Source organism: Acomys russatus, chromosome 30 (genome assembly GCF_903995435.1).
Source record: "Acomys russatus chromosome 30, mAcoRus1.1, whole genome shotgun sequence".
Taxonomy (NCBI): Eukaryota; Metazoa; Chordata; class Mammalia; order Rodentia; family Muridae; genus Acomys; species Acomys russatus.
Genome location: NC_067166.1, coordinates 17,463,504 through 17,523,321, shown reverse-complemented (window position 1 = coordinate 17,523,321; position 59,818 = coordinate 17,463,504). Strand labels below are relative to the sequence as shown.

At 43.1% G+C, this 59,818-nt stretch overlaps 1 protein-coding gene and 2 pseudogenes across 1 annotated transcript; 1 reads left to right on the top strand and 2 right to left on the bottom strand.

The window, feature by feature from the left end:
* Positions 1–210: 210 nt before the first annotated feature.
* On the bottom strand, positions 211–35,285 carry Poc5 (POC5 centriolar protein). Its single transcript, XM_051172287.1, has 12 exons — positions 35,161–35,285; positions 31,862–31,960; positions 27,279–27,396; positions 24,367–24,432; positions 21,410–21,609; positions 19,133–19,309; positions 17,091–17,195; positions 14,315–14,494; positions 12,620–12,773; positions 9,607–9,878; positions 2,836–3,012; positions 211–487 (listed from the first exon to the last, which is right to left on the bottom strand). Exons 2-12 carry the CDS (start codon positions 31,946–31,948, stop codon positions 344–346), a joined length of 1,680 nt encoding a protein of 559 aa, XP_051028244.1. The 5' UTR covers positions 31,949–31,960; positions 35,161–35,285; the 3' UTR covers positions 211–343.
* On the top strand, positions 27,436–28,283 carry LOC127212179 (MARCKS-related protein-like; annotated as a pseudogene).
* Positions 35,286–38,553: 3,268 nt separating the features above from the next.
* On the bottom strand, positions 38,554–39,444 carry LOC127212229 (dual specificity protein phosphatase 5-like; annotated as a pseudogene).
* Between the last annotated feature and the right edge of the window lie 20,374 nt (positions 39,445–59,818).

Below are 59,818 nucleotides of genomic sequence, written 5' to 3'. Positions count from 1 at the left end.
AGTTCCCTTTCAAAGTTTTGTGTAATAGTGGAAATGATTTCCTATTAGAAATAACACAGAACATTTATACTCTTCAATGATGCAATCAGTGGCAGGCTGAACATGTGCAGAAACAATTTTTTTTAATTAAAAAGTTCTACTTAATTTTTAAATAAAATAACATTAAAATAATCTCTATACACAGTTACAAAGGATGGATACAATAAAGTCGTCTGTAATTTTGGAAGATGAGCATGATGTGCCTATGATGTTCTAACAGTACAGAGAAGTCAAAAGTAAAACCCTCTGCCCCCAGGAAAGTCCTTATCAGAGAGATTCAAAGGCCTGGGTGTGACCAGTCCCTCTAATCAACCACTTTTATGGACTGAACACTTGCGAGAGACTGGTTGTGGGCTGGCCTGGCTCCGAGGGGCCTGGAGGCTGGGATGCCGCTTTCGGGACGGATGCTCCGTGGGTACTTGGCGGCAGTTGCCTGAGGAATGGTTTGCTGTGAAGAAAGAGACTGCTTTACTAAGCTGAGCATCTAAACGTGAAAGCACCATGCCGTCACCTATACCTACACCAGCCATGTACTGTGTGGAGTCACCACGCAAACACAGTGAGCCCTTCTCCCTAAAGGAGCCCACTGGCTCAACAACCACATTTAAACCAGTGTCTTCTCAGGGCCCTGGGGATCCCTGCTCTAAGAGGTCAAGTACAGAAAGGGTCGCTGTGGTGTCTGGATGAGGGTCAGCTCCAAGCTGTTCACCACTTATTCTATTTAGCCCAGGTCTTGCTTCAAGCCATGGTAAAGCAGAGCTCAGTTTCACTTAGTCACACAAGAGGCTGCCTAGAAGACACGCTCCCCAGAAGACATGGGACTGGCTCCCTTAATATCTTTTTCCTTAATGGGGTCTTGCTATGCATCCCAGGCTGAACTCAAACTGGTGACCCATTTGCTCAGCCTCCGGAATGCTGGGACTAAGGGACATGCCACCATACCTGGATGGACAACTTCCTAAACAAGGAAAGCTGGATGAGGAGAGCAAACAGACAGCGAGGAGAAGATGACCTGCACACCAGGTCAAAGTCCTGGAGGACACGGAAACATGAGGGCTGAAGAACTAAAGTCAGGGCACAGCTAGCTTGGTCACAGATGTGACATCTAAGAATATGCACTGTGGAGCTGGGCGTGGTGGCACACGCCTTTACTCTCAGCAATTGGGAGGCAGAGGGAGGTGGATCTCTGTGAGTTCAAGGACAGCTTGGTCTACAAAGCTAGTCTAGGACAGGCAAGGCTATACAGAGAAACCCTGTCTCAGAAAAACAAAACAAAACAAAACAAAAACCCAAGTAAATACCAGCAGATGGCAAAGGCTTTAAGGCAATAATGGTTTCTGTCAGTTTTAGGTCTTGATTCCTGGGGGGCAAAAAACAGTATAGAGGACCACAATTGTGTCTGTCATGTGACAAAAAATAGCAATAATTGAAAGAGTTTATGGGTATCTAATTCATAGCCACCTACTAGCAGGCAAGTACTGCAGACATGCTGACTAGCAGCAGGCAACCCAGGCGAGAACAGGTAAAGGAAGAGAATGTCTAAGATTCTGGTTCCTCAAACTGTAGGTGTGAATGCACTGTGTGATGGAGGCTTAATTGCGTCACCTGAGCTGGGTTAAGGAGGTTAAGGAAAGCAGGAAAGGCTGATACAGTATGGGGAGAATGAACTGTATAAGTAGATAAAGCCTCCTCCACCATTATAGGAGGCTAATATAAAACCAGCTGGCTTTGGGAGGGAAGAGGAAAGTCAGGCATGGGGGCGGGGCGGGTAGGAATGATTAGAGAAATGATGTGATTATATTTTAATTCAATAAAAAAACTTCAATCGAAAAAAAGACTCTACTTCGCCAATTTTTCTCCTCTCTAACATAGTCGGGTGGGAGAGGCAGCTCAGCAGTTAAGAGCACTGGCTGCTCTGGTAGGGACCACAGGTAGCGCCTAGCGCCCGCATGGTGGCGCTCAACCATCTGTAACTCCAGTTTCAGGGGGTCTGATACCCTCTTCTGGACCAGGAATACACGTGGTACACAGACACAGATGCAAGCAAACGCTCAAAAATTTAAAAAAGAAAAGAAACAAATAGGAATTCTCACCCTCCCTTTCTGGTAAGGTTTTAGGAAGTCAGGGCTCCTTACGCTCTTGCAGCTTACAGGGGCCTCTGGATATGCCAATACTGTATGTATTATCTCTTTCAACCCTAACCCTGACAGTGTCCCCAAGCTCAGTGCTCTCACCAACCCTACTTCACAGAAGGGAAAATGGAGGCTGAACTGCTGGACTTGAGGTGTCTCTGTCCAGATGTAGCAAGCAGCCAAAAGGAGGTGACAATTGGGAAGGCTTGTACTTCCCTCCTGTTCAAGCCTATGCACCTTTCTTTATAGCATACAGAGTTCTTGCACCCCCTGTCTTGTCATACAAAGCTATCTGGATGTGCTATTATCAGACTCAAGAACACACGGGCAAGCGCGAAGACCCCGAGGCGAGGGCATCCTCTTATGATGGAGCATCTGCCGCATGGTAGGTGGATTACAAGTAAACTGCTCTGTTTGTTTGTTGGGCCTGGAATCTTTATATAGTCCACTATTTTAGCAGCTGACATACTGGATTACCTTTTCTATTTGACAATTTTTACACCATCTGGAATAAACATATTTCTTAATGGGAGAGATTTGTAAGCGTGGTTTATTCAGAAAAGAGTAACAGTAAAGCAATGACTAGGCTACGACTAGGCTATGACTAGGAATGTCTAGGAACGGCCAGGACAAACTCATGAAAAGACACCCTGACGGGACTCACCACCGTGACTGGATGATGCTTCTCCACGACGACCGAGCTCATGGGAGGAGAAACTCCCATTATTGCCAAGCTGCTGTTGATTCTAGTTTTGGAAGCAAAATCGCACCGACCCGTGATCCGAGCTGTAATCGTCTTCCCGGCTTTCTGTTGTGCTGACGTCACAACTCTCGGCATGTACTACAAAACAACACGCAAGCCGTCAGCTGCTGGACAACCCACTGCATGATTTACATTGTTTGCTTCTGTAACTTCCGAAGAAAGCACACAGTACTCAAAACCCAATGAGACAGACACCCAACATTCCACAACTCCAAAACATTCCTCTTGGATATAACCTCGGCATGCCAACTATTTAAAAAGTGGAGATTTAAAACCCTTACTTTGAAGCGACAGGTTTCCAGGAAGTCTCCTTGTGTGTTCTCTCAGGTTTCCTGCAAGGATCTAGCTTTCCCTGAAGTAAAGCCATACTGACCCCACATGCTGTGGACACATCTGTGCCACTTGATCACATGTGGATACTTAACCACTGCCACCAAGCCACAGTGCAGTTACTCCATCAAACACACCACCTCTTACCCATATCCGCATCTCCTATCATCCTCCATAACACCGACCACTGTCTGTGTGACAACTTTAATCCTTAAGGAGTTTTCATCACTATGTATATGTGTTTGTCCTGCCTTTAAAAATACTATCAATATGTTTCAAGAATACAGACATTTAAAATAATCTTTAAAGAACAATTTCTTTAAAGAAACGACAGACTAGTTTTTTAAAGTTTTTGTTATTTTTGTAGAAATGTTGTGAAAATGAGGTGATAATATAAAAAAGCAGCTTCAACATTTAATGCTTTTATTGGTTATCACTGGACAATACTGAAGAAAGATAATGCGTATATCAAGAATGATGTATAATTTCTTTTTTTTCCACTGCCAATTAATTACATAAGTGCTCACCACAGTGTAAGGCAATGATGGCCTTTGATTTAACTTGAAGTTCTTCATATTTATGTCATATTTCACACTTATATTATAGCTTGTCAGCTCCTTAGCTGCTGGCCAGAAATGGAAAGGACAGCAGCTAGGAAGACAATTTAATAGCGCCAAACATCTGGGCAGGGTGGTGAGAACCTGTGAGTCCAGCACCTGGGAGGCCAATGCCGGTGGACCACAAGTCTGAGATACACATAAGATTCTGTTTCTACACACCAGATCCCGGCAATACCCCCAGCCCACCTCAACAAAGATGATGAGTATCATAAAATCTCCTTCTGGAGGTGGCTTCACTAATGGCAAGCTAGCCACTGGGTGAATGCCCCAGCTCTCTCTATAGACAATATGCTGTCCACAGTAGATAAGACTTGGATACAGGCTGAGTTGACTGCCACGCTCTGCCACGACAGGGTAAGCAAGACCTTCATATTTCCTGCTTTACAGTTATGTTTGCCTGATACACTGGGCCAGAAGGCTGAAGATGATGCTCCCACGTTAGAGAGAGAGAACGGGTGACTGACCAGGCAGTGACTGTCTCTGTTATCTCTTAGTTTTGGAAGCTGCTTGCCTGCACCTACTTAATAATTTTATTCCTTTTCAAGTCTCTGATGGGGTTGAAGACTAGACAGTTACAGTTGTACAGTTATGGTTAAGTTGTTTAGGATTTTAAAAATGTTTTAAGGTCTAGAAAAGTGTTTAAGTCGATAAATACAAGATATGATAGAGAATAGTTTGGGTACGAAACTTTAGACTCACTTAGATACAACAGATAGTAGTTTCTTCAAGTTGCCAAATACAAATGAGCTAAACAGTTTGAATGTTAACTTTTACATATGGCTTTCCTAAATGTTTCCTAACTGTTCTTAGGTTTATTATAAATAAATAAAGGACATATGCATTTTGGAAAAAAAAGATTCTGTCTCAAACACCATATACATGCACACACAAATGCATGCACACACTCATTGGCTGGGCTGGGAATGTCTATCATGAATGACCTATGGTTTGATTCCCAGCTCAACAAACAAGAAATTTTAATGGTGCCTGATGAATATTAACCTAAGGACTGCAGATACTCATCTAGTACTATAAACCTTCTCCCATCATTTCCTTCCTTCCTTCCTTCCGTGTGTGTGTGTGTGCGTGTGTGTGTGTGTGTGTTTGTACATGCACATGCAGAAGCCAGAGGAAGTTGCTGAGTGCCCCCCTACTGCTCTCAGACATATAATGAACCAGAAACTCACTGGTCCATTTAGGCTGGCTGCCCGGCCACCGAGCTCCCAGGCCACCTATCTGTCTCCCATGCCCACCCCAACCCCCTATGCTAAGGCTACAGTCATGTGCAACTGTGTCTGGCTCTTTTGAAAATTAAGTGCTGGGATTTGAAATTAGGTTCTCAAGTACTTTTACAGGCCGAGCCATCTTCTAGGTCCATGTTTTAGTTTTCAATGTCCATAGTCTTTAATCTTATCATTCACTCTTATTTCTGAAGGAGAAATGATCTGCTTTGGACACCTGGAGGAGTGCTCTTCTAACATGTACTGATCTTGGTGTAACTAGAAATGCAGTGTGAAGTACTGATCTAAATGCATGTTATTTCCTCAATGGTTTTTCTGAAAGCACTGATTAAATATTGGTTCTCTCCCCCTGGTCTGGCCCACTCAAGGTTGTTCTCTCTTTATCTGCTTCCAGCTGCAGATGATCAAAGGTGTCCACTGCCTCATTGGGGAAATCAGATCAACCCAAATGAAAACAACATTTAGTAGGGCTGTGCAATTCCTTGAAGAATCTGGAAAGAATTCATTATAGTTCCATAAAAACCTAAGCAAAAGCAATGGTTAAGCAATTAATTCTTGGCACAAAAACATGCTTCGAGGAAACATCATATTATATTCGCAGGCTTAGCCCTATTTACGTAGGAACCTCCAGTTCTGCTTTAATCTAAAGCTGGAGGAGCTATATCTAAACGTTAACACACAGGAAGCAGGCCGGTGGGGATAGCAGAAAGCTAAGACTGTGTCAGAAGGCCAAATTTCTAGCCACAGGAGGAAGACAACAGGTAATGTTTCAGATTAACAAATGTACCAACAATGACAGAACACACTGCTCAGGAAAAGGGGTCGAGGACAAACAGCCAACAGCCTAGGGAGGGGCTTGGAGGGCTGCTGCTGTGAACAGGAGACTGCGTTTTTAATTAGTGAACTTGAAGGATCTTACAGGTTTTAAGTTTTCGCAGGGCTGCAAACAGGGCTCAGTGGGGAGTGCACTTACTGGTCTTCAGAGACTGAGTTTGAACCCCAGCAGCCAACTCAGGTGGCACACAACTGCCTGGAACTCTAGTGTCAGTAGGGGTAAGCAGTATCTAATGACCAAAACTGAGCCCCTAACTTTATGGCTGCCCAACTACACCTGAAGGTGTAAAACACGCCCTCCATAGCGGCTCATCTCACTTGGAGAGGGAGGGAATGCAAGAAAACCCACAAATTTGGAATGAGAAACACCAGAGTAGCCATGAACTACAGCTGATCAGGACCCTCCACCCAGCGGAGGGCTGCTGTAGTGTGCGTCAGGGGGATGAAAAGAACTCCTTTGCTAAAGACATATGTAAAGATTCCATCTGTACTCACACAAGTTGAAAAGTGGCTTGTCACTTGCTAATTGTATTGTATATACAGTAAGTAGGGACTGGAGAAATGACCCAGTCAGAAGCACCTCCTGCTCTCCCAGAGGACCTGGGGTGGCTGAGAACCACCCCACAACCCCAGCTTCAGGGCATTCCTACCACACACCATATACATTTGCAAAATGACACTATGTGACCCAAACAGTTTAAACTGGTGACAAAAGAGCTATTTTAAAAGCACATAAGGATGTTTTAGAATTTATATGAAAATTTATTAGAAAAGATTGCTATTAAATTAGGTTGCAGGGAGAAAACAAAACTATGAGCAGATAGTGCTGAACATTTTGTTAGTTCATTACATATTTTACAGAAACTGACATTGAAAAGTGAGAACCACAGTGAGTAAGGCTTATACTAGGAAGGTGGTTTATTTAAACCAGTGACTCCACCTAGCCTGGCTGTCAGTTGAAAACTGGCTCTTTTGATCCTGTGGCTACTTAGTGCTCTTCCTCTTGTCAGACACTAGCAGCTCTTAGCTGTGTCAAAGGGGGTCACTTTCTATAAGCCTCAATCTCCTCACTTACAATATGGGAAAGCAGCACCAGGACCGCACATTACTTAGCATTTTCCATTCTGATAGATGGAGAAATTAGACTAAAAAAAAAAACCTAGTAAATAGTTTGGAAATCCAACTGATTACACTTCTAGAATCAGAAGAGTGTAGTGCCACCTGCTGACCAGCTCTATGAGTTAATTTGCTGGGATAATGCCTAATGTTTTATTGAGGGATGTATGGTGGGGGTTGGGTGCAGTTGAGATAGGCTGGTCTTATGCTTCTTTTTAAAACTAGAAGTCACATCTGAGGCGAATCTGAGCATGTGAGTTACATAAAGGAGAAACCTTTACACTGTACTTACACAAAGGGTTACCCATGAGTCTCCTCTCTCCTGGCCCTGAGGGCGGTTGTGTTGTAACTATCATCTACAACAGTGCTTTTGGACTACTTTTCACCACAAATTAATGTTTTAGACTCATTCTGCTTTGAGTACTTTCTGTGGGCTGACCCAGGTATCACATTGACTTTTAAAAATATATACAACTTACTCTTTTCCCCTTTTATTGAAAATATTTTTTCTCACATAATACATCCTGATGATGGTTTCCCTCCCTCTACTCCTCTTAGTTCTTCCTGACCCCCTCCCATCTGGATCCACTCCCTGTCTGTCTCTCGTTAGAAAACAAACAGGATTCTAAGGGATAATATAGAATATAATAAGATTAAAAAAAAACTAACACATAAGAATTAAACAAACAGAAAAAAAAAAAAAAAAAAAAAAAAAAAAAAAAAAAAAAGAGCTCAAGAGAAAGCATAAGAATCAGGGAGCCTCTTATTCACGCACACTCAGAAGTCCCATAATGAGTTCAAGGCCAGCCGAGTCTACAGAGCGAGTTCCAGGACAGCGGGGAGAGCAAGCTTACTCATGTGCCCACTTGCATGCAGAGCTAGGCGCAGATGCAGTTTCTGATGGAGTCCTATTTTAAGAAAGAGATTCTCTTCATATGCTATCTGCATATGCAACATGAATGGCAAATCAGAAATTTGAATAAACGCCTACTGTGTTTATTTAAATGAGATAATCTACATAGGATTACGCTTCAGGATGTATAATCATGGAAAATAAGCACAGCTGAACATATGTCAGGGTTGGAATTTTGTCTAGTTTCTAAGTCAAAACTCCTCCACACATTCAGATTTCTCTTACTATACACACATGTGCTATGCACTTTAACTTCAGGCAAGAGAAAACATGCAAGCAGCAGATTTCAACATTGTTTCCTCCAAAATTAGCAGCTCTAAAAGGAAGAAATTCAAGTGAACTAGAAGACTAAATATGACCAGTTGTCTGGACAACTCTTTGTCTCTCTTCACTTCAGGAGAGCTCTCTAGAGCAATGCTACCTGGCCATGGCATGCCAGAAAGGGCTTAAGACTTACAACCAAGCTGAGTGCTGCTTTCATACCTGTGATCTCAATGCTAGGGAAGCCAAGGCAGAATCTCACTGCAAAGTTGAAGCCAGCCTGAGGTGAGTCAGTCAGTCTGTCTGTCTATCTCTCTGTCTCTGCCCCTCCCTAATATGATAAAAGGTAAGAGACAGAAAAAAAACTTAAGAGTCCTGCCTGCCATCTTTTCTGTTATGTCAGTGGCTAGAACCAAGGAGAGGAATATAGTGGATGTAAACATGATTTGTTTTGGTACCAAGTGTGGGATGTGAAACAGAATTGTGTGAGGGCATGTGATGTCTGTCTTCTGGAAAGGGAACTGCCTCTTGCAGGGGCATGATCTTTGTCAGTTGAGAAACATCCTGTAGGGACTATGGGAGAGTATAAATCGTACAAATAACAAAGACCAATCACTTTTGTATCACTTTACATCACTTGGCTGTTCATTGCTCCACTTCGAGACAGTCTTAGAGATAAATACTCCAAAGAATGCTTTAAGGTTCTGATTGCTCCTGTTGTGGTCTCTTTTGCTGAATTTCTAGTTTGCTGTTCAATGGGTCTTCTGGTATCCTGATGACGATGAGTGGAACTGCCCAAAGTAACTGAGTCTAAGTAAGGTCTACCCTTTCCTGTCCCTGTTAACCTTCTTTCTCTCCTACCTAGGGTAGGTAGGTTGGAAGGGAGGTAGAGGCATTAAAGAACCTCAACTCAGGTAAGTTTTAAAAAGATCAAAGCCTACAGAGGAGTGAGACAGTTGCCTCAGGAGCTTGCTTCAAAGCAAGTCAGTTAGGAACTCTTTCCCAAACAAAATCTAGTCTTTTCTGAGTAGTTTTAAAAATGTAAAATAAAAGTTAATTTTACACTATCACATGTGTAATAGTAAATTACTTTTCACTACAAATTAATGCTTTAGTTACGTCTTGAGTACTTCCTGTGGGTTGGCCAAGTATCAGAGTGGCCTTTTTCTCTATTCTCCATTTACAGCACCAGGGGTGGAGGTGGGAGGGAGAGCCTGACTGGGTGTGGTCCTTAGAATCACATATAGAAAATTAACAAAGTGAAGGAATACAAAACCCAGTCCCCACAAACACCATAGCACAACATACATGCGTTTGAAGTCTTTCACACTGTAGCACTTGCACAAATTGCACTCACCATTTCTCCTGGGGCAGCAGTAGCTGTGGACCCTGTGACGAGAACAGAGACAGGGGCGTGAACAGAAGAAGCAGATGTAGCTCCAGCAGAGGCCATGGAAGCAGCAGAGGGAACGGCAGTGGCGCTGGCCACTCCTGCTGCTACTGGTGCAGTCGGCAGCAGCTGTAGTGGAACTGCTGAGGGCATTGTAGACGAAGATGTATCCAAATGTGCAGAAGGCTCTCTTCCTGGACATCCAGTCTCTTCCATTTTAGTATTCGAGAAGTCTGTCCCTACAAATCACAGATCCATTCTATTAACAACAGCCAAATTAAGACCATTACCTTCCAAACAAGGAAGAGACTAGGGGGCCGGCTCTAATGAAAATGCAGGTATATGTCATCTTGGGCTCTACTGTTCACTGAATGGAATCAGTGTTAACTTGCTCAGGTCAGTACTAACCACTGTAGCTCCAGACAAGCTGAAAGCTTCAACATGGGAGGCTAACACATGTAAGAGAGAAGAATCAAGAATGTGCTCCACGGAGTCTGGCTGGGTGTGTGACCATCGAAACCCAAGTACTGCAGGCACATGTGGCCACACAGGGGGGAGGGTCTATGCAGCTCTTCTTGCTTAACACAGCCATCTTGACACCTTGGTCTTAGAGCTTTGCAAAGATTTCCTGTATCAACACCCTTCCACTCCACTTACTATTTCTCTTTTGACAAGGTGTTTTCACACTTGATATTTTAGCGAGTTATAAATCAAAGAACTGAGTTTCTTCATGCAGACACAGATTATGAACAAAAAGCATGTGCCGGATGAGCTAAGTGTAGGGACGGCTCCCTCACAAGGAGCTCATCCGGCATCCGGGGTGTGGATGGAGTCAACTTTCAGACTTTCAGTGGATGGAGTCACAAGGGGCTGCTCTGGTTTGTGATTTCCCCCTCAGAATTAGAATTTGGCTAGTTTTCACTTGGCCTATCTCTGAGTTTGAAAATGCAGTGAGATGTAGATGCTGAGGATGACTTTGTGTTGAAAGGCTTTTTAGATGTCTTCTTTCTGACCAGAGGCCTGGCTGTCACCTCTCTGCATGTTATACACGGTAATCATGACCTTGCTAGACTTTAACAATGATTACAGTTCCAAGAGCCTTCCAACCCTGGAGAAAGCAGCTAGTCCACAAAGAACACCACTTGGAAACTACGTGTGTGTGTGTGCGCGCGCGCACACACACACACACACACAGAGACACAGACACACACCCCACCCCCACTTGGGGTTTAACATGTTTTTGGTAGAAAGTAACCCTGCATGGCAGACATCCATGACTTAAAGCCAGTGATAAAAAGTCAGGTGTTAAGAGGCAGGTGACCAACTCTTGCTGCGGTGGCTCATTTATGACGTTTCTGTTCACAGGCAACAGTTAGGTTTACTGGTTCTTCTCTCTCTAACTGGGAGGCAGCTTTCTCACTTTTGTATTAAGGCTGCTTGAAACCTCAACATCCATTGTTTTAAGGATGCTTTAAAACAAAGGCATGAAAACCAGGTAAGTTTTCGTGGGACTCAAATCATTTCAATGAAGTGTATCTTTCATTAAAAAGCTAACTCCCAAATAGGACTTAACTTTTATTGTCATAAAAAGGCCCAGGAAGATTTATGGGAGCGGGTGACACAGCTCATCTGGTGAAGGTGCTTGTCACGAAACCTGCTGGCCTGAGTTCTATCACAGGAAACCACATGGTGGAAGGAGAGAACTGACCCCCCACCGACTGTTCTCCAAACTCCACATGTGTGCCATAGCCTGTGTATGCCCTCCTTCCCCCAGACATAGACATGATATGATATAATATAATGTAATAGCAATACATAAATACAGTAAAAAGTGACTGCCAGTGTGGCAGCCAAACCACTTGGGTTATTAGTGAGATACACTAGTCATCCTTCAGATTTTGTAATTCTAAGTTGCTGGTGTCTAATCTGTATTCAGACCACAGGCCATGGCTAATATTGATAGAAAGATATGCCAAACGCCACCACCCAGTAACATTTGTGACTTAAATGATAATTGTTTGGTGATGCTTTAAAATGAAGGCAAGCCAAGCACAGACAAGTTTTTCATTGAGTGTAATCAAATCGTCACTGCTATATTAGCATAGTCCTGCAATTGGATGTAACGCGAGGCAATATTACTTGAGAATTTAATATTGAGGATGCACTATGAAGAAATGGCTAGGCATTTACATGAGCTTAGGAAACTGACCTAAGACTTATGGTCTTACATGACCGTCCTGTCTTAGGGTGCCTTCCTCTCTTTGACTGCCTCTCTGTAAGAGCCCCTGAAGCAGGTGTCTAAAGCCCGCTGAGAGAACTGGCCCCACTGTAAGCTGATAGCAAAGGCTGTGGTTATGCCCTCTAAGCCACGCATAGAGGCCCCAGGTATTACACGGACTTAAAAAATTTATCTTATTGATAAAATATGTCCTAGAAAACTATGAGTAGTTTAGAAATATGTAATCAACAAAACTGCCTATGAAATTTGACAACTTATGTAAAAATGGAAATAGAAATTTCATGTTTAGAGGCACTAAAATTAGTGAAGAGGACCTCAAATGTTAAATGTTAAAATTAAGCATTACTTTGGCCACACATGGCGATGCACGTCTAAAATCCTAATCCTTAGAAGGCTGAAACAGGAAATGAATTTGAGGCCATCCTGGGTTATATATCTGGATGCTGTCTCAAATAAGTCATGAATAAATGGATAGAAAGGAAAGAAGGAAGGAAGGAATTATTTTGACACTTAGCTTGAATAAGAACTGAGAGTTCTATCAGTTCTAAAGCACAAGTGACAAGGAACAAGCTAGCTCTTCCAGGAGACTTAGAGCTGGGCCTGACCTATGGAACCACAAGTGAATGATGTGGAGACAAGCCACAGCCCCTGCAGAATATTAGCACCACAGCCCCAGACAGGCGCTGACATCCTTCAAGTTCCTTCTGAATGCAACCGGAGACTCTTCCATGAACTACTCACCTGCGTCGTTTTTGTTCTGAAATATGGTCATGGCTTCCAGGTTTAACGCACACACGCCCCTCATGAACGCTTTCTTCATGGAGTCTTCGAAATGCTCTTTCTCTTGTTGCATTCTTTCAATCTCAGCTTTTGCATTTTCCAAAGCTCCAGAAAACTAAAGAATTATAAAAAGTGTGTGTGTGTGAAGGAGACTGAAACACAAGAAAGAGGCCGGATGTGGTGGTGCACACCTTTAATCCCAGCACTTGGGAGGCAGAGGCAGGAGGATTTTCATGAGTTGGAGGCCAGCCTGGTCTACAAAGTGAGTCCAGGACAGCCAGGGCTACACAGAGAAACCCTGTCTTGAAAAAAAAAAAAAAAAAGACCTGGGCGTGGTGGCGCAAGCCTTTAATCCCAGCACTCAGGAGGCAGAGGCAGGCGGATTACTGTGAGTTTGAGGCCAGCCTGATCTACAAAGTGAGTCTAGGACAGCCAAGGATACACAGAGAAACCCTGTCTTGAAAAAGCAAAAAAAAAAAAAAAAAAAAAGCAAAAAGAAAGAAAACACAAGAAGGAATCTTACTGTCAAAACACAGGCTGAGGTTATGCTCTGCTAGCTATGCAGTTATTTAGTTTTTTGACTAGGATCCTATGTATGTACCCCAGGCTGGCCTCTAACTTGCTGTGTAGACAAGGATGACCTAAACTCAGCCTCTATCTCTACCTCCAAGTGCTCAGAATACAGATGTGTGCTATAATGTGCAAAAAAAGAGGTGACTTGTTTTTCTTTTTAACTTTATATACCTTTTATATAGGACATTAAATGAAATATATTTATACAAGCCACATATGACCCACATTCCTTTGGGAGGAAAAATACCCTAATAGTCTTGTAATGTTAACAGAACGTTTAAAAGTAAATGTTATTTACAGAATTTAAAGTACGTAGTGAATTTTGGTAAAGCCTACTTTACTATAGACCAAGCCTAGAAAGACCACATCTTTTCTGTATGCCATTTTGAATTGCAGAAATTATATTATGAAATGTATTTATTTTTGTATGTTTGTGTGGATGCATGTGTATGGATGGACGTGTATATGTGGGTGTGAATATGGAGGCCGAAGTCAACCTCAGTTGCTGCCACCTTGTTTTATGAGACAGGTCTCTCACTCTGGAGGGCTGAGTTGGCTAGGCTAGCCGCAGTGAGGCCCAGGGAGCCTCCTGTCTCTGCCTCCCCAGTGCTGGGGTCACAAGAACACAGCACTGAGCCCAGCTTTAAAAAAGCAGACAGAGAGCTGAGCTTGGTTCTCATGCTCATAAGGTAAGCAGTAGTGACTGAGACATCTCTCTAGCTCTATAAGGTTTATTTTTAATACTATCAGTGTTGTAAGAGTGCTTTCTTTTTCCTTTTAATATGACTTCAAGAGGCCTTTTGAGTTCCAAATGTCTATTTTTCCCTCCTTTCATGATCCCAATCGTTCCCTAAGGAAACAACGTAAGTTCTATTATTAAAAATCAAAGAAAAATAATTCAATTTATTCACGTGTACTCATATCAACTCAGAGAGGAGCATAGTTTATTTAAATTAATAAAGAGAAATCTCTCTAAATTTTTGTTTTTGGCTACATATAGACACTGAAAACCATAGCCAAACTAATAGTGAGTCTACACATTTCTTTTATTATACAAAGTAGAAATTTAAAAGAGCAGCTTACCATAGCAAGTTTGGCTTCATACTCATTGGAGATCTGCACGCATACTTCCTCAGCCCTCGCTTGGCACGCCCGCTCCACCACTTCCCTCCACTGCCTCTGTGCTACAGATCGCCAGCCCTTCCAGACTTTCTTCAGCAAAGTTCTCTGAAAGTACTGGTCAGCCAGTTTACCCTCATAAACCTGAATAAAAGCAACATACAGGAAAAAACCCCTCAGAACCACAGAGAACTGGTGAATGTATGGGAGTATAACAAAAATAACATGGCGGGAGTACACGGATGTTATCACTAACCCTGCACCAACACTACTGCACATGGGAAAACTGGCTTGGAGGGTGCAGTAACCTGCTTAGCTGCACAGGTGGGAAGGGAGAAGTCACACGTGCCTGGTTCTAGAGCCTGTGCGCTTAGCCGTGACATCACAGCTCACCAAGGCTTATCCAGTTAGAAAAACAAAACACAACCCTTGTCACCCAGTCATGAATCTGCACCACCTTTTAGCTGAAGGGACAGGAGAGAAACAGCACGCTGGAGGCCATGGTTTGGGCGGCTCTGCTTCCTTCTCTTTTGGTGGAAACAGTTACTCACACTGTCCTCCTCCACAATGCTAAGTTGAGCAAAACAAGCAGCGTACACTATTTTTCTTTTATCAGTGAATGCTTCTGAAGTTGTTATACTTCTTGATTTTCTGTTTTGTTTTGTTTGTTTTTTCAAGACAGGGTTTTTCTGTGTAGCCTTGGCTGTCCTGGACTCCCTTTGTAGACCAGGCTGGCCTCGAACTCATGAAGATCCACCTTTGCCTCTGCCTCCCAAGTGCTGGGAATAAAAGTGTGTGCCACCTTGTCTGGCTGGAGTTATACTTCTTAATTTTCCTAAAATTAAGATACTATTTAAAAGTGATGGTACCTTGTCTATTCTGGCCAGTATTTAAAAATACATATATTCTTATCATGTGTCACTTAATATATAATTTTAAAACTATGGCACACTCATCTTAGACAGTCTTTATCTATCTATCTATCTATCTATCTATCTATCTATCTATCTATCTCCTCCCCCTTCCCCCGTGGTGTATCCATGTTCAACTGCCATGCACACGCGTGTATGTATGTAGATCAAAGGTCCATGTAGGCTATCTTCCTCTATTTCTTTTTTTAAATAAAAATTTATTTATTTTTATTTTATGTGCATTTTATGTCTGTGGGTGTCAGACTTTGGAGTTACAGATAGTTGTGGGCTGCCATGTGGGGGCTGGGAATTGAACCCTGATCCTCTGGAAGAATAGTCGGTGCTCCCAACCGCTGAGCCATCTCTCCAGCCCCCTCTTCCTCTATTTCTCCACCTTGATTTGACACTGATTCAGCTAGGCTGGCCAGTGAGTCTTATGGAGCTCCAACCCCCCAGCCCTCAGTGCTGCTGTGCCTGGCTTTGATATGGGTGCTCAGGCCCTCATGCATAGGCAGCAGGCACATTACTGATGGAGCCATAGTCTCAGCTCCCAGATAGCTTGTTTCAATGTGAAAAATGTGTATTTGATTAGAGATGCATAATATCTTTTTCCTTAAGCATCGATCTCTTAGCACTACTCCAGGGAACGTGAACATATATGGAATACACGTCTCTATATTCATTTCCTCTAATCAGAGATTTCTACATTCCATCTTTTTAATGGCATATACATACGCATGCTTTCTTATGTTTTAAACAGTTATTTCAAATTGTGTGTGTGTGTGTGTGTGTGTGTGTGTGTGTGTGTGTGTGTGTGTAGGAGAGCAGGTGCCTGTGGAGGCTAGAGGGTGGTGGACTCCCCTGGAGTTGGAATGACAGGTGGTTATGATCCACCTGATATGGGTACTGGGACCTGAGGTCCTTGCAGCATGCTGAGCCTTCTTCAGCCCCACTTTTGCACTTGTAGCCCAGTGTTTTGTCCTTTAAAAGAAAGAGGAAGGCTTGCTATGCATGCCAAGCTGACACTCAGTCCACTCTTCTTGCCTCAGCCTTCCAGTTGCTGGGATTGCAGAGCATATAAACATGCCTGGCCTCAGCAGTGTAGCCTATCAGCTCCCTATTTCTGATACACTGGCTCAGCATTTACTGAAAGAAAGTAATGCTATTCAGGTATAAACTCGCACAAACCTGTGCAACATGGCCTTCTTTAATTCTCATGTTAAGTTAGTCTACAAAACATGCCACCTGCAGCATTTTATACATAAATATGGTGGCGCTTGTTTCTGAAGCGGCTGGACTAGGCATTTATTGTCAGCAGCATCTCTGTCTGAGCTAGTATCTTGCTATGTTGCTTGGGCTGGGCTCATCCACTGGGCTCCAGCAATCCCCCTGCTGCAGCCCCCCGGGAAGCTGAGAATACACATACATGCTGCTGTGCTTAGTCAGATGTGTCAGACGCAGAAACAACGTAGGTGGCAAACTACCTGTTTAAGGCTATAAATTCTTTTCCCAAGTAACTGCGTCTAAGGCCAAGTCTGTTAAAAAGTTTCATTCCTAGGGATTTTACGAGTTAGGTACAATCCTTATCAAACTACTATGAAGCAGCAAATGGCTTTTTATGTATGTTCTAGTCAATACAACCTGAGAAGTACTTTTCTAAATTGCATCAAAATCAAATTTCTTTGAAACCAAAGCAACATTACAACCTAATTTATATTAATTCATTAGGAAACAAATCTTTGAGTTTAACAAGAGTTCTCACAAGTCACCCTAAAGTCTTTCTAATCACAAGACTAATATCTGACAGCAGCCATCTTTTTTATACTTACATCCTGTCTTGATTTGACATGGCCGAGTCTCCAGTGGTAGAAGGTTTTCATTAACTCTATTCTTTCCTTCTGCTTGCCAATGGCATGAGACAAGCTGGAAATCACCTGTAAATAGCAATTGACCCAATTACTGTGGCCCTCTGACAGTGGCAACCGACTTGTGGAAAGGGCACACATCCTTACATGTTTTAGTCTATGTCTCAAGCTAGATGACGCCTGGCTGCTCAGCTTATTCATTTTTAGAAAGGGATTTTCTCATGTAAAAATGCTATAGAGAATAATTATGGATATCTGCTGTACGCATCAATTTGTTTCTTTCTTTCTTGAAACATTGTCTCACTATGTAGCTTAGGCAGGACTCAGACTTGTGATCCTTCTCCTACCTCAGAGTCCTGGGTGCTGGGACTGCAGGCACATGTACCGCACTCAGCATAGACTGTTAACAAGCAAAGACCTTGTTTCCCATGTGAATGAGCTGAATACCAATAACTGATGGGAAAAGGGGAAGGAGACCTTTGTTGTGTGTTTATCTTGCTACTTCCCAGTAAAGTTTACAAGCATAAAAATTTACATACTTATTAACACTGAACTCAGGAAGACAACTGTGCATTTGAGTTTGTTACATATACAGAAAGTCTTTACTCATTTGACTTTTAAAAGTGCCTGGTCTGAAATGTCTTTCTAGTCCTCGGATATAGAAGTTTCTCAATATTTAATTATTTTATGGCTTGAACAAGTTTATAAGAGAAAGTTTGGTTTTTAATGATTTTTTTGAATGGCATTATTTCTATTAAAAAAAAAAAAAGGCATTTAACTCCTAAGATGATTCTCTTTTTCAAAGACCCGAGTAACTGAAATATGCATCTGGCATGAGGCACACTGAAAGGACCTTAGTAAACCACATACACTTAGCACAAGACACTGGCTCCTACTTTACGTTTGTCCCTTTGAGACAAGGGCCTTGCTGTGTTCCCAGCTGCCTTGAACCTTTGCTCCTCCTTGCCTCCAACTCTTAAATACGGAGATTACAGGCACACCATGCCCAGCCTTGCTTTCCTTTACAAATAGAGAAGGGCATTCCAGTTGTCTGCTCCATTCTGTGTCTTTGCTGGATGGTTACACAGGCTGTTCACTTTACTCATTTTCATAAGTAGAACACAGGCATACTCACTTGGAATTAGAGCCCTTTTGAAACTAATAGGACAATGACAGTGTTTCACATCAGGCAAACAGCAGAAAGCATTTGACTCTATACTATGTCAGTGAAGAGCAAGGACAAGCGCATCTGAAAATGTCATTTGCCTGCTGGGAGGCTTACATCTGTTACCCCGGACATTGAGACACAGTCAGGAGGACTTCCAGTTGAGAGGCCAGCCTGGGCTACACACTGAGTTGGGGGCCAGCCTGGGCTACACACTGAGCCCTGTCTCAAAAGGTCAAGCAATACCCTTTTTTTTTTTTTTTTTGATTCAATGAACACTTGAGTGCTGCTTCTTGAGGCCTTCTGTGAACTCCAGCAAATTCTCATCCATAAACAGATGTGAGTCATTTGGGCATCAACCCACTGCCCACTGTTTTGCTTAAGGTGTGATCAGGAGGCAAAAATCCCTCATACTGTTCTGAACTCTCCCCTCAGCTTTTTAAGCAGCCAGGAGGCAGTGAAGGGTGCTCTCTGGGTTTCTCTCTGTCAGTGGACAAATGCATCTCACTGATAGGATCTGAGATGCTTCCTGGCATCTACAGGGATGGCTAGGAGTGTAGGTAATACTGGCTCCTTGAAGTTGATGGAGTTACAAAATGACCGGGAAGACAAACCTAGCATGTCTACATTGAGCCGGCTCTCAGAGCATCCGGAGACACCTGAGCCAGAGCTCAAGGTAAAACCCACCATACTTGCATCTAGTAAGAATAAACCCTAGGGCTGTGCGCTTAGTTCCTCTGAAGCATGTCTTACAGGAGCAGACTAATCTTAGTTCTCAGAATGCTAGTCCACTGAGACATGGACTAAAAGTCTCACTTAGAGGGAGCATAGAAAAGAGGACCTCATCCTTCCTCCCGAGGGACAGCTCGAAGGCCTTCTGCAGCTCCTTCAAGTCAGCGATCTGCCTCAACAGCTGCTTCACAATCATCGCGTGCTTCTCCTTTTCTTTTTTCATCTCCATTCGGTGACAGTCAATAAAATTAAGTCTCCACTTACTCAGTTCAGATAAAATATTTGTCTGAAAAAGAAAAAATATTGAAAATCATTTATTCTTTTGAACCACGTTTAAAATTCAACTGAAAATAAGAAACTTTAAAAAGATCAGGTCAACACACTATTAAAAAAATAAAAGCACTAATAAACGATGTTTGCAAGTTCACCAGCTATGGCTCTTTATACTTCGTTCATCCTATCAGGGAAATTACTTTTTTCCCATTTTATGTTACTTTGTATAAAATCTTACAACATTAAAAAAATGTTTCATTCACAAAATTCCTTTGTGTAGACATCGACTTAGATGTCCATACTAAAATAGATTAGGTGCAGTTGGAGAGATGGCTCAGCAGCTAAGAGACTGGCTGCACGAGGGGATCTGGGTTCAATTCCTAGCAAACGCGGATGGCTAGCCCATCTGCAACTCTAGTCCTAAGTGATCTGATACCCTCTTCTGGCCTTCACAGGCCAGATGCATTTACACATAAGATAAAAAATAAAATCTCGGAGCATGGTGTGGTGGGGCACACCTTTAATCCCAGCACTCGGGAGGCAGAGGCAGGTGGATCACTGTGAGTTAGAGGCTAGCCTGGCCTACAAAGTGAGTCCAGGACAGCCAGGGCTACACAGAGAGACTCTGTCTCAGAAAACAAAACCAAAAAACAAAACAAAACAAAACAAAAAAACAAACAAAAAAAGACCAAAAAACCCCCCAAGAAACAAAAAACCACCAAAACCCCCCCCAAAAAAAAACGCACACAAAAAACAAACCCCAAAACAAAACAAACAAACAAACAAACAAACAAAAAAAAAAAACCCAAACCAAACCAAACCAAAAAGAACAAAACAAAAACAGAAACAAAAAACAAAAAACGCAGCAGGAACGGATCAGGTGAAGAAGTATAGCAGTATGGGCTAGGCGGAAGCTGATTAGAGGAGGTGCTGGTGGCTGAAACCACGGAGCTGACATTTTCCCCAAGACAAGTCATCACAGTGGTTACCTTACAACAAAGTGCTTAGTCCCTTCACCCTGCTGACTGGCACGAGTAAAGACTAAGTAATCATTGATCACCTAAACACAACAGAAACCTTCAATAACAAAGATGGTTACCTAAGCACTGGCTAGCATGAATGGCTGGCTATATAACACTGCAACAGACTTCTACTATTATCAACCATGAAACCTGTTGCCAGAGTAGTTCTAGAGTTTAAGGTTTTAAATAACAGGAAAATCTAAGTGCCATAGCATTCACATGATCATAATTATATTTTTAAAATATTTCTTTGCTTTTAATCATGTAAGTCTCTGTGTGGGTAATGTGAACATGAGTGTAGGTACCCATGAGGCCAGGGGTTTGAGATGCCCTTGTGCTACAGTTCTAGTGGGTTGTGACCCACAACATGGTGCTGGGAATTGAACTCCAAGACCATTCTTGCTCCTAACCACTGAGCCACCTCTACAGCCCCTTCTATTAGAAAAATAACAAAAACCATGACATTTCTACAATACTGTTTCATTGAAAGACAATTAACATCACCAAAGAAAAATATTTTTATAGACTCATCAGATATATATTGTGGTTGCTATAAAATTAATATACACTGGTAAAATATATATACTTTTAGGCATAAAAGGTCCTTGGATGCCAGCTTCTTAGATAGCTGGGTCTCCAGGTGTGTGGCCGTCCTAAGGCTCTATCTGTCATCACTAGAAGCTGAAGAGACTGAAATAGTGTCAATCATCACTGTAGGTCATCAGGAAGCCCTTGAGAATATAGGAGAAGTGTGGTGGAACATACAGTATCCTAGCAACTCCTTAAAACCTTGCAACTCCAAGTTTGGTTTAGAAAGCAGTAATGTCACCTAGGTCTGCAACCGAAATATGTAATCTTAGTACCTACTAAAACATATTGAGTGCCAATCCATAGTTAAACAGGACACCAAGGCAGAGGCAGGCCATTTGTGCATAAGTCTAAGACACTGGATGGACCATCCCAGGAACCCAAAGGCTTAGGTTTTTGTTTGTTTTCTAGAAAAAAGTAAAAGAAAAAAAAAAGGGCAAAGAAAGCGAGAGTAGGCTCAGGCGTCAGCTATGAAGCACACTGCAATGGGGCAACTGTGATACCTTAAGACCCGAGCTCCAGCGGTCAAGTATATTCTCCACCTTCCGAAGACTTTCATCTAGATGATCACTCACAATTACTTCATGTGGATCGGTATGAGTAGATGTAGAGGTTGGTGAGGAAGAGTCTTCTAAAAGGTGTGCACTGAAAAAATCCAAGACTGGGTGAGAGGGCTTCCTGGGTGACGAGACAGGCGATGACCCTAGAAGGGAAGCAATCAAACGGCAGCCAGGTCAAACGCACAATCCTCCAACTGGCCAAGGAACATCATGGGCTACACGATGTCAATTCTGGAGGCTGGGAAACACAGAGACATTACTCCTGAGGTATATGCAACCAGTGTGGGTACTCTGATAGTAGTTCTGTCACTGATTGAGGGTTGACAGGCATGGGATGCCTCCTATACCCCTCCCATCCTTCACAAACAATTCCCATGGCAAACAAGGGCACGCCACACATTCTGGTCCAGCCGGGACTGAGTGTGATAAGCCACACCACCACATTAACATTAACAAAGTACCTTTTGTATGATAAAAATGTTTGGCTGGCTCTCAACACATGCTACCCTAAGAGGTAGATATTTTCTCAGCCTTAAGAGAAAACTGAGGCTCAGAGAGTTAACTGACCATGGTGAGGTGTTGTATACAGACCACTGTTGCCTACTAGTCAATGCGGGTACTGGCCTTAACATTGCAGTTGTATGTAGATCACTGTTGCTTTACATTCAGTGCTGGCATTGGTCTTAACATTGCTAAGATTTGACAACATAGAGGGGCTAGTTACTTAGCTTATCAGATACTCTGTTAGCCTCCAACATGTAGATGAGAAGTTTGTGCACCAAGCTACATGCATGGATACACATACACAACTCTATCACTTGCTATCACCTACTAAGGCAGAGAAAGCCAGACCTGGGACAACTGGCCTCTATCTCTAAAAAGCATAGAATAGAAAAGTTAATATTCCACTACAGGTGCACTGGAATAGACACCATCTATCACCTTCTCTCATGTATGCCCCATTAACTATGGAGATCAAATAATCAAGACTGAAGAGCAGTCTTCTCTTTCTTGCAGAATAATCAAGAATAGAATTACTATAGAACATGGTACGTAAAAATAAACCTTTGCAGAACTCCTTACAAGAAGGAAAATTATTCCCTAAGTAGTATGTCTGCTATGCAATATATAGGGTTTAGGATGGTCATATGTGAGATATTACCTACACGTTCTGAGGATGGTCAAAAAACCCAAGGGACATGGCAGAAAAAGACAAAGTGCACACACAGTCTTTTACTGGGTTCTACTAAATAGAGAGGCAAAAGGCTCTGCTTTGTCCCTTTTGTTTTTCTGAGATAGGGCCTATGTAGCTCAGGTTGGACTTAAAGTGGCTAGCCTCTTGTCTTAGTGTCCTAAGTGGTAGGATTACAAGCACATTCCACGTCTGTGGTTTGTGTGTGGGTGTTGTTGTTGTTGTTGAGAAAAATCTATATTCACTGCTCACAACATAGAGCTTGAAAGACCATCCACAATGATATTGCCCAAGACTCTTAGAGGAAAAGAAAGATAAAGGCAGGCATTTTTAAAAAGAGATTTATTTATTATTTATTCAATATTCTGCCCGCATGTGTGCCTGTCTGCCACAGGAAGCCACTGGATCTCATTACAGATGGTTGTGAGCCACCATGTAGTTGCTGGGAATTGAACTCGAGACTTTTGAAAAAGCCTTAACTTCTGAGCCATCTCTCCAGTCCTCAGGTAGACATTTCTTACAAAGTGGCACTGGTGCCCATATTTGACGACCTCCCCTTAATGGGGAGCCCTGGTGGCACTCAAAGAAAGAATAGGCTGACTACCAAACTGGGACTTGTTAGCCTGTGACCAGGAGGCACCCTCAGACATGGACCTAAGGGAGGGTAATAGGGTAGGGGTGGGAGGGTAGGAGTAACGGGAGGATATGAGTGATATCCTGTTATCTGATAACTGAACTGTTATCTGAATAAATTAATAATAAAAAAACAAAGTGGCTTAAATGGTTTCCTATTAAATAATGCCACACTGTAGAGTGAGGGCAGTATTCCATGTCTATTGTTTACATTTATACCACGAGGGAAAGGCCGAAGCTGGGTCTGCATGCTTCAGAATCCCTCCTCCACAGCCAGTCTTTCTGCACATTCCAGACTCAACACACGACTGCAACAATATTAGACAAGTTAGTAACTCTGTCTTCACTGTTACTTTTACCACTGCTTTCTAAGGGTAACGTGTACACATCACCTTTATGTTATATTCAGTAACAATGATTCATTTTAAGATAAATTCAGGCTAAAAGTGAACATTTTATCAAGTGGTATAAATACATACCACAGATCATTACATTGGTAGGTAGATGTCTGAAACTGGGGAGCAGTACATTGCTTATGTTAAGAAGGACTTAACAATTGACCAAACTAATATCTCACTAAATCGTTATGAAGAGCTGTTTCCTAAAGGCACTGCTGTAAAAGATGCCATGCACTGTATTATTAACTGGTCTTAGCTGTACTATTTTGGAATCTTATGAAATTGTTTTAAATATTATCATTTAAACTAGCAACAATAGCATTTTAAAGTCTGGTTATTTTTTTAATTAATTAATTTATTCAGATTACAACTCAATTGTTATCCCCTCACTTGTATCCTTCTGTTCCTCCCTCCCTCCCTCTTTCATCCTATTCCCCTCCCCTAGATCTATGACCAAGGGGGACCTCCTCCCCCACTATATGGTCATAGGCTATCAGGTCTCACCTTGGTAGCCTGCTTATTCTTTCACCCAGAGGAGGTGGTCAAATATGGGGCACCAGAATTCATGTCAGAGTTAGTCCCCACTCTCCACGTAACTGTGGAGAATGTCCTGTCCATTGGCTAGATCAGAGTAGGGGTACACTTACAACTAATGAAACTAAGAAAAGTCAACCCACCTGACTTTGAATTTAAATCACATCCTTTTCCAACTTCCATTGCAGTTTCTTTTACAAGATTATTTCCTGCCCCCAAAAAGGTTTGTAAAATTAAACTGAACTACTTAAAAGAAAATGTGTGCATACACTGTATGAGACAATAGCTTCACTGTGACATTTTCATGTATGCAGGTAACATGCATAACCCTTCCTTATTCTGTTCTCCTTGTTATTCTGGTCCTTGTCTTTTAAAATAGTACCTTCTACTCTTATGTCATAAATAAATAAATAAATAAATAAATAAATAAATAAATAAATCCATATTCCATGCATGTGGAAGAACAAGCAATGTTTGTCTTCCTAAGCCTGGCTTGTTTTGCTTAACTCAATGATTCTCAGGTTTCATCAATTTTTCCTCAAACAACATGATTTTGTTTTTCGTGGCTGAATAATATTCTACTGTTCTTTAACCATTCATCTGTCAAAGGGCACTAGACTGATTTGATGCCATGGCTCCTGTGAATAGTGCTGCAATAAACATGGGTGTGCAGGTATTGGATGCTAGCTCTGAATTCCTTGAGTGTATATCCAGGGGCATATAGCTGGGCCATATGGTAGCTCTAGTTTTAGTTTGTTTTGTTTTTTAAATTTTATAAACTTTATTTAAAAATTAAACTTTCAAATAAACAAAATCACACACCAAAATTAATCAGACTCAAAGTCTACACAATGCAATACAGTTAGAATTGGCATTCAGAATGAAAGCTATGAAGCTCAACATTAAATTTTATACTTTTAGTGTCAAATATATTTTATGTACTTACCTACCATCTAAACAAAAATAAATAAAAATCTAAGAGTAAGAACTAGAAAAACAACTAAATTTACACAGTTTTGTAACTCATGTCCATTCAGTTTTGAGAGGAATCTCCACAGAGACTCTCTTAGTGGTTGCATGGGTCCACACTGCCAGCAGCAGTATGGAAGGGTCTGTCTCTAAACCTTCTTTTCACCAGCCTTTGCTGATTTTGTGTTCTGGATGACAGCTTTCCTGCTGGGGTGAGATGGGGATCGCAACATGGTTTTGATTTCTATTTCACTGATTGATAAAGAGGTCAAATAGTTTTCATGTGCTTATTGCCCAATTGTACTTCTGTATTTGAGAACACTCTGCTCAGTTTATATCTATCTGAATATAGCATATAGATATAATATCTACAATATATGCATATATATTAGGGGGGGTGGGAGAGTCAGAGAGACTGTGTGTATACACGAGGAGTGTGCATATGCCCCAGCACGCTCGCAGCCACGCTCTTCTTCCATCTTGTTGAGACAGGTCTCTTTGTTGCTCGCTGTTGTGCATGCCCGCTACCTGGACTGCGAGCTTCTGGGGTTCTCCTGTCTCTTCCTTCCATCTCCCCTGAAGGAACACTACTGTGTTTGCCTTAATGGGCTCTGGGAATTCCAAACTCAAACCCTCAAGCCTACATGGCAAGCACTGGCCTACTGCGTTCTCTCCCCAGCTCTCGCCTGGTTATATTTACCAGTCTGCAGCACTTTAGCTTGGTCAGGAGGAGCTGTTTTTTGTTTGTTTGGTTTGGTTTTTCAATACAGGGTTTCTCTGTGTAGCCCTGGCTGTATTGGACTCACTTTGTAGACCAGGCTGGCCTCAAACTCACAGCGATCCACTTGCCTCTTCCTCCCCGAATGCTAGGAGATCAGTAGGAATTGTACATTAAGGTACTCAGTGTAATCAAAATGTGACCGACACCCCTGATGTTATAATGAGTAAGCCCAAGGTTCAAATCTCTAAAAGGAAATGAAATTTAGGTAGAAAACATTCTGCCACAGTAAATTATGGATCTGAAGTCATGGTGCTATGGAACTATCTATTGCTCCAGTGCAGCAGCAATCTGAAGACAGGAACAGTGTGTGTGTGTGTGTGTGTGTGTGTGTGTGTGTGAGAGAGAGAGAGAGAGAGAGAGAGAGAGAGAGAGAGAGAGAAGATCTACAAATTTAGGGAATGAGGGACTGAGACTATGGCTGTGACTCAGTGAAACCAGGAGTTTTTGCCTCTGTGTGGGGCATGAAATGCAGCCTCAAGAACAGTTACCCTTGGAGGCAAGCCAACTATATGATGACTGCCCACCTGGCTGTCTCAGCCCTCTCAAAGAATGCTTACTTAGGGCCCATGAGGAGGCTCAGTAGGTAAGGATGCTTGCTACCAAGCCTGACAATCTAAGTCAATCCCTAGACCCCACACAGTGGAAGGAAAGAGCAGACTCCTGATGTCATGTGCATGCACAGACACACATACGCAAATAAACACACAGAAACAGAGTGCCACTCTAAGTTGCTTGAGCTTGTACTTACTAAATAAGGAATGAAAACGTAAAAGGAACTTGCCTTCTGTTTCTTCCTTCAACCCTTCTATTAAAGGACAGCTTGGCTTCTATCAGATACTGGCAGTCCACATGCAGGGCCACCTTTGTCCTGATAGTCCACTATTGTCCATGCCCACATGAATGTTGCTTACTAAGTGCCAGTGTGTACCTCACAGAACAACTTAAGAGATTTTGATACAGTGTTGAGAGTGCCTTTAAAATGGGCTTGCACATTTAGTTTTCAAAATAATTCTGGCACAAAACTTCTGGACCAGAACTAGGGTATATGGGATAATCTCTACTATGTTGCTTTAATTATTTTTCATAAAGTTAAAAGTTAACTGAAATTTAAATAAAAATCCAGCTGTCAAAAGAGCCAGGAATAGAACAGAAAAATGTAAGGCAGGACCCATATTATACTGCTTTACACCATGAATAGAAAAGAAACTGCTGAGGGAAAGGGACATTTCCACAGTCACCTCAGCATCTCTGACAAACTCAGGACCGTAAGTGGTGCTGTGACAACTGTGAGTGAGAGAAGCATACCGGCCGGAGTAGGAAGTCTATCTGGTGCCACTTCTCCCTTAGGCTGAGATGGCTGTGAAGCATGGGATTCAACATTTGGATTCACAATAGTATAGCGGAGCAGTTCCTCATATTCGTCCTGTGAGAAACCAATAACAGTGATGTATTATAAGCTATAATGTTGCATCCAACCACTCAATATTTCATTGTGTTAGGAAATCTACTTAGAGCCGGGCGTGGTGGTGCACACCTGTAGTCCCAGCACTTGGGAGGCAGAGGCAGGTGGATCGCTGTGAGTTCGAGGCCAGCCTGGTCTACAAAGCGAGTCCAGGACAGTCAAGGCTACACAGAGAAACCCTGTCTTGAACAACAACAACAACAACAAAAACAAAACCAAAACATCTACTTAGGGCATTCTGTCGAAGAGTGCAGTAGGTTGGCCTTGGAGCTGGGGGTGGGGGAGGGGCGGGTACAGCAAGCTTTGCCCCGCCTCCCGTACCCCACTGGTCCATGTCTGACGCCCACCTCCATAAAGGCCAGCAGATTGGAAAATGGCCACATGAAAAGCAATGGTGACTTAACCCCCAAGGGTGAAGGGGATGAGGCAGCTGGGACTACTGGTGATGCCATCGAGCCAGCACCCCAGCCAGAAAGCTGAGGGCAAGGGGGAGGTCGCTCCCTAGGAAAAGAAGAAGAAATTCTCTTTCAAGAGGCCTTTCAAATTGAGCGGCCTGTCCTTCTAGAGAAATCGGAAAGAGGGTCAGGGTGAGTCCTCTCCCTCCTCACCAACAGAGGAAGAGTAGGAGCAGGGGGAAATCAGCGCCTGCAGGATGAGGGCACTGCCCAAGAAGGGAAGGCAGCTGCCACCCCTGAAAGCCAAGAGACCCAGGCTAAGGGGGCAGAGGCTAGCGCTGCCTCTAAGGAGGAGACACAGAAGAGGAGGCAGGGCCACAGGCTGCAGAGCCACCTGCTCCCTTGGGGCCTGAGAGTGGCCCTGCATCGGCCAGTGCTGAGCAGAATGAGTAGCAGGTGGTTGATCTCTAAGCTGCAAAAACTGTGCTGTCCTTGTGAGGTCACCAGGTGAGGCCTGGACCTGGTGCCCTGGCTGCCTTCCTGTGGCCAGAAAGGAAGGGAAGGGACTTGTTGTCCCCTCCCAGCTACGTTCCCTTTCTCTCTCCTGTGTATTCTCCCATCAGCCATTTGGTCTTACTCTTAAGGCCAGTTGAAAATGGTTCCTTACGGTTTCCCCGAGTTAGGTCAGTGACGTGAGATGCTCCTGTCTCTAGCTTCTTCCCAGGCCCCACCCCTGCAGAAGGCAATGGCTGGCTTTCCTCCCAATTCTTGTTCCAAGTACGCTTGTTTATCCTACTTCCCAAACCCTGGGTGTCCAGCCTTTCCCTTGTTGAGTTCTTAGTCTCTTGTGTTGTGCCTAGTGGCACCTGGGGAGGACACTGCCCCAGACTGGGTTTTTATAAATGTCTTACTCAAGTTCAAACCTCCAGCTTGTGAATCAACCACGTCTCTGACTTGATAAAGAAGTATTAGGCTCTGGGCGGGAAAGAGGTCTGTAATGTGAAACAACTCCTTGTTGTCTTTTTTTCCCCTCTCCCATCGATGTAAATAACTTCTAATGGCCAAACCCTGGATTTGTACTTTTTCTTCCCCTAACTGCTAAACCGTTCTCTGCCACCTGGATTTACTGTAACACTTGGAAAAGGAATAAATGTTGTCTTGTTTTAAAAAACAAAGAAAAAAGACATCTACGTAACTACCTCAGGGTCATACACTTACCACAATACAGAGAAGTTTAGCTCTCATGCTAAGTTTCAGTCTTTTGAGTGTTTCTGGTACGACGTTTACATTTATAACTAAAAGTTTACAGAGGGAACAGAGTTGGGTAATTCAATACAACACCTTTTTCTATCTCCTCTTTCTTACAGTTCAGATCATTTAAAAGTTATCACTTTCAAGTATTTACACTGAAGCTCAGTTTGTATTTTCTCCCTCTTCATTCTTCCCTTTCACCCCCCCACCTCCACCTTTCATTTTTGAGACAGGGTTTCCCTATATTTCCCAGGCTGGGACTTGCTGTATAGCCCAGGTTGCTATTAATCCTTAATCTTCCTGCCTAAGCCTCTGAGTACTTGCATTACAAGCATGCACCACCACATGAGGTACCAGGACTTCTTGATATTATGTATCTAAAAAGGCAATTAAGACATCTGAAGCTTCTGAAACTACACAGGCATTTTATTTCCCCTAGTTTCAAGCCTGCACTCATCAAGGCAGTTTGCTTATTTTTGCTGCTGTACTTAGAAGAAAATGTGATGGATTTGAGTTTATAAAATAAATCTGTATGATTGTAGCTCTGTTTTAGCATTGGAATTTTAGGTAAAATTATAAAAGGAGCTTGAACTATTGTGTTTGAAAACTGAAATTTCAATGTGAAAGAGTGAGTTGGTTTGAGTTTCAACTTGGATTCATTTAACACACATATACACACATGCACGTGTGCATATTACAGTATTCTTCAGACCATAGACCTACTTTTTTCACATCCAAAAGTCGGGGGAGGGGAATTAGGGTGTGCCTTATGGTCTGATTGCTGTTTCTACTGTCTTTCTTGCTTTACTGCTCTAAAAACTGGGTGCATCTTATGGTCAGGTGCGTCTTATAGTTCAGAAACTATAGTAAGCATTAGGTGACAGAAACAAATATTTTTATGCAGTGTATATTAATACATGGAAGAAGAGAAGCCGCCAGCCATGTAGTGATAGAAGACAGTTAGCCAACAGAAAACCTTACCATTAGATGTAAGATAAAAGGACAAAGGAAAACACCCTGACCCTGACTTGACACCAACCCCAAGACCAGGGCCAAGAAACAGAAACCCACCATCCCTGAGCACAAAACCCCAGCAATCTCTGAGCTTGCCCAAGCTCAGGAATTGAAATCCCAGCAGTCCTCACCCGGGAAACCCCCACCCCCACCCCAATCCTATATAACCCTGCCTTGTGCTCAGTTCTCTGCCACTTGCACTGGGGAAGCCCTCCCTGCAGCAGTGCAGCAGAGCTTCAGTAGGAAAGGCTCTCCCTTCCGAGCTGCAACGCTTACAGCAGACCCTCCTTCACAGGGCTGTAATCAGCTCCTCTTGTTATTACGCCCCTTCAAGGCAATACACACGGAGTTTTAAACCATTTCCTAGTATTTGAGTAGAAGGTGTAGCAGGTGTGGATGCAAACACTTGTAACTGTAGCGCTGGGAAGTGGAGATAAAAGATCAGGGGTTTGAAGCTAGCCTGGGCTACATAGGGAGTTCCAAGCTAGCCAGAAGCTACAAAGTGAAACTGTGTGGGGGAAAAATTATTTAGCATTATCGTAATATCTACTTTTCACATTGACAAAAGTAATTATAATTCTTTAAAAAGATTAAATAATTTTAAATTAATAGATTTCTAAATCATATCTGGTTGTTAAAATAAAAGGAAACCTGCTGGGAGTGGTGGCACACGCCTTTAATTACAGCACTTGGGACGCAGAGGCAGGGAGATCGCGGCTAGCCTGGTCTACAGAATGAGTCCAGGACAGCCAAGGCTACACAGAGAAACCTTGTCTCGAAAAACAAAAACAAAAACAAACAAACAAAAAGGGAAACCCAAATTTTCCGTTATTAAGAAAAAAGGCAACCTTAACTTGATAAATTGGGATAAGCTACAACATACCCATTGGTATCTATAAACCTAAATGTTTACTCTAATGAAATAATGTAGAGTTCCAAGTCTCCTGCAGTAGCCTTGCTAACAGACCAGGAGCACCTGTTTCTCTTTTATTCCTGTAAGTTAATAAGCCGCAGGGTTTGACCTGGGAAAACGCTCATCTCCTTTTCCCATCTCCCTGCAGCTCGGGCAGTTAGGAAACATGTCTGTGGGATCTGAACAGCTCATGCAAACAACACACCCTCGCCTAGTTGGTTGTCCTAACTCCCTGTCAGTGTCCAGGTTCAAGCTGGAAGATTACACCAAATGCTGTGGCAAGAGAAACCAGAAGCTCACCGCACAGAACACCAGACAGCCCTGGGCTCTAGGACCTCACGTGGGCTGACGTCCTGCTACTTTCATTAAAGATGAAAGCATTCAGCAGAGGCAGTTAAATGAGACCGTTTCACATAATGTTCGGAAATTCTGAGTTTTATTTTTAACTGTGTTAAAGCCTTTGTAGAAAAAACTTTCAAACAGTTCATGGGGTAGTTTCTGAAAACTTAAAAAACAATATATTCTCTAAATTAGTGGGGAGTTCTTTAAGTTTGATCATATTGTAAATGCAAAGATGTCATTGTAAATGGAATGAGTAAATGAAAAATGTATTTTTGGTTTTGCCACAAATTACCACTTTGTTTATTTTTATTTATTTATTTATTTATTTATTTATTTTTTGGTGGTGGTAGTGGGGTCATCTCTCTATGTCTGACTGTCTTGGAACTCTCTATCTGGATCGCAGAGATCCCCCTGCCTCTGCCTCCTGAGTTCTGGGATTAAAAGTATGCGCCACTATACAGGGTTTTATGCTTTTTTCAAAGAGTCACAATAAATTCAGATGTCTTCCTACCTGAAGGTCCGTGGAGACAGAACTGCCATGATCAGAAGAGTCATTGTAAGCAACGTGAAGTGAATACTTGTCCTTGTCAGATGACATTCTGCACAAATGCTATAAAACAGCACAAGTTACCTTTAGTTGTTTCCTGTAATAGTTTCATATTATTTAAAGGAATCACCCACTCAGCAAGTTGAGTACGTACAAGCCAGAATCATGGGGCCTAAACAAGGACTCACTCCAAACATCAGTGCATCTATAATATACTGAAAGAGATGAGCTAAATACATGAAAGGTTGGAGAAAAATGCTTCAGAACTCTCTCCTGCAGGGTCTGTCAGAGATAAGTGCATGCGGTCACCATTCTTCAGCCTGTGTGACATCCCGGGGACTGTACACTTTCCTGTGACATACTGAACTAGGATAGTCTAAGAATTTGTGTAAATTTTCTCCTTAAGACACTTCACTAAAGAAAACTATATAAAAAAAGAGAGATTTAAAAGACAAAGAGTAACTTTTCAAACTATCGGAACACCGTAAGGTAGACAAGATGGCCTAGGAACTGAGACCTGAAAGACGTGCAGGTCCATTCTGAGAGACAAAGTGCAGATAAAAACAGCAGCATAAGCAGATACAGAGGCATGGCAGGTATGCCAACAAGACTCAGGTTGTTTGCTTAGGCTGAAGCAAAGTAAGACTTGAGTGAAGATGATGAAATAAGAAAGAATAGCTAAGATTAAAAGGCTGACTCTTTACAGAAGACACTAAATATTTTAAAGAACTGGTGTGACCAACCTTGTTTTTTTGTTTATTTTTGTAGTGCTGAGGATTGAACCCACATGCAGCTGTGCAAGTCAGGGCAAGAGCTCTACTGCAGTTACATCTCCAAACATAGCCTTTTTTTTTTTTTTAAATTGAAATATTACTCTGACAGCTTCAGGGCAGATTGGAATTCTAAATATAAGAGTCCAATCAAGAGCCAGCTGTAGTAATCCAAGCAGTAAAGGTTCTTTTCAGAATTAACTAGGAGACACATGAGTTCTTCAGACCAGAAGCAGTACCGGCAAGGGAAAGGGAGGTTTGGCTCTGAGACAGCTGTGCATGGTGACGGCAAAGAGAAGTCATGATCAATAACCATGTCAGAGGTCAAAGAGAGGATGGGAGGTGTCCAGATTCCCGCAGCTAACTGGATCCTAACACTACTCACCAAAGCAAGCGATGGAGGACAATGAGGCGGGGAGGACAATGAGGCGGGGAGCACAGAGTTCAGGATCAGAGATATCAGCATCAAGTGGCCCCTGAGGCACAGGGTAAAGCTGTGATCAGGCAGGACATCAGTCTTCAGTTTTTCCAGAGTCTGTGTCCACAAAATCAGCCAACTGTGGGTCAAAAATATTTCTGACAATCGCACGGGTACTGAACATGCACAGGCTTTTCTTATCATCTCTAGACAATACTGTGTAATAACTACTAGCCTAGATTTATATGGTATTAGGGTTATAAATAAATGGGAGATGATTTAAAGTGTGAAGGATGATGTGCGTAATAGGCCATTTTATACCGGTCTCTTGAGCATCTGCAGATTCAGGTAACTGTAGGGGTCCATCTGGGAATCAATGCGCTGACTGTGGGCACAGAAGAAGAGCTGTTATGCGGCCACGTTGGCTGCTCAGCGCACAGCTCCAAGCACAGCTATTCATAAAGGCTAGAATGTAATAATGGCTCCCAGAGTCAAGCAAGGCAGAGATCTCCATTGCAAGTGTAGGCTGGAGATTTAGATTGAGGCACTGACCTACTGGAGTCTACTAAAGAAATGGGAATGAACGGGACCACACACAGTGTTAAAGAATTCTTATCCTGTACACACACTGCAGGTATTTTAAGAATATAAACATAAGTCTTTTTTAAAAAATTATTTCATGTGCACTGGTATTTTTGCCTGCCAGACTTTTGACTGTCTAAGCGTGTTGGATCCCCTAGAGCAGGAGTTACAGTTGTGACCTGTCATGTGGGTCCTGGGTATTGAACCCAGGTCCTCTTAACCACTGAGCCATTTCTCCAGCACCCAAACACATGTATTTTCTAGGAAGATTTTTTAGCTTCCAATATGATGTCAGAGGAGAACAAAAATCCTAAAAGAAGAAGGAATCTGTAAGTGCTAACTTTTAAAGAACAGCGAAGAGTCAGCCAAAAGACTTGGAGAGGAAGCCAGAACACTGGAACTGGGTGGGCAGCACTATGAGGGTCACTGGCCAAGAAGGGGCAAGGAAAGCCCTCAACTTGCAAATCAGGAAGTTTCTGTGACAGTTTCAGGTGCTGGTGGAACAGGCCTCAATTATAGTTTGCTAAGAAAATAAATGAGAGAAAGATACTGACATAGAAGGGAAAACCCACAGAATAAAAAACCAGGCTGCAGTCAGATTGTGAAAAGGGGAATTCTGTTTTACTCAGAATTACTACGTATTCACAGGATAAGCAAACTAAGCCTCAGCTGGGACTGTCTTCCATTCAGCCATGTAGGGTAGATAAAATAAGCACGGATCTGCACCAAGGAAATGAATACTTCACTGATTTCAAATCAACCACTGTGGTAAATTTGGTCCGTTTCAATTTTCATTACGTCTTCCCTTATGACTTGTCTGCAGAGTAGGTAGGCAACCCGAGTTGGGAGCTGTGGATGCTTTTAGTAACAAACGAGCTGGTATGATCAGGCGTTAAACATTGTTTCTTAAGTATATACTGCGGCCACACAACGATTGTGCCATCCACCCTGCTCTTTACAAACAGGCGTGACAATTAATTCGAGACTCGACATTTCCTCACAGTTTCTGGGTTCAGAAACGAAGCAGAAGAATGACGCTTGCTTTTGTGGGTGACCACACTATTCCACCACATTCTCACTGTTCTCTAAGCAGAAAACACAAGACAGTCTGAATGCTCCTCTTTGCCATAGGTACAACCTGGCTGAAAAGCCGGCTCCAGGAACTCAAATGCAACCGCTAAGAGGCAGAGGGCGAACCAACGTGTAACCCAAGATTGGCGTCTCCCGTCCTACTGCACATGCAAGGAAAGGGGGTACGCCAGTCCCTTCCAACTGTTCTTTCACCACCCAGCCCCATGCAGATCTAGTTCTTTCTTAATAAAACACATTATGTTTGACTATCTCCCCGCGTCCCGAAGAAGAGGACCGACGGGGCGGGTAACCGCGATGTTTAGTTTGCGCCACTTGTGTCCTCTTTTCTTGGGTACCTCCAGGGACGACGCCCCCAATCCTGACATGGAGGAACCGGCCCGGGCGCCGCAGCCGGTACCCACCGTCTCCGTCAAACCCCGACTCTTCACTCGCGGCGACTCCCGCGTCGCCTCCGCGACCACAGCAAGCAAAGCCGCTACCCTAGCAGCCACTTGACAGTTTTAAACTGCGGGCCGTGATGAAAGACAGCTCTAGCCATTGGTCCACAGCCTCAGCAATCCTACCTTTGATTGGTGCTCTGAAAGTGGGCGGGGTCTAGGGGCTCAGCGGGAAAAGCCGGAAGTAGGCGATTTACAAGCAGACGAGGGGCGAGGTCTGCGGGAAGCCCGCCCAGAGTTCCTGGTACACTGTGCGCGCATGCTCAGTGCTGCCGTGTGGCTGAGAACTACGGGTCGCCTCTGCAGACATATTTAATTGATTCTCGGAAGCTTGTGGAAGCTCTGAACTTCTGATTTTCAACAAGGTGAACAGCCTAGATAACAGGTCTGGAGGTTTAGTTTCTATGCACAGCTAGTCGGCCACAGAATCACTGGCCAGGCAGTTGCTCTCTTAAAAGTGCAAATTCCCGACGTTCACCCTGTATTGATTTCTTCAGTTTTGAGCTAGGGAGTCTGAGTTTTAACAAGTAATGTAATTCTGAGGACCAGGGCTTAAAAACTGCCAGCCTAGGTTTTGCTAATGACCTAAATTACTACAAGCTGCAAGGTAGGATCTTCTGGTGGAATATCGACCTTACCAGTCAGATCATAATTACAATATATAATTCGGTTTTACCAAGTCCTCGTTATTATCTTGGGCAACGCTACCCTCGTTAAACGGTTAGTGAAACAAAGTGAGCTAATATAGTAAAAACAGACATCACATAAACATATAAAAATATCAGTTTTTCAACTCTCATTACAATTGGTGATAAATGTGACTAGAGGCACATAAAGGTCCAGGTGAAACAGATTCTACTACTTGAGACCCCAATATAGAAAATAATCTGCTTGATTCCCCCTTCCCCATTTTGTTAGCTAGATGATGTCACTTTCTTTTTTCTGTACACGGAAGTGGCACGACTTGAGCCTTATCTACTTTCATATGGTCAAGAGCTAGGCTTTTATTATTTTTTAATTAATGATGCATATGTGGGAGTAGAGGACAAGGAAGGAATGTTTTTCATTTCCACCACCTGTGACCTGGCAATTAAACCCAAGTCATCAGGCTTGGTGGCAGGTGTTTTTACCCACTGATTCACCTCATTAGCTATTATATTTGAACGATAATAAAGAAAGGTGCCAGAAATTTCTTTGGAATGAGCTATGTTGATTTCCATACTCCATGTTTATTTTAAAGGACAGGTTGTTATCACTATGAATAAATTTATACTTTGCTCTAATAATTACTGTTCAGTTGAGCGCCATGTGGCACTCATACACTGTAATCACTTTTGTGTGTTCCTGACACTATAATCCAATGTCTTTCTTCCTCATCTTTATATGTGGGCTGCTGTGTGTGGAGGCCAGAGGTTGATGTCAGATGTCCTCTTCATTACTCTCCACCTTATTTTTTTTTTTTTACTTTTTTCTTTGAGATATAGTCTCTCACAGAACCTGAAGCTCATTGATTTGCCTGGATGAGCTGGCCAAACCCCAGGATCCTCCTGTCTGTGCCTTCCCACTACTAGGGTTGTAGGCACAGGACACCACATCCTGCTCCTTGAGTGCTGCTGACCTGAGCTGAGGTCCAAATGCTTGTGAGATAAGAGCTCTACTGAGCCATCCCCCCTTCCTATTTCTTGTTAGAGGGAAGGGATGACGTTCACAGAAGAGATTGGGAAAGCCATACCCATTCTTTTGTGAGACGGTAGAAAGAGACCAACCTGAACTGGATTTTATTAACTTAAAAATTGCTATGTTGTCAAGGTTGCTAGGCCAAAAGAGATCTCTACTCCAGCTAGCCTACTGTGATTTAACTGGAAGCTTGAGCCTTTTGTGATGATTTGTTTATTCAACAAATATTTACCATCTACTATATGTAGTTAGTTTTATAGATAGGAGAAATAGGGTGGTATGTAGCCATATAAATATAAATTTATGTAAATGAAAAACAGACATCGAATCACACTACCAAAGCGAAAAGGGAATTAATCATTAAACATTGGCTTGAAATAAGGAGAAATAAGAAATACCTGTCTGAGTAGAAGCTAGCCACTGCATAACTGATTTTATCTAAGAAACTCAAATGGTGTTTACTGTGTTCTGGCTGATGTAGTAGAGCGTGACACACGGGATGTCTGTGAGATGTCGGTGCCAACCCTATCCCCATCTCACAGATAGCCTGTTTCACTTATGTCACAGAGCTCCAAGATCAGCTACAGAGTATATGGTTTTTTTTTTTTTTCTCATCATTTTTATTCTGCATTATGTAAAAAACAACCACCAGCAACTTACTGCTTTTCTTCACATTCATATGGGTTTGGGGCACTTACTGCCTTTCCCCTGGAAAAATAAGCTACCTACCAACATAAGTACCACATTGCAAAGGTTGCAAATCCCAGAATCAGTAGCTTGGAGACAATTCCCCAGGGGCCGGAGAGGGAAATGGTGTCACAGTGGACGACAAATAAGCGGAGGGGGACACTCAACTGAGGAAGAACTGTCCCTGTCACTGACCCAGAACACAGCTCATGCCCCCTTTCCCCAGGCATTTACTGCCACCTCCTTCCTCAAAGGGGTGATTTAAAAAAAAAATTTTTTTTTTTTGTTCTAGGGTCTGAAAACTTTTTGAATGACACCAGAGTTGCTTTAAAGAGAGATACAATGGGACAGGTTCAAGCATGTAGAAAAATCACGCCGAAGTCTGAGGTCGTAAGGACCCTTAGTGGAAAACGAAACCCTGATGAGTCAGCAGATATCTTCTCCTTAAGCCAATAGGGACCCAAGACAGAATCTGAGGAACACTTGGGGGTTCAGATTGGCAGGTACTTCTGTTAGGAGAAAAGTTAGCAGGGTTAACTTTTCTGACTGGATGGATAGTGACCAGCTTTATTCTTAGAAGCCACAAAGTTTGCCAAAGTTCACAAACTAGAGTGAAAATTGTGCTTCCTTTGAAAAGAGTCGGCTTCGCCGCTGCCTTCTTGCCTGGCCTAGTGGCGTCTCCTCCCACTTTGCTCAAATATTTATTGCCTTCTGCTGAAATGAAAAGGCGAACTTTTGAGGTGCAAGGACTGGGTGGTCCTGAGTGGGTAGGGTTCTGGACGCACAGTAGTCGGCACGCGCTGAGCTTGTCATGGCTTGGCCTCCCCACAGCCGCGAGAAGCCATGCTCGGGGCTAGTCTGAATTGCATCTGGTGACCACTCTCCATCTCACTGGGCGTGGTCTTCAGTACTGCATGGGGATGAGATGTCTGTGAGGTTAAAAAACAAAAATCACAGTTGCTCTTGGGGATTCGCTGGTAGCCCATCACAGTTTCAGCAGGATGTGGCTGTGGCCACAGGCCTCCTGTGGAGCTCTGCGACTGTGGAGTGGGTGGACGCCGGTGCCAGGACTGAGGCAGGGAATGCGCAGCAGGCACCCTGCATATCAGGGCCCAGTGTCTGTAAAATATCTATAACCGAGGAGTTGCCTGCCTCCCTTTGGCAGGAGGGAGGTTCGGGGGTGGTTTTGGAGGGCAGGATCTCAGACTCATACTGAAGAAGCTGTCCCATGAAGCCAAAGTTGGGAGAGATCTCACTCCTTCAGGCCAAACTGCTCGGTCTTGATGAGGTAAGCCATGCAGATGGTGGGCGAGCGGGAGACACCCCACCCCCATCCCAACCCCCGCCTCACAGTGGACCAGGACCTTGCCTCCTCCTTCCCGGACGCAGTCAATAAAATCTAGTGCTTCTTGAAAACGCAAGCTAACGTCAGCTGTGGGGTTGTCCTCCACAGAGATCCATTTATAGTGTAGGTTGGTGGTGCAGGCCTCAGAGCAGGGCTGTGATGTGCACATTGGCGAGGAACTAACACTTAGACCCATGGTAGGCACTTCCGGGAAGAGGAGGATTTCAAGGGGGCCACCCTGGTCATAAGCTGGTCTGGAGGTGACACTGAGAACCGGCTTTCCACACTGGCTGAGGAGGCCTCTCTCACTTTTAGTCTTCTCTTCAGAAATGGACTTCACATCCACACAGCGCTCAGGATACTGTGAGTAGACGGCTTCATATCCCCCTTTTAAGGAAGTAGACCTGCAGAGACGTGAGCACGATGCGCGCGCGCTTCAGCGTGGCGCTCTAATCCCGCGGTTGACGGTGAGCGAGCCGCGCATGCTCGACACGGAGAAGGCCAGGCAGGACCACGCAGCAGCGCGCCTCCACCTCCATGCCGAGCGTCTTGCGCAGCTGGCGCCCGTCGAGCGACGTGACCCTTCATGCTGCTGCTACCCAGCGGCCCGACACAGCGCGCCCAAGGGAACCAAGGATGGGTGGGTCACCCTGCAGGCCTGTGGCCTGCGAACGGAGTCCGGCACGTGGGGGCCACGCGACGCTCTTCACGCTTGGCGAGCATGGCACCCGGCCCAGCCACCCGGTGCTCCAGAAAGCCCGAGTGTAGGGTCTTATTACGCAGTATGCACTATTGGAAACAAGGTAAGGGACTTGAGATAAGAAAGCTCATATAACTGGGTAATGAATGAAGGCCAGTGATAATGGGATTCCTTCCTTTCTTTCCTTTAAAGGTTTATTTATTTATTATGTATACTGTGTTCTGTCTGTTCTGCACATCAGAAGAGGGCACCAGATCTCATTAGAGATAGTTGGGAGCCACCATGTGGTTGCTGGGAATTGAACTCAGGACCTCTCGAAGAACAACAGCCAGTGCTCTTAATTTGAAATTTCAAAAGTGAGGAAACAGTTGCGCAGGAAGAGCATGGCGGGTGGGGGTGGGGACTTGAGGGGGGGTTGATTTAAGACCTTGAAGAGTCTGAGATCTTTCATCAAAGATAAATGATGTATTTTGAGGGTTTCAGAAGAGAGATTGAAAACAACTTGGAAGGATGATGAAGAGGAGTTAGAAATGAGGTATTTTGGGTGTAGAAGTTACAGATCTTGGTGGAGAGAAAAATGTCAAAGATTACTATCAGGTGTCCGGCTTGAGGGACAGTGGATGGTCTCGTCATATTGTATTGGGAAAGAGCATTTGAAGAGCAGATTGTGAAAGAAGATCAAAAATCCAATGTGAAATATGCTTTAAGTAAACTGCTTGGAGTTTGTAAGCAGGCCGTACCCTAGACCATTGGATATACACGTCTAGAGTGTAGAGAAAGGAACTTGGACCTATAGATCTAAACCAGGAGCTTCTGCATATAGATGTGGATCGCTTTGGAATGGTTTCACTTTTTCATCTTTTCCTGCATTGGTGACATCTGCCTTACAACACTGCAGTGCTTTCCCACCCACGACCCATGGGTGCTAGTGTTGATGGAGCTGTGCTCTAACCTAGTGTAAGACAGTGGCTTTTCAGACACCGCCTTGCTTTGAGAGACTCCATTTTGAGTGCAGAAGCAGGATGACGGTGCACCCCCGATGGGCACAGAAACAGCACTGTCCCGTACCACCCAGGGTACAGAGACTGATACCTCCTTCCTGTAAATAGAAAGGACGCTGCTCTATAAATTCATCGAAGTAATGAGCACATTAAAACATTCCAGGTAAACCAGGCCTGAGAACTGATTAGCTACACTAAGACAGAGAAAAGGTGTCACTTTCTCATGTGGACACATAAAGAGGAAGACACTTAGCGCTGATGGTGAGAGGCCCACCAACCTGTCATCTGACCACTCAGTGTGTGTGTGTGTGTGTGTGTGTGTGTGTGTGTGTGTGTGTGTAGGGACCAGCAGAGAACTCCCTGTTGTCCCAAGGGCTTCAGTTAGTTGTCTATCCACCTGCCAGCTCATCTCTCTAGGTCCTATCTTGCCCCTCACCTCTACAGTCTGCACCCCACTTCTGCAGTTCTTCTCCCAGGCTCAGCCCTTGATGCTATAGCAGCTCCCGTGGAATTAGTTATCTGACTCCCCCACCCCTCCAACAGAGACTCTTTCTGCACCTCTATTATATATTCCCCTTCTGCCTCTATTAGGCTTCTTTGAAACTCCTTGAACTCCGCTATGGTGGCCTTTTTAGCCCTTTGTATCCATCCTGTAATCTATCTATCTATCTATCTATCTATCTATCTATCTATCTATCATCTATCTATCCATCTACTCATTTATCTATATGTAAATAAGGATATATTTATTGTGTTACCTGAGTGTTAATTTTAATCATTACAATTGACACGAATGAAACTGTTTACCTAGCTAGGTTGGCTGTCAAGGAAATTAGGACTACTTAGAAGACTGATGGCGACACAGCCACCATACCTTATGAGTTTATTGGTACTCGACACCGGCTAACGTTGTGGAAGGACACAAATGTGTTTGCCTACATTTCTGACATAGCACGGTTACATCACACAACCAGAAGCTTTTAAATTCTTAAGCCTGTGGTATGGCTTGCTCTTTCCGCCTGTTTCGTTCATGAAGCTATGTCTGGGCTTAGCTGATTGAAGAAGAAAGACACATGTACCACATGCCCCAGTCATTCTAGTCAATTCTGTCCTCAGTCAGCGCATAGCCATTCGATAGCCACCCAGGTAATTACAGGGCATTTGAGCATGGTGGTGCAGACATGTAATTCAGATACTAAAGAGCCCCATGAGGAAGCCAGCCAGGGCAACAGAGCCAGACCTAGTCTCACAGCAGTGCCAGGAGGACTACCCAGGTAATCTGCTGGATCGTGTGCCAAGTAAATGTCAGTTGCCTAAAGCCACTGTGCGTTAGTGTGGTTTGTTATGTAGACTTCTGTGGCAAAAGAGGACGGATGAATGTAGTTAGAGTGAAAGAGTGTGATCAGACGACAGACATGGTGGGGCAGCGTAAGTGAGTAGAGAAGAGGACTCAGAACAGAAGCCTGGTGTTCTTTGACACTTAGAGATTGTGTCACAATAGAGGAGCCTGTAAAAGGCATGGAGAAGGGTGTACTTGAGAAGATGGAGGAAAAGAGATGGAGGAAAAGAGAAGAGGCTTCAAGGAAACGCTAATAAATGACTGTTACACACCTGTCCGAGTGTTTCCCTTCTCTTTCTCCCCTCATTTCCTTGTGAAACCATTCCTGAATTCCTACTTAAATTGTTTTTTGATGGGCTGTTTTCTTTTCTTTTTTCTTCTTCCTGGCCTCTGCTCTTTACATTCTCCATTGTCTTAACTTTTTTTTGTTGTTGTTGCTGTGATTAAATAATACTCTGGCGAAAGTAACTTAAGGAAGTAAGGGCTTATTTTAGCACATAAGACTTATCATGGCATGAAAGCCATGGCGGTGGGAACTTGGGGCAGCTGGTTATTTTATGTGTCAGGAGGGAGCAGTGAATGATTCAGGCCACTCAGTGCCCCTTCTCCTCTGATACAGTGCAGAGTCTCAGTCGGGGGATGGTACCACCCACAGTGGGTAGACCTTCCTACTTCAATTCCCTACAGACTCATCTCCTGGGAAATTCTAGATTTGCTCAAGCTGACAACACTGACCATCACATTGGCAAATTGTTGTCTTGTGATGCCAATGGACTGTACCACTTCCCCCTCCTCTAACATTTTCTATGTACTCAATGCTATCCAAAACCCAGGCCCACCAAAAAGTCTCTGCTAGGGTCTCCCAACTTTGGGAAAGCAGTCTATTCTTTATAAGGTCTTTCTTCAATGTTGAGAAAAGTAACAGAAAATGCCAAAATCTAAAATTGAAACTAAGTCAGTCTACTTATGCATCCCTGGCCTATTCGTCTGCCTATCTACTTCTATCAGTATCTGGTCCTAGTGAACTAATTGAAGAGGGAATTTATGACTGTTTAGCCATATTGCATTTTCCACCTGACCTTTGTTTGAATGAGGCCTGGTGGTGGGTGGGCTCACATTCTCCACTTCCTGAAACGAGTCTCAAAACACTGGGCATGCTGTCTACAGTCCTCTTTTCTCACCAGGTTTGGCTGAAAGGCTTGTGTGGAACAGAACTCCCATAACAGCTCTTTAATCAGAGAACAAATCTCTTTGTTTCTTTAAGTCAATATTTTGGAGTCAATCTGTTTCAGATCTCAGTGTCACACCTATAAAGTTGTTAGGAGGTAATATGTGTGAAGGAATCTTACCATTTTCATGTCTAAAAAAGTAAAGCAGCCAACAGACAGAAAGACATTTAATTTTGAACCATAATATCTAGTTTCTAAATTTCTCCGAGATACAGTCATAAAGCTTGATGTACCTGGCAGGGAGCATCTTTAGGTAGGGAGCATCTTTAGACAGGGAGCATCTTTAGGCAGGAAGCATCTTTAGGCAGGAAGCATCTTTAGGCAACATGTAATTATTGGTAGAAAGAGAAAATCCATGCTATTTTATTTCTAGATATGGATTAAGTATCTGACTTGAAATCTGCTCTGTTATTAAATCATCCCTAACCCATCTGGAAAACCCTCCATCACTTCACCCATTTTGGGCTAAGACTCTTTGGGACCATTCCTCACTCTGAGGATCTTCAACAATGAATGCTTTTTGTTTTTCCTCCTGAGACAGGATTTCTTTGTGTAGTCTTGGCTGTCTTGGACTCACTTTGTAGACCAGGCTGGCCTCGAACTCACAACGATCCACCTGCCTCTGCCTCCTGAGTGCTGGGATTAAAGGCGTGTGCCACCACCGTCTGACAAATAAACTCGCACACATTGAGCCAGCCAGGAGAACAATGAACACTTTTGACGAGGGTAGCAGCTGTCATCTTCTGTATCATTTTCATTTTATGGTGAAGGTTATTCGATTGAAAGAAAATTATGTTTACTTTACTGAAGTTGCAAATGTGGTGAGGGGCGGAGAGGAGAGATGGGGGAAGAAGAAAGAGAGAAAGGAAACAGAAGTGTTGAGGCCTGCTCTTTGATGTAGCTGCCACCATGATCAGCTTATAAGGTGAAATTAAGTTATAAAGATTTGAGCTTTTCAACTCTGCTTCCTAGAAGCAGTTAGTTATTCATAGCTGACACTAACATTCCCTGCCAGAGGGTCAAGTTGGCCGATTTACACATTTCGCTGCCTCTGGCTGCACTCTGACTGCACTTTTCTTAACTACACACCTGGCAACACTTTGGATGTGCTCTGACAGACCCTAACCACCACTTCAGTCACCTCGCTTGGGGCCAATTAACCTAAGGTCAGCTGGCAATACTTTGTCCGGTTAGCCAAAAATGCAATATTGTTTTGAGTGGTTAGCCCCCACCCCACCCCACCCCACCCCATGTCTTTTGCATTTGGTTTCTCTATAAAAGGACTGTCCTGAAAACAGGTAGATGTCACAGTGAGGATCCTGAGTCCTTGCTGTGGCCCTGATCCATCAGCTTGGAAAAGGCGTTCAAATAAACTATCAACATCTCACTGAGATTGGTGCTTCAGTGGCTTGTGTGGCAGTTCTTGTACTACAGCAAGAAGCTGGTGACAGAAGAATCATGGAGACCGGGCCTTGTTAGGGACAGCAGCTGCCTTGATGATTCTTCACAGACCTCCTCCTTTTTACTGGACTGTAGCTGCACGTTTATTTTCCTCTTTTTTTTTTTTTTTAAATCTCACTTCTTTTGTTGTTGTTGGTTTTTAAAAATGTATTTTATTAATTTATTCATATTACATCTCAATTGTTATTCCATCCCTTGTATCCTCTCATTCCTCCCTCCCTCCCTTTTCCCCCTTACTCCCTTCCCTTATGACCGTGACTGAGGGGGACCTCCTTCCTCTGTATATGCTCATAGGGTATCAAGTCTCTTCTTGGTAGCCTGCTATCCTTCCTCAACGGACAGTTTTTAAGATTTATTTATTCATTATGTATACAGTATTCTGCCTGCATGTAGACCTCCATGCTAGAAGAGGGCACCAGATCTCACTATAGATAATTATGAGCCACCATGTGGCTGCTGGGAATTGAACTCAGGACCTTTGGGAGAACAACCAGTGCTCTTAACCTCTAGGCCATCTCTCCAGCTCCTTGTTTTTTTGTTTTTTAAAACAAGGTTTTTCTGTGTAGCCTTGGCTTCCCTGGAACTTACTCTGTAGACCAGGCTGACCTCAAACTCTGCCTCCCTTTGCCTCCCAAGAGCTGAGATTAAAGGTGTGCACCAATACCACCAAGCTTTTAATCTGACTTCTTCATCAGCTCAAGATTATTTACCCTCTTCACAGACCCTCAGCCTGGGCTTTGTTATTCCAGGTTATTGGCAGCTGACACAGTACATTAATCTCTAGAGAGGAGAGAGGCAAAGCTGTTGAGAGCACTGGCTTTTGAAAACATTGATTTGTCTTTCTACATCAGAAAAGTGTGAAAAGCAACTTCAGGCAGGAAAGTGTGTAAAGTTGTACTGAAAGGAAAGCAAGGCACTCCCAGGCCTTTTACTGCAGGGGAGTTTATGTCTTGGCCCTCATCAACTTTCTGTGCTTCCTAATTGTCAGGACTCTTCCTCCAGCTGCTCTGAGGGTATCTTTTAGCGCTATAAAAACTCTTCTTAGTGTTTCTTTCTCCTGTAAGACAATGGAAGTCCCCACTGGGAATCAGGATTAATTAGTTCTTAGGGAGCATTATCACCGAGTCCCACTGAGGTTTGCAGCAGCTGCTGGGTTTAGGATCTTTATAGTCCCGAGAGAGGATTTGCAGATCAGAGTTTTTGTCTTGATAATAAGAATCTCTAAAATTCTAAATTATGTAACTTGTTTTCTTCTTTTCTTCATCTTTCATTTCCTTCGTTTTCTTTCTCTCCACTTTCTTTCTTTCTCTCTTTATTCTTTCTTTTTTCCCCAAAGATTTATTTATTATTTATACAGTATTCTGCCTGCATGTACACCTGTACACCAGAAGAGGGCACCGGAATCTCACTGTAGATGATTATGAGCCACCATGTGGTTGCTGGGAATTGAACTCTGGACCTTTGGAAGACCAGTCAGAGCTCTTAACCTCTGAGCCATCTCTCCAATCATCCTTCTTTCTTTTTAATGGAAAGAAGAGAGAGGCTATACCCAGATTCTTAATCACTGTGTGAAGAGACACTGTGACCAAGGAAAGTTTTCTAATATAATAAGCATTTACCTGGGGCCTTGCTTACAGTTTCAGAGGGTTAGGTCATGATTATTATGCTGGGAAGCAGGCAGGCATGGTACTGGAGCAGTAGATGAGAGCTTTACATCCTGATCCACAGGCCGGGAGCTTGAGACTGGGTCCTCCTGTGGGCCCTCTCCTAAGGCCACACCTTCTAATACTTCTCAAACAGTTACACCTCCTGGTGACTATGCATGTGGAAATATATGAGCCTGTCCAGGCCACTTTCACTCAAAGCACCACATTTGGTGTTTAAAAAAAAAAGTTGCAGACTTGTTTCATCTCTTCTCCTTGACCACACATATGAATACATTTTTCTGTCTCCCCTGTGTGTGTGGGATCATGGCGGCAACTAGTCTACAGCCCTGCCCCCAGGAGCACACCGTACAGTTCAACTGTGGATCTGTCCTTTGTAACCTGAAATGCATTTTTTTCTGACAGAAGAATGACAATGTTGTAACCCCTACATAACTCATTCAGGTGTGAGTCCAGGGCACAGCTGAACCATTATTCACAAGCAGTGGAGAAAACAACACTGCCACAAGGCTAGTAGATTACCAGGAACACATACTGAGTAAAACAAGTTCTATTGTTATCTGGCTGGCATACTGATGATGTTGGCCTCTGAAAACCCAAAACAACCCAAACAGTTGCAAGAGTCCAACACAAGATCTTTATTTGAGTTAGACAGGAAAAACTGACCAGTCAGGGACAACAGCACAAACTCGGGAGCTGTCTGCATCTCCGAACGTTCATCTTAGTACATGTTTAAGCAGATGACAAAAATTTATTGTATTCAGGCTACTGACCAATCAAAGCCATGGAACAGAATCAGGAGCCTGAGCCTTAATGTTACAGAGATTTTTAAGCTCCAAAACCACAAACCTCTGTGCTGTTATCCCACCAATGAGGATTTAGGGATAGGGGACTTCCTTAGGAACATGTCTTTGTGGTACACTTATCCTGTTCCCATTGGTCAGTTATTCAACTGTGGTGGTGCGACTTGACTAGCATTCATGTCTCAACGTGACAAGCAGGGTGTCAGTCACCCACATACATGTCTCTTTCTGCCAAGCCAGATGCCAGCTACTCAGGGATGTTAGGATTCTGCTTTAGCCTGCCTACCTGTGATGTCACTGCTTACCTGCCATGGGGGCATGACCCTGCCCTGGGCCATATAAAAGAACAGACCCTCCATGTGGCTCTCCCTCTCTACCTTCTCTCTCTACCTCTCCTCTCTACCTCTCCTCTCTCTCTCTCTCTCTCTCTCTGGGGTACTCCTTCCCCCCATCCTTCTCCCCCCCATGCTCATCTAATAAACTCTGTATAACATAATATCTGCCTGGTACCTTGTATTCCATCATCCACTTAATCTTTAATTTTTATATATAATAAGGGAGGACTTGGGAACTTAAATTTTATTTGATCTATATTTGAAATGAAATGGTGGTTTTATTCAAAACGGCTTCACTTTGGTTCCTTTTTACAATGAAAAGGAAAAAAAAGCATAGTATGGTAGGAGTGGGAATATCCTTGTGTAGGAGGTGGCATGAAAATGCATTGAATACTAAGGACTAGATGGAAAGTGGCAGAGGAGCAGCAGCTATGGCGAGATGGGGGTGAAACATGACTGTTTGCAGGACTGAGAACTAGTCTAGGGAGTGTGCCATTCCTTCAGTGCCTGTGAGTCTCTGCACCCATCCATCCCTCACAGGTCCTGTGAACTGAACTATAGCCTCACTAAACACAGCCTGCAGATGTGTCTTCCTGTGTTTGCTGTTCCATGGTCTGGGGGAAGATAGAGGAATGTTGCCTGGGGATTCCAGCTCATCAGCTCCATCACGTTGCTTCCTCTTTGTGCTGCCTTAATTCTGAACAATGAGAATCTCCTTTAGCAAGATCTTCAAATGACCTTCCTTAGAAGAAAATAACTGGATATAAAAACCCAGAAGTAATCTTAAGTGTGAGCTACAGAGTGAATTCAAGGCCAACTTGCCAATTTAATGAGACCCTGCATCAAAATAAAATGTAAAGAAGGCTGGCGCTACAGAAAGTGCACCTAGCATGTGTGACTCCCTAGGTTCTGTCATCAATAGCACAAAAAAGGAAAAGTCCATTTAGATAAGCCTATACCTATACCATAATACTCAATATATGAGGCACATAGGGAGGCAAATTAACATCCAAATTCATCAACTTAGTTATTTCTATTCATTCAAGTCATTGTATACTTATACATATTTACATGTGGAGGGCTGGTTAACTCACTGTAATCTTTAGTTAACTACACCAGGCATAAAACCACAACAGATGGAGAAGGTCTACAATATTTGGATCATACAGTTTAAACATGGTTGCTCATGAAACAAGATAAAAATCTCCTCAATTTTAGCTACCAATATTTTTGGATTAAAAATATGGTAATGCAACCTTTACTGGTATAGTTATAAGAAGTGATAGTAAAATCTCACAGTGTATGTGAAAGTAGGGAAGAAATATCTGACCATACTTTCCACCTGTCCTTTGGCTGGAGAACCTTTTGGATGGAGAAAAGGCCATCTTGTCATCACCAGGCCATCAGAGCAGCATCCTAATGCCCCCAAATTCTTCAATTAGACAAGTGACACCAGTGACACTGTGGCTGAAACTCATAAGTAAGTCATATAGGACTTTAGTTTCTAAGATAGTTAAGGTTTAGGCAGAGTGTTTTCTGATATGAGAATTTTGATCAAGAATTATCATTGATTTTTTTTAGTCACTCAGGAATTAGAAACTTGGTAGGGTCAAATCTAAGTACCCCTTTATTAAGTAAGTTCCCAAGTTAATCTGTTCCTTCATTCTAGGGCCACAGACCTCTGTGTGTTTAAGAGGGAGTCCCTTCCACAAAGCCTGTTGCATGCTAGGATAGCCTTCCTCTCATTGCCCCATCCCCAATAAAGTACAACAGGTCTTTTCATTTCGTGATTTAAAAACTATAAATAGATGAAAGTTTTAAAAACGAACCAGCTCATGCATGGCACGTTACAACGAAAAGCTTTCGAAATGCTTAAAAACCTGGTAGTCATTTCTACACTCAACTTCCTGAAATCTCTGGGGTAGTGCGTACTGACTCACTCCAGTTCGTATTTTCAGGGTTAACTTGTTTTGTTTTGTCTGGATCAGGCACTGCTTTGATTTGGGTTTGATTTGAGCATGTTTCCCCGAAGGTTCATATGTTAGAAACTTGGACTTCAGTGTGGCGCTGTTGGGAGGTGGGCTGAGCCCAAGGTGCCTCTGTCCTGACAAAGAGACTAATGCTGGTCTGGATTCTCCAGACAGCAAGTGTTTATAAATGACTGAGCTTGACCTTGAAGGAAGTGCAGGTTGGGTTATGTCAACTTGACATAACCCAGACATAGCTGAGAAGAAGAACCTCAACTGAAAACATGCCTCCATCTAGCCAGCCTGCAGGCAAATCTATAGGGTATCTTCTCAATTAATGATGGACATGGGTGGCCTCAGCCCATGGGGTGAGTGGTGGTCCTTAGATGTATAATCAAGCAGGCTGGGCAAACCAGCAAGCAGCATTCCTCCACGGCGTCTGCTTTACTTCCTGCCTTGAGTTCCTTCCTTGACTTCCCTCCCTGCTGGACTATAGACTGCAGGTGAAATGAACCCTTTTGTCTGTAGTTGCTTTTGGTCACGGTATTTATCACAGCGATTCTACCTAAGGCAGAGGACCTCTGGCGTTCTTTCTCACCGTGTGATCTCCTCTGCATGCGCTCTGTCCAGTGTGCTGTGGGTGCAGATTGAGTGGAAGCTGGTACCATGCTTAATGTGAGAGGAATAAACATATTTTCTTAAATATATTTTATTTTTATGTGTATGAATGTTTTGCCTGCATGCATGTATATCATATGTCCTTAGGGGTCAGAAGAGGGAGTCAGATTCCTTTGAACCGGAGTTACAGGTGGTTGTGAGCCACCAGTAGGTCCTGGGAACTGAATCTGGGCCCTCTCCAAGAACAAGTGTTTCTAACCACAGAGTTACATCTTCCAGCCCTAACCTTATTTTCTTTAAAGAGATTCTAAACTCTCAGGTATTCTAACATAGCACTGGAAGGTAGGCTAATACAGGTGCCAGACTATGCTGGTCCGAGCATATCCTGGAATTGACATAGTTTAGTTCAATAGGTCTTAGTGATAGTTTGAGAACGGTCTGCTGTCTAAACATGGGTTTTCATGACATTTGCATGGCTCAGATTGCTCCCGCAACACTCTCCACTGCCCTCCCCCTCCCCCCCTGCATCCTCCAGCCTCTCAGGCCCCTGGAACGCATGAGAAGCACGGAGTCCTGAGTGCTTAGGTCAGAGTGTCCTACGGGGTAGATTTAGTCCCAGAAAAATCTACATTTCAAACTAACTTTCAGATAGTATTGGTGTTTATGGGTTCGCCATTTGCTTGAAATGAGTTCAGATCCTAGGTCCTGGCTCTGAGCCTTGTCCACTCTGTCACAATGAAATCTTCCTCTACACGTTCAAGTTTCATAGCCGGTGGTTGAAGCCAATGTCTTAGCTAGGTTACAATTGTGCGTACTTTTCTGACTTCAAACTAAGGAGTTGGTTTCTGGCCACCTTGGAAATTTCTGGGGCTCTGGCCTCCTCCTGAATCTGCACTGCAGAAACTCAGCCTTTTACCTATTTGTGTAATTAGTCCTTCATCTTAATTCTTTATACACATGCAGGTATGATAACTATTTATGCCGTGTTTTCCTTTTAAGCACCTTTAGCAGATGAGATGTCTGTTGCCTGCCTCAGAGTTATAACCGAAACTGGGAGGTGACGTCTAGGGTCCCAGTGTCACAGCTTTGCCTCCCAGATCTGTAACTTCAGATATTGCCCGTATACTATGCCATCATGAAGATTTCAGAATTTCTTCAGCAAAGTGGTTTTTGTAGACTGCAATTTAAAGCTTATGGTAGCCTTAGACTAATGCCAATGTCTCCACTCAATTTCTCATTTTTTCCTTTGGTTCCCAACAGTCTGAGAACAAGGGCATTGTTCTTCCAGAGACACAGAAATGCAGTTGATGTTGCTGGCAGAAAAACAAAAAGGGTAAAAGCATTCCTCTTTCCATGGAAATAAAGGAGCAGACACATTTGACTTACTGAATTTCAGGAGCTAGCAGTTATGCCAGTATTTAAAACCCTTTTAAAAGCAAGCAGTATTATTTATGGCTAGGGGACTATAAAATATATACTAACTATAAGTTACTAAGAATATGCAAGTTATTTAATTAAATACACATAATCTTATCTTAATAAAGCCCACTCTTTTCTTACTCTCTTACCCTCTACCCCATCTCTTTCTTGGCAAAAGAGATTTGAAGAAAACTTAACAGCAGTTTTTGCCAAACACTATTAGGATTTTGTAAGCAAAGCAGAATCTGTTCACATTAATTAAGTGCTTTATACTTTTCTAGTATGAAAATCCTAATCAGAAGTAACTGACAATTATAAAATAAGTACAAAAACATAAAAAGCTAACTAGATGTTTTCAGTTTTGGTTACTATTTTGATACAATTATAGAAAAACACCAAGAGACGACCTCAGTTGTAAATAGCCAAACTTTTATTTGAGCCGCAGCTGTACTTGGTTCTTGTGCTTGGATTTGGGACTGAGGCCTAGCTTAAAGCAGGGAGGTGGAGGGCTTTTATTGGCAATGATTACCATCCCTTTCTGCAGACTTTACAACTACGGGAGGAACCGCCTCACTTCCCCTGTATAAATCGGTAAGCAAATTTACAGAAGCCAGAGCAAGCAGTTCGTCATTTTACAGCAGTCACACAACTCTGGGGAGGGGGCAAGGAGTCACGGTTGCCTGGTTAGTCGGTTCAGGAATTCAGGTCAGAGACAGTTACTGAAGTGGGTGCTTATCACAAAATGGATTTTTCTTTAGCCACCACAATATGTATTTCCCTTCTTCCTCCTTTGTTCCCTGTCTTACTACCCAGAACTTCCAAAATATTTTTTGTTTCAGGCCTCTTTCAAATATCACTTCTCCTAAGAACTCTATTTTTGTTTGTTCTATCATTAGTTCTGATGACCACCCCCCCTTACAGAGCACTTATGAGCTTAGCTTAGTTCCTATGCTTTCATGACTTGATGCTGTCAATCCCCATTTTGCTACCTGTGACATCACCTGTGGCTGAGCCTGAAACATTTGCTGAACTAAAAATGGCAGATGCTTAAGGTTTCTTCATCCTTACAAAATGATTTTTGTTTGCAGGGGGTCCAAACCCCTTTCTTCTTCTTAAGGAACCCTGTGAATTCTTCTACAATGGCTCAAGGACATGGGGGTCAGCATGTTGTCCCTGCCCTGGTGGCCTCACAGTGGAAAGGATTTTTGCCTTAACCACACCAGGTGGCAGTATGACTTGAGCTTGTAAGGACGCTGAACAGATACGTGAGGAAACTCAATGCAGCAATTCTATAAAAAGAAAAAAAAAAAAAAACGAAAAAAATTTACCACAAAACGGTCGTGTGAGTACAGTGTTGTGAATTTAAACCAGCGGTTCAAAGATGTATAGGTTTTACACTGCTGCTGCCGCCAGAGGAAAGAACAAAGTCTTGTTTTTCATATTCTCAACAGGTACACAGGAACATGTACTACCCTGGAAGACAACAGCAAACTCTTGACATTTATATAAAGGAATAGATGTGATCATATTGAAAGTTCTTATGATTACTTGTTTGAATATAGAAGTATATTTACAAAATGCATGATTATTCTTTGAAATAAAAATAAAATAAATAAAATAAAAATAACCAGATTATCTCAGCTGCTAAAAAAAATCAAGGGATTAATCTGTTATCAAGATACAATGTTTTTGGAATTTTAAGATGCTTGGTTTTACTCCAGGAGAATGCTTTGTGTAATATGTCTTTTCACGTAGATACCCTTATTGGAGTTCTAGCTCAGGTATTAATGAATTTGAGACGGAAAGAAATGAGAACAATTCAGGAATTGAACTGTTCTGCTGTTGACATATTTCTCCATGAGGTAGCATGCGCTGCAGCTCAGCTTAGTAGACGCCATCACTTCCAACTGCAGTCGGCCTTCTGGTTGCTGGAAGTGAAAGACAGAGAAAGCTTTAGTAGAGAAAAATGTCTCCTGCAGGTTTTATCCTGGGCATTTTTCCTGTGGACATTTCCGATGCTCAGCTTCCTTGAAGAGTCTTCTAGTGTTTAGAAAATCTCTATTTGTGCACCTTGGTTCCCCAGCCTGCAGCAGGAAACTTGCTTCTCTGGCTTCCATTGCAACAGAGCCATGAGATGCTCGTACATGCCTTTGATTCAGAAGTGGGCAGCGGGGGTGGGGTGGGGTGGGGCCGGGGACAGATATTTTGCTCTCCGGCATGTTGGGCTCTGTAGGAGTGTCAGAGCCAGAGTCCTTGGCATCTGGTCCTGGCATCTGTGTGAGCTGTGGCGTTGGTGTAAGTCCTGGCTTAGATGGCGGGTGTATCAGCAGGACCCTTTAACTGCAGTGCATCCTGAAGAGGGATTAGAGCTTGGTCCTGAGTGCTCAGCATCCATGTCTGGTTCTCAGGTCTTATCCAAGTTCTGTGAGCACCTGCCAGTCTTTAATGAGTTCTCTGTTCATTTGTTTGTTTGTTTGTTTGTTTTTGTTTTTAAAAGCTAGCCAAAGTCCATTTTGTTGTTTGTCACTAGAAGTCCTGACTGAACCAGGAATAAACACACACCCCATCTGTCCTATCCTCTACTTTCCTTCTCTAATTGGCTTCTCAGGCTGCATTAGGCTCAGAAGCCCAGTGCTGTATCCACAGATCTGATTGCCAGAGAAGATTCTGCCCTGCCCTGCTTGGTGCTCACATGTGAACAGAGGACAGGCAGGAAACACAGACTTACGGATGACTTGTCAGATTGTAATTGTGTTATAAATCTAGGGAAAATTTCACATGAGAGCAAGAAAGGAAGAGAATATAATTGTAACTTTGAGTTGATCAAGGATACAAGAAATTAGTTAAAGCAGTGGCAAATGAAGAAAATAAAATTGTTTTTATGATCTAAGCCTGTAAGTAGGGCACTTCCTACAATGTTCAAAACCAGAGCTGTATTCGGAAACAACTAATATCGAAGAATAGATTCCCAGTGAAACATTACCTTTTAATTAAAAATAGAACTAGTTTTGAACAGCAGAATCGACTGGTTTTCGGTTCGGCTGCTTCCCTAACTCCCTTCCATCTCCAGAATCTTTAACTGTGGGGGAACCCTTAGCATGAGGCTGGCCCAGGCTGCTCTACTCTGCCTCTTTCTCAGTTGTCCCAGGGAAGGCAGGTGGCCTATCCCTGGAGGATAGGAACTCTCCCCTGCCTGTCTCCTGTCCAGCTGTGGGGCATGACCTACGCAGGACAAGTTGCCCAGAGCTCTGGGAGTGAAAGTGTCCACTGGGACGGCAGGCTCAATTGTAAATTGCTCAATCCAGCCATTTGGAGGGAATTGTTTATGGTAAAAGACAAGGAGACCCACGGAGAGAGAGTGGGTGGGGCTGAGAGAGAGAGAGGCTCTGAGGGTGGTTGAGCCTCTGCTCCAGCTGCACTTTCTGATTTGGCTCCCAGCGCTTGTAATCACAAGTCCTGGTAAATGTTGCTGATGAAACTCACATGTCGTTTTTCTCCCTACTATGCCTGTGTTGTGAATTCAGTGAAACTAAGGAGAAAAAAAACCCTACATGGATTTTTCTTTGAATTTCAAAGTAATAAATGTCTAATATTGAAAAACTGGAGGGTATTCAAAGCATGAATATGCCAAAGACATGATTATGGTTAAGCAAGTTAGCCGTAAGCCTATGTCCCAGAACAAAACAAAACAAAACAAAACATTTCGTGCCACAGTTCCATGTTTGGGAAGTTGTGAGCATACGAGGTATAATAATGCATGCTTTTCATTTGATAATACATTGTGAGTATTTCATTTATGTTATTAATTTTAATATTGCGTAATTAGGTTGCTAAGCCATGTTGGACAGTGATGGTGAAAATGGTTACTTGACAAGTGCTAGCATACTGTGTGGTAACATGTTTCTTAGTAAGAGGTAAAAACAAATTTATACAAGTCTCTCCTATCACTCAGCTTTTCCAGCACTAATTCACTAAATACATTTTGGCGCTGAAAAAAGTGCATTTGGGAAGGCGACATTGCTCCCCTCTCCCATGGAATTGATGCCAGGTTGCCACGGAAACACCCTGACCTTATGTGATAGAGCAGAGATGACAGAGTAAGATGGGTGGGCATAGAAAGCACAGTTTCGATACAATGGCCTAGAAAACAAGTGTTCAGTGTTTCCAAGACTTCTGTGGTGACAGAAAGCTTGAAACACTGTCAGAAGATACTGTTGCCTGTCCTACTCAGAATTTATTTGTCCTCCTAGTTTGTTTTCCTATTGCTGTGATAAACACTATCTGAGGCTGGGTGTGGTGGCGCACGCCTTTAATCCCAGCACTCGGGAAGCAGAGGCAGGTGGATCACTGTGAGTTCAAGGCCAGCCTGGTCTACAAAGTGAGTCCAGGACAGCGAAGTCTACACAGAGAAACCCTGTCTCGAAAAACAAAAAACAAAAAGCAAAACCACTATCCGAAAGCAACTAGAGAGAAGAAAGTGTTTATTTGCCTTACAAGTTACAGTTAAGTATCTACGGAAGCCAAGGCAGGAGCTCAAAGCAGGAACTCAAAGGCAGGAACTCAAAGGCAGGAACTCAAAGCAGGAACTTTGAGGCAGGAACTGAGTGGAAACCACTGGGATATGCTGCATCTTGGCCTCTCTCAGGCTTATGTTCAGTTATCTTTTTTAATACCATGGATGGCACTACCTATAGGGCAGGTTGGGCTCCTCCTGCATAAAGTGGTGATAGAAAATATGAGTTCTAGACATGCCCACAGGCAAATATCATGGAGGCAATTTCTCTACTGAGAGTCCCAGGTTATGTATAGGATTATGTCAAGTTGACAGAACTAAGTGCAGCACTATCTAAGATTAAGGCTAGATGCCACATTCACCTGCAGTATCATAAGCTCTGAATCTGCCCACATTTTCCACTCCCTCTGCATCTTGGCTGTAATGCACTAGAGCCACTAGGATAACTTGCGACTGGAGGCTGTGAGACAGGAAGATCACTTAAGCCTACAAGTTCAAGGCCAACCTGTGTAAATAGTGAGCCCACATTTTTAAAAGGTAGTATGAATGTACGCAGGTACATGTGTGTGGTATGTACATGGTGTGAGGCTTGAACAAACATAAAATGGATATAGACTTTGAATGTTCTAGGCTATTGTTTGAATGAAATGGCTCACATATACTCATATGGAGTGTCCTTCTTTGAAAGGATTAGGACATGTGGCCTTGTTGGAGTAAATGTGGCCTTGTTGGAGGAAGTGTATCACTGGGGGTGGGTTTTGAGGTTTCAGAAGCCCAAGCCAGGCCCAATGTCTTTCTCTTCCTGCTGCCTGTAGATCCTTATGTAGAGCTCTCAGCTCCTTCTCCAGCACTGTGTCTGCCTGCATGCCGCCATGCTTCCTGCCATGATGATAATGGATTAAACCTCTGAAATGTAAGCCAGCCTCAATTGAATGCTGTCCTTTGTAAGCGTTGCCGTGGTCATGGTGTCTCTTAACAACAAATGGACATTAACTAAGACAGCAACATCTGGATTAATTCTCTCTAGCAGACCATGACTCTAGGATTTACTGTCACGAGTGGCTGAGCACACCTCTGTTTTGCACACACAGGCTCGAAGACTGTGGCTGCTTGGTCCTTGGCTGAGTGCAGAGAATCTGGAGAAAATGAGTTATATTCTCTGCTCTGAGAGCAGGACATTGCTGACAGTTTTGAGTTCTCAGTGGCTCTGCTGAATTGTGGCCATGAACCCAGAGGTAGCTAGAACAGGGAACTGGCTGAGCTCTTCCAGAGAGGTTTCCTTTGCTCTTATGGGGGAAAAAAAAAAGGAATGCTTTGGTGCTTGTTCAGTTGGTTTTTGAGGCATGATCTTGGCTCTAAATTCAAAAATGAGAAATATGAAAAAAAAAAAAAGAGTCAAGGCTATGGCAGATCCCCGCAGAGGCACAGATGGTGTGTTTCCTTCTGATACTGCTGAAGAGGCAAGTTAGCATTCCTTTTCCCAGTTCCTATAAGGGTAAGAGTGGCCATTACAGTATGGAGAGAGATGCAGCTGTTGGGGTACCTCCTTGGAGGAGGATCATGAGGACCAATATCTTCCTCTCATTTTTCCTCTGCTTTCTGTCTGTACTTTTCCTTGTCATCTTCTGCTAGTTTGCCACCCTGAAGCTATTAGGGAGAGGCCAAGGGAGCTAGAGTCACTAGTCCTAATGTTCTTGAGCTACCAACAGACACTTCAGGAACTGTTCAGTTCTGGACCTCTTGTTTCTGAAATAAATAAATAAATAAATAAATAAATAAATAAATAAATAAAAAGAAAAAAGAAAGAAAAAAAATGAATGTAATTGTTTAAGCAATTTAGGTTTTCTGACTTCAACTGAACTCTCAGCCCACAACTAACATCAAGGTTATTTGACTGAGCAGCTCATCCCATGGGCACCTCCCTTCTTAAATTGGGCACAGTAGGGAGAGAAGTGAGTTTGCGAGAGGCCTTTGGGATATTCTTTTAGACATGAAGTGTGTCCATGAGACAGTCAGGGAGGTGGTGTTCACTATGCAGTTGTCTATGGAATATGATGATTTTTGGTCAAGAGATGAATATTAGAGCCACCGAGGTACAGACCGACTATAAATTTACAGGGCTGGAAATACCCAGTGAATGATTAAAGAAAGAGAAATTAAGAGCTGCCAAGTTGATCCGGTAGTAAACCAGCAGTAAACCGGAAGTTTGAGAAGTGAGCAAAAAGGGGCAAAGGAAGCTGGGAAGTGGCATGTCACTATGAGGAACCAGGAGATGAAAAAAGCCTGGAAGCTAAAGGAGGGAGCCATGAGTCTTGATGTATGCAGGGCTCTGCGACCAAGCCAAAAACAATTTTAGTGCAATGATAGAAAAATGAATACTGATTGGGGTGTAGTGGGAGAAAAGGTTGAAAGGAAATAGAGGAGCAATTACAGAGAATTATTTTGGAGGAATGTCTCCATCAGGGAAGCAAGGAAATGGAGTGGGATCCCAGGCTAAGGGATGATTTTTTTCCCTTAACAATGTAAGCTATGATAGTGAGTTGATATGAAGTCGGAAATGTCCAGGAGAGGCAGAAAAGCTGATACTGAAAAATACCCTAAACTGGAAGCCTCTGCTTGTCCACAAATGAAAAGATACATCTTTAAATTTCTATACAATGGAGTATAACTCAGAATAAAAAGGGGGGAAAAAGTGAAAATATTCACAGTAACAAACAGAATGCTGGGCAAAAGTAGCTCCAGCATGATTGCCAATGCCCTTAATACCTGAGATGGCGCATGCTCTAGCGAGTCAGTGAAGGTGTGTGGATTGCAGGAATGTAGGTGCCTTGTCGGTTGTGAGTAAGTGTAGAACTTCTTTAATACTGTCTCCTTTTGAGTGTAGCAGTCAGCAAAAAGCATCAGTTGACAATGAGGAAGAGGGTGTTTGAATGGAAGGTATGGAGTAATTGTCGAGAGGAGGGGCAGAGGCCAAGTGGGCCAGTGTTCGTGTCCTTGGGATTCACCAGAGGCTAGTGGCCATAAGCTTGAAATCAGCCCAGCTTGCCTGGCTGGTTTTGTACCGTGCCTTCATAAGATTGGGTGATGGTAGCTAGTACAACTTCACCTGAGCTACTGTCACTCAACTAAAGTGAAGGGAGGCTTGGTACGCTAGTGAGTGCCTGTAATTCCAGTATTTGAGAGGCAGAAGCAGGAGAGGAAAGAGTTTGAGACCAGGCTAGGCTAGATAGTGGGACTTTGTCTCACAGCCAACCAATCAATGAGCAACAACACCTCAAAACCTCAAGATCATCATCTAAGTTCCTTGTACTGCTTTGCAGTCAGCATTCCCAACCCCCATCCCAACAAAACACTGGTCTGCTTTTTAAAAGTCACTATAACTGAGTTTTAATTATTTCAGCATCTCAATTCATGGAAATGGAACTATATAGTATTACTATTTCTATGCCTCGCTACTTTTGCCCAGCACACTGTCTGTTATTCTTTATATTTCTACCTTAGTCCCCTTTTAACTGTAAGTTATGCTCCATTGTATTGAAATCTAAAGATGTATCTATTCACTGGTGGATAAGCAGAGGCTTCCAATTTATATTGTTAACTTAATTTTCATATACAACTCTTTTGTTTTGATTTTCTGAGACAAAGCCATACTATGTTGTAGGCATAGGTTATTGTGTAATTCAAATGCTGATTTCTATACTCCCTATATCTGGTTGCAATCCTTGTTCTGAGAATCTCCTGTCACAATGTTGTGTAAACACTGCTCCCCAATTGCCTCCTGATATGCCAATATTCAGTCAATCGATGAGCAGGGGAGAGAATAGGGATGGACTTTCTGCCAGCCAGGGGAGGGGGAGTTAGAGG

Coding starts and splice junctions, on each gene's coding strand:
- Poc5 (XM_051172287.1), bottom strand. CDS start 31,948: ATGTCATCTGACAAGGACAAGTATTCACTTCACGTTGCTTACAATGAC. Junction 21,610..24,366: donor TGATTTAAATTCAAAGTCAG/GTGGGTTGACTT, acceptor CTTCCCTTCTAG/GGTCATCGCCTGTCTCGTCA. Junction 17,196..19,132: donor CCCTCGGGAGGAAGGATGAG/GTCCTCTTTTCT, acceptor TGCTATTTACAG/GTGATTTCCAGCTTGTCTCA.